Source organism: Macrotis lagotis, chromosome 8 (assembly GCF_037893015.1).
Source record: "Macrotis lagotis isolate mMagLag1 chromosome 8, bilby.v1.9.chrom.fasta, whole genome shotgun sequence".
NCBI classification, from domain to species: Eukaryota; Metazoa; Chordata; class Mammalia; order Peramelemorphia; family Peramelidae; genus Macrotis; species Macrotis lagotis.
Window position 1 is genome coordinate 55,508,426 of NC_133665.1, and position 72,089 is coordinate 55,580,514.

The following is a 72,089-nucleotide window of genomic DNA, read 5'->3' on the forward strand; positions in this document are numbered from 1 at the left end:
GCCAGGGATGTTTTGCTTTTCTCATTCATTCAGAGAATGTCAGACTGGGGAAGACCTAAGAGACCAGCAGCTGGTCCAGGGGTTTTTAACTCTTTTCTTTTCTTTTTTTTTCCTCTGTCTCCTATTTCCTTCCCTTCCCTTCCCTTCCCTTCCCTTCCCTTCCCTTCTCTCTCCCCCTCCTTCATTCTTTCTTTTCTTCTTTCTTCTTTTCTTCCTTTCTCATTCCTTCCTCCCTTCCTTCTTTCTTTCCTTCCCTCCCTCCCTCCCTTCCTTTCTTCCCTCCTTCCTTCTTCCTTTCTTTCTCCCTTTTAGCAATCTGATGAAACTATGAACTCAATAATGTTTAAAAATGCATTAAACAAAATATACAATATGACAAAGGAAACCAATTATATTGAAATACAATTATTCAAATTTTACATTTATACAGATATACATACATATCTGTATCTATCAATCATCTATCTATCTATCTATCTATCTATCTATCTATCTATCTATCTAACATCTGGGTTAAGATTCTCTGACCTAGTTCAAGTTCTTCATTTTATAGATGGGACCATATGAAGCCCAGAAAGAAGACTCACTATATGCTCAGCATCTCAACTGGTAAGTGGCAGCGCTTGGACAGAGGCTTCTTGTACCCACATCAGTGCTATTTCTTTTTTTGCAAGGCAATGGGGTTAAGTGGCTTGCCCAAGGTCACAGAACTAGGTAATTATTAAGTGTCTGAGGTCGAATTTGAACTCAGGTCCTCCTGACTCCAGGGCTGGTGCTCTATTCACTGTGCCACCTAGCTGCTATTTCTTCTCATACCACACTGAAACCTTCATGGAATCAGATTAGGAAGTTGCAAACTGGAAAGCACCTTACCAAGCAGTTCTAGAGCAGGAAAGATACTGGGAAAGGTTTGGTTGAGGATGCATTAAGCACCTGCCTGGGAAGGATCAATCAATCAGCAAGCATTCATCATGCACCAGCATGCTAGACATTGTGCTAGGCTTTGAGAGACAAAAAACCAGTTTTGACAAATTTTCCAGGAGGTTAGGGGGAAGGAGGGGATGGTGTGGAACATGCTGGAGGAAGGAACCTTCTGATGATTGACTGGCTCCTTCCAGAGCCTCTGGTTTAAGGAGGAAGCCCAGGCCAGATATTTTCATTCCTCTACAGGCTGTTCTCCTGGATTTTCTCCATAAAGCTCCCACTTCAGGTGCTTTCATTCTATCTCACCTCCCCACCCCCCTTCCCTTTCAAAACTTGAGTTTCCTTTTATGTGATGTCCATTAGAATGTAAAATCCTCGAGGGAAGGAACTGACTTTCTCCCTATATTTGTAGTGCTAGTTCTGCTGTAACATGTGCTTTGGAAACTCAAATTTGCTCCTTAATCCAAGACTTTACTTGAAAGTCTCATCATGGTGTGGATCTGACCTTAAACTCTAGAAAGGTTTTTCTGAGGTGAAAAAGTCTCCAGTATGTCTTGGTAGTGACACCTATACTTGTGACCTAGCAACAACTGCGACAAGGCTCTAAAGCTGTATAAAAAACTTGATTGTATAATGATGGTTTTTCTTGACCCTGGCAATTCTGGAAGAAAATGTCTTAAGCCATAGAGGGATTGCATATTGTAACATAGAGTTTTGAGATTCTGAAATCAGAGGAAATGGAAAGCCAATGAATCACCAAGTGTTTATCAAGTTCCTGTGCTGTATATCAGACCTTGTGTTAGGTGAAGAGAATATAGACCAGCAGCAGCAGCAGCAGCAGCAGCAACAACACCACCACCAGTCCTTTGCCCTCAAGACTCCTTTGATTTACCCAATCAGCTCACACATAACTGCAGTCTAACTCAGTAGACTCACCACTGAAATGAAGATCTTGCTTTCCCAAAATTTCAGCTCCTCTATTTGTGTGACCTTGGGCAAGTCTCTTTGTTTTTGAGCCACATTTTCCCCAAATACAAAAATGAGAACTATAAACTCAAGAATCCAGAGTGTCCTTATTGTCTTTAAAAAGAACCTTCTTATGGGGGCTGTGGATTCATTATGAACTTGGCCATGGTCTCCCACATCTCCTTCACTTTCAGATTTGGACATAGAACTCTGGTATCTTTCTTACTTGCTTATTATTAGTCATTTAAGTTAGCCAATATACATTTATCAAGTACCTACTATATACAGGCATTATGATAGCAGTTAAGGAGACAAAGAAAGGCAAAGTTAGTCTCTACACTCCAAGTCCACTGGGAAAAGAATTGGAGAAGGGGGAAGGTTTCTTTTTTTTTTTTTAATCAGAGTGCTACAGGATAGAAGTAAGAATTCACTAGCATCATCAACAAAGTGGGACAATAATGTACATAAACAGCCTATATCAGATTGCTGCTGTGGGGTGGGGGAAGGAAGGGAAGGTGGTAGAAAAATGTGGAACTCAAAAGTTTGCAGAAGGATAAATGTTGAAAATTATCTTTGCATATAATTGGAAAAAATAAAATAAAAGCTTTGTTTAAAAAAAGCAACAAAGTGGAACAATAAGCATTTACATTTTTTTGAACCATGTGGGAAGGTTATTTGTTTCTCTCTTTTGTAAGTATTTTAGGTCTTTCAAGGGAGGTATTGTGATAGGGGAGGGAATCCATTGGATTGAGGACTCAAGTGACATTGCCGTAGTCCTGGCTTTGCCATTGATCATGGTGTGACATTGGGTGACATTTCTATTGGGCTCAGTTCCCTCATACCAAAAATGATATGGCTAGACTAGATAAGAGCTGACATTTTTAAAGCTCTGAGTTTACAAAATACTTGCATTATCTTATTTATCCTCAACAGTTCTGTGCAAGATACCACAGGTAGTATTATCTCCATTTTATAGAGGAGGAAACTGAGGCTCATGGAAGTTTGATTTTAGAGGGTTTAGATGCACTCTGAGGTCATTGGACTTTCCAGGTGTAATATGCTATGGTTCTAGTGGTGATGTCCTCAAGTAATTCACTGTTTATTGAGGGAGATTATTGAGGAGGTGGAAAAGCAAAGTGCCATAGGGAGAGGGCAGAGGTTTGGTAAGGGGACAAGGATAGGATTGTTTGATGCCAACCTGATTGACATGAGTGTGAAAGAGTAGAAGGAGAGGAAGTGGTGAATACGTGTTTGTTTCAGAGTATAGAGATTATCTGGGATGAAAATGTGGAGGCTGGGGAAAGCCCACATCACTATGGCCCTTGCCCAGACTTCCCTCCCTTGGAAGAGTTATGGAGGGGTTGAAGGTATGTGCAAGGGCAGATGGCTTGGGGACTAATTATTTGTACTCCCTTCTCTCCCCCAAACACATTCTAGAACATATGGGGATGGAGTGACTCATGATCACCCTTGTGATTTCATTTTGCCTACTCTACCTTATCTGAATTGCTGGCCTGGCAAACTCAGCTTCTGGTTCCTATTCCCAAAGGAGAATGCCTGGGGTGGGGTGGGGGCACACCTGGCAATCTGCCATCAAGTCTCTCCTGGCCCTGACATCCTATGTTCTGTGTTCTAAGATTTCTTCCATCTCTGACCTTTAATATTCGCTGGGTGGGTGGTACTTTTAAAACTGGAAACAGGATGGGCAGGGAATTTCCAGTGGTGTGAGAATAAGGGCAAATATGGGAGGTGCTAGAGTTGAGCTTCTCAGTGAATCTGGCATGACCCACTAAGGATCATATACATGTTATAGGAAGGGAACAAAAATACTTACCTGGGAGTTTTTCTGAATTACTGTGATGTTGACTATTAGCATTCCCTGGATGCTCTTCTCTATTCTAATGTTGGCATTGTGTGGCATGGTGAGAAAGACTCTTAGGATCATAGATTTAGAACTGGAAAGGGATTTAGAGAGACTTCATGTAACACTAGGAGAAAGTGAGAGATGGCAGGGGGGCAGGGAACAAGAAGGAAACCTGGAGATTAAAGGCTGAATTCAATCTCTTGTTTCCATGGAAGATAGACTGTTGGTTGGTACAGTACATAGAACAATGGGCCTAGAGGTTCAAATGATATTTGACTATAAAGTACTTACCAAATCCCTAGGATCACTATATAAATGCTAGCTATGATAGTTATTATCATTAGGGCCATCCAGATGGTACAGTGGTTAGAGAACCAGGTCTGGAGTTAGGAAGACTCATGTCCCTGAGTTAAAATCTGACCTCAGATATTGACTACTTGGGTGACCCTGGTCAAGTCACTGAACTCTGTTTTCTTCAGTTTGAATTAGAGAAGGAAATGGCAAACTTCCCTGGTATTTTTGCCAATAAAACCCCAAATGGGGTCACAGAGAGTTGAACAAGACTGAAAAATGACTGAACAACAAAATTATTATTAGAAAATAGTTATAAAGTGCATAATGCAGTGTTTGGTACCATAGTAAGTACTTGATTAATGCTATTACTAGCTGACCATTGCCAGGGTCCTATGAACTCTGGCTGTGAGGGTATGTCAAAACAAAGGAGAAAATCTCAGAATATTTTCCAAAATTTGGCTATTATTGAAATCATTTTAAAATAGTTGTTATTGCCCAGATCGAATATATTTTCTGTGGCCAAGAATCTAGGCAATTCTCAGCCTAGCTGATCAATACTAGGAAAACCAAAAAGGGAGCCACACAGGAATGCCATACTCACAGTTTCATTTTTTCCCCATAAAGAGTCTCACCTGGCCCTTTTTGTAATGCCCTATCAACATATGAGGATTATGGGGATATTCAAGGAGGATTAGTACCTTTGGAGTGGGGACTTGATGAGTCCTTTTCAAGGATGTTCATTCACCTTTGGTATCTACTTAGCATTCCACTATTACCTGTGACTCCAAAAAGCTATCTTATATAGCATGTTCATTGACTACAACCATCTGGACAGGTTGAGGACCTCAAACCTGTTGGTGAATTAAGAGGGTGTCTAAGCAAAGCATGTGAAGACTTTTTCTAGTGGACTGGACAGATGAGAATAATTTGTTCCAATGACTATGAAGATGACTCAAGCATAATACTTAGAACTTGGTTAGATACTGAAGACTTGAAGGTACCGGGTACTGGGCCATGGTTACTTGCCATGTCTTTTGTCTTGCCTCTGGACTTTGATGATTCTGGAAGAGAGATTGAGGCTGACAACTTTGGGTAAATTTGCCTCACTTAAATCAGATTCATAAACAAGCCAACCCATCACCCCATGATGTCATTGGTCTGTTTAAGAAAGGACCACTAACAAAATCAATACGTAAGCTTATATTATTACTCTTTAACTGATTATCCTAACTACCAACCCAGAAGGGTGACATCTTCCTCTTTTATATGCTGCCTACAGGACCCGTCAGAATGAGAAAGAATTTAGCAATTGCTCCCTTCTTGCTTCCATAGCCCAACTGTACTGATTCCTTGATTAAGGTAAGGATGCTAGGCTTGATCACTGTTTGACTGAAAACACAACTTGGAGAAAGTGATGGGTAAACTTTATAGCATAGGACTTTCTAGTGGCTATAAGCCTAGTCTTGCTGAGGAAGAATAGGGAAGTAAGGCACCAACTTATCATTCACTCTCCCCTTCTATAGTTTAGGCAGACAAGAAATCAGTCAACTAGAATTTAGGTTATTTGGTTTTTCTAGAACTTAATTGAGCTATGAATCCAAAGGTTCAATAAGATAGTCTAGGAACAGAGTAATAATTTCTAACAAGGCAATGCCTAAAGAAAAGATTCAAGAAAAGGATAAAGAAATATCATCTGATTACTATCTGAAATGTAGACTCTTTCATGGTATCACTCCCCCAGAGGAATTAAGAGAGGGAATCATAGTTTGACTTATTCCTCCTGGAGAGAAATCCAAAAACATGTCAATCCAGTGGTGGCTTTCACTTCCTGATCTGCCTGGAAAATACCCTTGGAATTCACTTGGCAAGGGAATGTGTGCACCTCACCATTATCTTTATTTCCCCATAAGAAGAGAGCAAACACAGTTGCAGAGGACCAGATGTGCCCCTGAACGGAAAGTGGAATTCCCTGCAGTAGGTAATGTGTACACAACCCAAAAAGGGGATGTTTCTCCCCATGAGTCCCCATTCTTAACTCCAGTGAGCTTCTCAGTCATTGTTCTTGTTACCCACAGGCAAGGAAGTCTTTGTCCTAAATGTGACTTCTGCAGCTAAATATCCCCTCTGATGACTCAGACTTCTGTTGGGTAATAGGAAGGTATAGGAATGGCAATGACTAAATCGGGTGACAATACAATTTCTGCATTCCAGTTCTGACTTGGGGGGGGTGATGATATTAAGGGCAAAGATAGTTCTGTGGGAAAGAGCAGTAGCTTATTCTGGATTTCTCATCTGGCCCAAACAAACCTTAATTTACTAATTATAACTTGGGATCACAGACAAAGCACAGAATGGTTTTGTTCCTCCCAAGAGAATACAAACTCCGGGTGGCTAGCTGGCGCAGTGGATAAAGCACTGGCCCTGGAGTCAGGAGTATCTGGGTTCAAATCTGGTCTCAGACACTTAATAATTACCTAGCTATGTGGCCTTGGGCAAGCCACTTAACCCCATTTGCCTTGCAAAAAAAAAAGAGAGAGAACATGAACTCCATAATGGTGGAAACCTTTTTTTCTGAAGTTTTCTATGTGAGTTTAGGAACAAGTCACCTGATATTTCTTTTTTTCCCTCAGTTTCCTATTCTATTAAATGAGAAAAAGTTATATAAACATTGTTTCCTAAATAACCTGCTCTTTCCCTGAAAGACTGCTACTGACCAGGAATTCTTTAGCCTAATAGGTCGAATGACCAATATTTGCAAGAAGACAGTAAGATAGTTTAATTAAAAAAAAGCTGATTGGGTACTGTGCCAAGTAAGATGGGGAAACCTAATGAGCCAGCAAGAAGATCCCTGCCTTCGAGGAGATTACCTTCTAATAAAGTAAAACAAATTATAAAGATGGGATGGAAGATACCTGAAGGGGGTATAGGAAGGGCATAACTGGAAAGTGTTTAGGGTCCTGGTCTCATTAAAATGTTCATTAAACAGAGTTGGTGAATCTAGGGGAGAAGTCCAAGTTTCTGGAGGGGTGCAAATAGTAGAACAGTAGGGTTTTCCCTGGGAAGTTTCATGGAAGTTAACTTTACCCTCAGCTAATACTGATGATAATAATAATAATAATAATAATAATAATAATAATAATAATAAATAATGGCTGATAATACTAATATAAATATTAACTAATAATTAAAAAAGGAAACTTTCATACATTTTAACTGCAAGGTAGTTTTCCTCTCTGACCAATACAGAAGGGCAGAGGCAAAAGCAGGGTAGAGTGACTGGAGCTCTGCCCTGGGGTATAGATTTTGAGGCCATTGACAGGCCTACAATCCCTTATCCACATCTGCTAGAATAATCTGTGTTAAAGTAGGAGGCAATCATATGCTTAAACTGGGCTCTTCCTTTGCCTGGCTCTACTCCCCCTCCTCCTGGAAGCTTCCTCAGCAGTGGCCTTGTGCCAGTTTATTTCCATTGAATTTTGTGCTGCTAACCCTCTCAACTAATGACGCATTTCATGCTGCTTGCCCTGAATGTGGTTTGTAGGGGTTGCTCTCTGTATTGAATTATCCTTACTTATGGCTCTGTAAAAGGGCTTAGAATCTGAGAGAGAGGATGATGTTACTCTACCTTGTTTTCTCTCATCAGGTGAGTCCCTGGTCTTGCCTCTTTGGGGTTCTGCTCTCATATTGTATTCCCCTAAAGTCTTCATTATGGATGCCCATGGTGTATTAGGATCATAGTTCCATACCTGGTGAGGCTTTAGAATCCAATTCAATACTCATCTATAGATGGGGAAACCAAGATCCAAAGAGGTTAAATGACTTACTCAAAGTCATATATCTAAGAAGGGGTTAGATTGAGGATTTAAAGTCATGTCCTCTCACTTCAAATGGCCACTCTGGCTAAATAGAATTTAAGAACTTAACTTGTGTTAAGAGTTGGATATGCAAGTACATGCAAACAAGACAGTGACTGTTTTCAAGGAGCTCACACTCTAATGAGGAAAGTCAATGCATAATAAGGGGAACTGGAAATTGGGCAGGACAAGGCTGTTGTTGAGGAGGTAGACAACTCCAAAGAGTGAACTGAGAAATGGACATGGTTAGAGCCTCCATGATATGGTGGTCAAGGCTGCAGATTCCTCAATAGGCAGAGATCTTTTAGATAGGAAGGCTTCTAGTAAGGAAGTAGAGTAGCAGAGTGAGAACTACACTGCCTTCTCTGTATTTTAGACTCTGATGGACCATTTCTTTTATTCTATATTTGAACAGGAATCTTCTCTATAATAGCCTGGGCAAGTGGCATCAAGTCTTCATTGGCAGATTGAAAAGGAGCCCTCTACATCCCAAGGCTTTCTATTTCATCTTTGGACAACTCTAATTGTGGAGAAATTTCACTTTATATCGTTTAAATCTGCCTGTCTACATCTGCCATCCATTATTCTTAATTCTGGTCAAGTCAAGAAGAAAAGAAAATAGGTATTTATTTAGCGCCTTCTATTGGGTTAGGCACTGTGTGAAGTGTTTTACAAACATTTCATTTGGTCCTTACAAAAACTTTGTGTGGTATGTGCTATTATAACTCTCATTTCACAGCTGAGGAAACTGAGGTTAAGTGACTTGTCCATGGTCATGTAGCTAGTAAGTGTCTGAGGTCAGACTTGTTCTCAGGACTGCCCAACTCTAGGCCTAGCCCTCTATCCATTGTACCACCTAGCAGGGTCATGGTGATGGACTTTTAAATATTTGAAAATTATAGCTAATATACCATCTGAATCTCTGCCATGCCATTGAATTCTCCTATGATCTCTAGTCTCTTTTTTCTCTGATCACCATTCTCTAGATGGGTTCTAACTTATTGTGTTTCCTAATCCTTAGTATCCAGATGAATTCCTACTGAGACAAGAGTGTAGCAGGATTGTCAGTTCTTTAGTACAGGGAAATGTTTTTCTCAGTTCAATCTAAATTCTAATGATTCTTCTGTCTGTCATGCCACATAACTTATATGAGGCTTGCAGTCAGTCTGTTAATATTCCTGAATATTTTTCAGCAACTATTGTCTAGTCATTCTTCCCAACTTTTTATTTGTGAAATTAATTTAATTATCCCAGGTAGGGGATTTTATAATTATAATGCTTTTTTTCAAGTCTTTACTATATGCTAGCTGGGCAAGGTGCTGCAGGAGATAGAGCATTGGGTTTGAAATCAGGAAGACACAGCTTTCCGAATTCAAATCCAGTCTCAGACACTTACTAGCTATGTGGCCCTGGGCAAATTACTTAAGCTTGTTTGCCTTAGCTTCCCCATCTATAAAATTAGCTAGAGAAAGAAATGGCAAAACATTCCAATATTTTTGCTATGAAAACTCTAAATGAGCCCATGAAGAGTGGGACATGACTGAAAAATACTTGAACACGTGCCAGGCACTGGACTGAATTTTAGAGAAACAAATACAAAGTTATATTCTAATCAGTGAAAACAACATTTGAGGGGTATGAGAGCGAAGGAGGTAGGGGGAAGGGTGTTAAGGAGACTTTTGGAGCTGGGTGTCATTGAGTAGGGAAGAAGCCCAAAGAGTGAGTTGAGCTGGGAGTGAAGTGAATGTGTCAGGAGTCCCTCATGAAAGGTTGGGAGTTAGGGCTAGGGATTCCTGAATCAGGAGAGCAGACCTCAGGTTAGAGTTATTTCCAAGGTGGGAAGGTTCCTTGAAGGTGGGGAGGTGAAGTTAAATTTTTCCATTAAATATCATCTTCCTAGATTTGTTTCATCATTCTAGATGGTTGAGATATTTTTGGATCTTAATTCTATTATATATTATATAAGTTATCTTGCCAGTTTAGTAATATCTGCAGATTGGATAAGTATGCCATTTTTACCTTCATCCAAGCTATTGCTAACAATGTTTACTAGAACAGGATTTGGGGCAGATATTTGGGGTAATAGAAACTTCATTCCAAATCAACTCATTATTGATTACTTTTTAGGTCTGGTCATTCAAGCAATTGTTCTCTACCAAACATTTTTCCATTCTTCCCTTGAAGACAATGGAGACTTTGTCAAATGCTTTGCTAAAAATCTAGGGACACTGGCTATTGGGCAGAATCAAGGAAATGCTCCACAGAAAATGGTGTTTGAGTTCAAGGAAAGAGAGAGACTCTGAGGCAAAGAGAAAAAGAGGAAGTACATTTCACACATGTGGGATGGTCATTTAGAGGCATGGAAATGGGGAATGGAATATGAGTATCAGGAAGAAAGTCAGTTTGACTGAAATATACTAGTTTTCCAGGAATTGAAGTCAAAGTTGCTGTATTTAATGAATGCTTGTTCACTTGCTACCCTGCAGAATTGACTTTCATTCCTTAAAATAGGGACAACATTAATGTTTTAGTCTTTTTGTGGTATCTCTGCCATTTCCCATGGTGTTTGAAAGATCACTGACCAGGACTTTACTAGCACATCTGATGGGTTTTTTCCCAATACCCTGGGATATATTTTGATTGGATCCAGTGATTTGAGCTTTTTGAAGGCAAATAGGTGCTTTCTTAATGTCTCCTCACTTAACTGAGCTTTCACTTGCCAGCTGCTCTTTATTTTATCCTTTTCAGATCAAGGATGATTAAAAATTGAGGAGGGCAACTAGGTGACATGGTGGATAAAACACCAGCTCTGGAATCAGGAGGTCCTGAGTTCAAATTTGACTTTAGACACTTGATACTTACTAGCAGTGTGACCTTGGGCAAGTCATTTAATCCCATTGCCCTCCCCCAAGAAAGAAAAGTTGAGGAACACTGCCTTTGCCTGTTATCACTTTCCCATTGACCCTAAGCCAAATCCAATTGCTTTAATATTCCTTTTGCCACCCTTCCCCCAGCAGCTATAAATCTCCCCCCTTTTTTTCTCTCTTTGGGATTCATAGTCATCCTTGGTTCCTACTGGTCTTTAGTGCTCCAGGCACTATTCTTAGGAGATCACTCCACTCATTTGTATTTATCCTTCACTGTCTAGCCTTGTTGCTATTTTTTGTACAAGTTTATATTACTGAATAATTTCCCAGTTCATCTAATGAAGTTGAATTGTTTCTTTTTCTGTTTTCTCCAGAATTCAGTTGGTGAGAGCTTTCTGTACCTCTTGGATTGATGTAACATACAGTCAAATGCTGTGTATTGGAGTATTTGGATTTATAATGGCATTTTCATTTTTAATTAAAAATATTGCTTCTTATTTTAACATTACCTTCAATTCTGTACATATCCTTCTTTATTCCTAACCAAAAAAAGAGAAGACTACCAAAAAAAGAGAAGAAATTGTTTATTAAGTGACTTTTCTGTTCCAGATTCCATGTGAAGAGATTTATATCTCATTTGATCCTCACAACGATCAAATAATCTCCATTTTGTAATTGAGGAAACCAAGGTAGACAAAGATTAAGTAACTTGTATAGGGCCACCCATCTAATGAGTGTCTGAGGCAGGTCCATTTAGTAGTGAGTGTCTGAGGTAGAATTTGAACTCAGTTCTTACTGAGTCCAGCCCCAGCCTTCTATCCATTTTGTCACAGCAGTTTAGCAAAACAAACCACTACATCAATTAAGTCTGATAGTATGTATACAATGTTCTCTTCCCTTCATAAAAAGGAAAGAAGCACATATTCTCATCTCTTCTTTAGGGGCAAGTTTGATCATTATAATTATTCAGTGTTCTGTTTTGAGTTTATTTTTGAATCTTTTCATTTATTTTGTTATGATCATTGTATCTATTGTTTTACTGCTTTTACTTACTTCACTCTGCATCAGTTTATATGTTTTCCCAAACTTTTCTTTCTGATTAGGAAATGTGTATCTGAGAGAGGTTATATGACTTGCCTTGGATATACAACTATTATCATTGAGGGACAGGATTAAAATTCAGGTTTTTCTAACTTCAAGACCATTACTTTATCCTACAATACTCCCCACGTACCTCATAGACAGGATAAAAGATTAGCCGCTTGTAGCTGGAATATTTCTGTTTAAACACTATCAAAAAGATGAGGAGAGCAAGAGAAGGAGGATGATTATGATAATGATGATAATGATATTACCTCTCAGTTATAAAATGTTTTAAGGTTTTTAAAAACATTTTATATATAACATATATTACATAGCATTGGATGTATATTGAATATATCATATTATGTATAATATGTATATAATATAATATGACATAATATGTTATAATATAATATAATATAATAATATATAATATACTATACACACATATATATTATCTTCATGACTTTGCTTAACATCAGTGGAGATGCTGAGGAAGATTGTTACCTGATTTAGTCTTTCTTGTTTTTTAGAATTGGAGCTGACCTGACATCTTGTAATCAGAAGACACTCAATATATATTTAATTAAATACTATTACTTCAGTTCTCTTTCCTGGGTTCCTGTAGTTTACCAGGGCACTTTTAGTCTGTCATATTCAAGCAGTAACTTTGTGAGCAGTATCCTAGGATTCTGCAAGACTCATCATAGAATCTAGAGAGGCACATCTGAAGAAGGCTCTGTACCAACTGAGAGACCTCAGCTGTTGTGCAAGTCTCTCCTGTTGGTCTTTATTGCTAACCTAATTTAGATGTTTCCACCTAACTAGGCATTTTCACTATTAGGTTAAATTCCCAAAGCTTCTATTTCTACTCTCTAATCCAGGCCTTCATTACTTCTTACTGGACTATGGTAGTAATAAGTTCCCAGTTTATTGGTCTTCTGATTTCCAGTCTTTCTCCAAATTAATCCATTCCTCACTCACTAATTGCATACTGCATTGTTCAGATCATGCTACCCAACTCCTTGTTTAAACCCTTCAGAAGTTCTTCATTGCTCATAAAAATGAAAACTTTGTTTTGGCATTTAAGCTACTTCACATTCTGGTTCTGAAATATCTTTCCAGTTTACTTCACATTATTGTCCATTTCATGCTCAATACTCCAGAAAAAACAGCAAAAAAAAACAAAAACAAAACCAAGCAATTAAATCCTGAAAAAGTTAGGCCATAATTTATTAATTAAGACTTTAAAAAATTAAATAAAAGCTAGGAAGTTGCCACAAACTGTAGATTTAACTTGATTGCCTACTTAACTCTAAACAATGGAATTTTCCAACTTTTATACTTTTGCTGATGCCATTTCCTTTATCTAGAATACTCTCCTCCCAGATCCCCATTCTCTGCTTGATGACTCACCCAACCCAGGTGTCAGCTCTTCCCTGAAGCCCAACCTGATGATTCCAAGGAGCAGTTATTTCTCCCTCATATGATTTCATAATATGTTGTACTTCTCTCAAGTGCTAACTCCAGTGTTTTTTATGACTTATTATCTGTGTACATATTTCCCATCAGACTGTAAGTTTCTTGAAGGCAGGGACATTAGTTTATTTGTTTTCCCAAGCTCACATTAAGGTAGGTTAGACATTCTGTAGTAAGTTCTTAATAGTAGTAATATTGAAATAGTAACAACATCAATTCACATTTACATGTTTTACTTACTTTACAACATCTGTATTTGTGTCTTTCCTAAGACACACACACACACACACACACACACACACACACACACAGTTCCATGAGGATTGACACCATCTGTTATCTAAAATTTTGTCTTCCCCACTGCCTACAAAAGTGGTCTGTACGCAGCCAGCATTTAATAAATGTTTGTTGAATAAAAATGGACAACTCTGTGAGGCAGGTAGTCCAGTAATTATTCCCATCTTAAAATTGAGGAAACCCAGACAAAGATAGAGTTATCAGCCTGCCAATAGAGCTGGTTAGTATGCTTTGGTTTGTGTTGAATGAGAAAATGCCTTTGGGTGAAGGCATCATCTTCACAAAGCCTTTGCTAAAATGCATGTTTCATAGGAGAGTGGGGATGTCTCATAACGTATCAATGAGGATATAATTTATCAGCTTGGTTAGCAGTTGTCTAGGGAAGCAGAGCAGTCTCTTGAAGGAGAGAGAAAATAAGATGGGCAGATTTTTGTGGGGAAGGGGGAGGGCAATGTGTTGGATGAATTCCAAACCCTGGGAGGGTTGTTCTATAGGAGGCCCAGCATCACATGAGTGCACCAGGGGTCTTGGGGTTTAGGGCTCCTAAAGACTTTGCTGACTTCCTAGATTTGCTGAAGGCACACCCTGTGTCTGTCTCCCTGGTCACAGATGATCAATTTTAGCCCTTGGTATCTGGCTCTATCAATTCAAATTTACAGGAAGTTTCATTTGTTAGGGCTGGAGTTTGGTATTTTGTGAGTAATCACCATTAACCCAAATTAGACTTCTCTGTTTTTTTTTTTTTTTTGGATTGTTGTTGTTAATTGTTTTTTTCCTATTCCCTTTCTGATTGTCACCAGGTTCTCTCTTGAGGAATTTTAATTCCTTTGGTTGAGTGAAGGTGAAACATGCTCTGAGCACGAGTAGGTTCTGATTTTGGTTAAGATCCTTCTTCTTCCTCTACCTCAGTTTCCCCTGCTCTGTAAAATGAGGGGATTGGAGTAGATGGTCTGTAATGTCAATCCTAGCTATGGATGCCCCATTCCCTAGCTGTTTTCCCAGTCTTTAGAGCATTCTGTTTGCATTATCAAGGGCAAATTACCACCCCTCCTTCCTATATTTTTAGTTCTCAGTCATTATCAATCTGAAAACTTGTCCTTGGGGGGGGGGAAATCGAGTTTCTCTGACAGTTTCCTGTTTGGCAGCAGGCCGGTGTAGGATCTTCTAACAGCACGGCTCTTTTAAGCCCAGTTGTCTGTTTAACAAGAGTTTAGTTGAGATTCCGGATGTATTTTATCAGGATAGAAGCAGCCAGGTGTATTCTTTGCCCAAATTTATCCGCAGAACAGATATTTGTTAGCCGAATCCCCGGTGTTCTGTTCGTCCCTTTTCACCTCCCACCGATTAGGTTACTCCCCTCTTGAAATCCTATGAAAAAGGATACAGTGTAACTTGTCCCATCAAGGTCTGGGAGCAGCTGACATTTCAGACTTTTTTCTTTTGTGCACTCTTTCGGGGCCTCCCATCTTTAAATCCTCTTAACCTCCAAGTTTTTCATCCCTTGATCCTTGTTCTGAATGTTCTGATATTAATAAATTGTCAGACAGTCCCGCTAGGGATGGCCCCACCTGCCTTTGGGTCATCCAGAACTCCAGTCCTTGGTGCTGAAAGAATGGGGTCAGCCCCAGGGGGGCTCTACCTCCAAGGCTCCAGATGGAGTGGTGTTTAACTGTTCTGGTCAGGGGACTTCTCTGGCCCTCTGCCCTTCATCTCCCCCTTTCCTGCCTCCTTATTTTGCCTGCTGAATGGTAATTTTAGGCTGCCCTAAATGTACTTAGTAATTCTGCCATTGTCTCTTAAGAGGGCTGTGACAAAATTATCAGGCCTGTCATCACTGGAGAAGCTGGCTCTGGAGGCCCAAATCTCTCCACCACTGGGTCTCCCCCCCGCCTCCTCCCCCCGTTTTTTCTTTCTTTCTATTTTTTTCCTCCATTTCCTGGCTCGGCATCAGGGGAAGAGATTATGTGATCCGATAGGTAAAATTATCCCATCAGAGGTGAGCGCTCTCATGAAAGGCTTTTGCAGGCCTTGTTGTATGATATCCCTGAGAAGGCTACATTCAGTCAGAGGCCCTCATTGAAGGGAGCTGGGAGTCGCCATGGAAACCCTCACAGGGCCTGAAGTACAAAAGTACTTTCAGACTGGAGGGGAAAGGAGGGGGCTGGGGGGAGAGCTCAGGGAGAGAAAGAGAGAAAAGATGTTGAAGATGCAGAGCTGCCGTTTGCATGTTTGGGGACTCAAAACAATAGGAAATTGGCCTGAAAATGAAGATGACTTCTATGGTCCTGGACTTTCTTTTGAAAACCCAACATAATGGTAGTCAGTATTTATTTGTATCGTGCAAAGAGGATTTGAAAGGTCTCTTCTCCCTTCTCTTCCTCTCCGTCCCCCCAACACCCTCCCCCCAAATATCAGAGTTCATTGCATTTTGAAAATCAAATTAAACTTAGTCTTTGGAAAACATCTTTGAGGAACCACCTGCCTTCCTGTCTTTTTAATTAAAGCTATTTATTCTCTGCCCCAACCCCCCCCCGGGAAACTTTTAAAGGTAGCACTTTCTGTTCCCTTTGGAATTGTTTTGATAAGAATGTGAGGAGGATGAATAGGGCTACTTTGACAGCTTGGGACTGGGGCTCCACCCCCTAACCCAGCTATGCAAATGAGCATCATCAGACAGATGGGAAGAGATTAGGCTTGGTTGGAGAGAAATTCAGGGGGGCGGTGTGGGCTGGGAAGGAAAAAAGGATCTCAGAATTTAGAGCTGGATGGGATATTAGAAATCACCTAATTTAATTTCCTTTATTTTCCAGATGAGGAAACTGAGATCTAAATGAGATCTAAAATGGGGAAGTGACTTGATTAAGGTCACACAGATAGTCAGAAGGAGAGCCAAGTTTCTAATGATCATAAAAATGGAAACTCTGACATGCAATAATGGGATGGCAACTTTCCAGGTTTCTGTTACTCACAGTCAATGATTTGGTTGTTGGTAGGATTGGTGGTGGGAAGGAAGGTAGTAGAAAAGATCTGGGATGGGCATCAAAAGACCAGGGTTCTTGTCCAATCTGTGCCATTAACTAGTGTTTCCTCTTGATGGCCTCAGTTTTCTTTTAAAATGAGAGACAGTATGGTTGAATAAAGAGAAAGAGAGAGCTAAATTTGAAGTCAAGAAGACCTGGATTCTAATCTTACTCCCTACATTCAATATCTGTATGACCTCTGGCAAGTCAAAACTCAAAACTTTGGTTTTTCTTATCTATGAAATGGCACCAGTATTCGGATTTGTTGTGAGAAAGAATTAATATGTATATTCAGTTTAGTAAGCATTAAAATACTATATACGTGTGAATTGTTATTCAAACAAGGAATGGAATTTAATGAACTCTATGATCCCTTCTAGTTTTAAGACTCTGCATTTCTATGATTCTGGCACTGAAGATGGAGAGAATCAAACTTGGGAAACTTTTCAAGTGGCATAGTTTTGAACTCTTTTGCTAGGTGTTAGATAATCCTAACTGAAGCAATGAATGAGTTTGGTGTCTTTCTCATCCCTCATGTAAGATGATTTATAATAAACACTTATTGAGAATCTATAACAGCATCAATACTAGAAGAGGGTATATGATTTGACAGGATGGTCAAAACAGTTTTCTTATCATTAAAAATGTTTATTCTTTTGACTGAGAGAATGATCGCCAATTTACAATTTGACCCCCCCCCCATTAATTGTCCTAGAGATTATGAACTCATAGAGGGGAGAGAGAGATCACTATAAATAAAAGATGTGGAATTCCTTTAGTTGAAGATGATATTCTCTCGATGGGGAAAACTGCATTCCCAGAAAGCTGTGTACAGGATAGGCAGTATTGGGATACTGTCTTGGAATCTGATTAGATAAAGGTACTGTGCAGGAATGGGAAAGGTTTTTTTTTTTAAATGCTGCCAAAGTTTCTTGTGGGTAGGATAGAAGCACAAAACACAGAACCCTGGAGCTGTGGGAGGCAGAGATAGGATTGGAAGAAAGGTCAGTGGCAAGGAGAAAAAAAAAACAGTGTGTGACTGAGCCTGAGCATCTTCCTTGGTCCATGCTGAAAGATGCATCAAGAGATTTTAGGATCCATCTGAATTTGAACCTAAAGAGATAATGCTCCCTATTGTAGCCTGCTGAGATTGATGGTGAAGTTGACCTTGCAGAGAAGCTTTGGACTCAAAGTTTCAATCCTAGTAACAATAATTTGATTTGACTGTGTTCTCACTTTATTTTGGGAATACAGATGGATTATATCATGATTTGACTAGAGCTCACCTGGATTCATAGAAGAGAAAATCACTTATGTTTAAGTATTGCAAACATATGATGCTGATGGCACTCAAAGAAGATCGTGGCATTAGGGAGGTAATTGAAGGACAAGCAAAGTAAATTGAATGAGTGAGGGTGTGCTGTGCTAGGTCACCAGCCTTACTTTCTCTTTGGGAGTTAACTGGGTTCAGTGGCCAGATATGAATCAGGACCCTGGATGTGAGGCAATCAGAGTTAAGTGACTTGCCCAAGGACATTCATCTAGCAAATGTTTGAGGTCACATTTGAATTCAGTTCCTCCTGACTCCTGGGCTGTTGCTCTATCCACTGCACCACCTAGCTGCCCTAGTTTTCACATTTCAAACATTTACTCCATTATTCAATTTCTTTTAATTTCCTTGTTTTTAAATTTTAATTCTTTGTTTTTGAAGGTACAGTAGAACATCAATTTATGAATTTAATTAGTTCAGAAATTCTATTTGTTATGTGATTTATTCGTATTACAAAATGAATTTTCCACAGGAAATAGCTTCATCCCTTCTCTGGTCCTTCCAGTCCAAACATGATGTTTATATTCTGAATTTTTGTTTGTCTTGCAAGACAAATTTTTTTGAAAAATTTTATCTTGTCTAGTGAAGCATATATAAATCAGGTTACTTGCAAGCCGGCTTTCTACTGTATGTACTATTTGGCATGACCTGGAATATCCCCAAAGTATTCATATAAAAATAATTTTTTATAATTTTAAATAAGATTTTTTTTATCCCTAATTCACCTGAAATACAATAGCAATGATTGATCCATAATATAAACCCAAAATAAAACAAATTAACCTGCACTTTACCTTTGAGAAGAGTCATAGCTAGTGTGAGGGAGAAGAGAAGGAGGAAGAAGAAGGGTTATTGTTTAGAAGGATAATTTTCTACCATGAGAACATCAGGGATTCTTATTTCTTATGCTACTTTCACTTAAAGTAAGACTAAATTATGGCCCTCACTTTTTTTTATAATCACTTTTATGTTTTGACTTACTGATTTTTTTCTTTATGTTTGCTTCTGAGTGAATTGGAGAGGGGAGGTACTTGAAATAAATAGAATAGTTAGGAGGCTATGCAACAGTCCAGGTAAGAGGTAATGAGCAAAGGGGATGATTGTGAGTAGTGAAGTGAAAGTAAAAGAATAAAAAACCCATTGCCCTAGTTGAGCTTCATCCCTTCTACAATCCTTCAAGTCCAAACATGATGTTTATACTGAGAATTTTTGTTTGTCCTGCAAGGCAACTTTTCTGAAAAATTTTTCCACATCCAGCAAAGTATACAGAAACCAGGTTACTCATAAGGTGATGTTCTACTGTATGTACTATTTGGCATGACCTGGAATAGAACTATATCGTGAGGTATCAAGTTGTAGTTTTGAATAGATGACGATTCAAAAAAGGGGATGATTCCTTTACTTTGGCAACTAGGTAATGTAGTGAAGTCAGGAAGTTTGCTTCAGTTTCCTCATCTGTAAAATACAGCTCACTATAACACCTACCTCATAGGGTTTGGAAGCTCAAATGAAATAATTGTAAAGTGCTAACTGTATTCTATATGTTCATCACCTTGTATACATCTAATAAATATTTTCAGTTATAACCATTGTATCTGATATTCTTACAGGATATGAAGGGTCCAGCTGGTTAACCTTTGGTGTATTTCCCATCTTTTTGGCTTGTGACCAAACTTTCTCAGAAAATCTAGGACCTTCACTGTGTCACCAGCTAAAATGTTATAGCCAACTTCCCATGTGAACCACATGATTCATAAGGCTGGAAGAATTTTTAAGACTTCTTAAGAAATTTAAAATGTAAGAATTTTAAAGTTTTAATAATTAAGGTCTCTCCCTTTTAGCCCTAAGTCTACAATCCTATGATCCTGTATTTTCCTAGTCATGCTAATGCACTAGATTGGGCTCTCAGGAGTAATTGCCACTTACAGCTCCTCCTACAGTTCTCTGTAGTTTCTAGAAGGTGGTGCTAGTGGTACTTCCCAATGCCTTTTGTCAAAAATGCCCTTTTTTGTCATAGTCTTCAAGCCATTCATTTTGCAGAAGACATAGATCTCACTATATAACTCAAATGTATACCAGGGGTCTAGACATCCTGAACTCCTTCCTTTGTGTTATGATTCCTACAGACTTCAGATTTCACAGAAGTTTATGTAAGAGTTAGGACCACACTTTGCCCCTACTGCAGCTCCAACATCAACCCTGGGTTGGGATATGATATCTCTGGAGCCTAATGACTTTTTTTCCCCACAGGCATTAAGTTTTCAAGCTAAGCAAGCATTCTCTGAGAGTCTAGAAGTTTGACATGCACCTTGATTTTTCTTTAAGTGTTTCTTATGCAATGTTTTTTTTTGGGGGGGCAACTGAGCAGGGTTTGGGCAAGACGACATGAAAACCCTTATATTCCATTGACTGTGCCCACATGCATGAAGGAATGAATTATTCCCCTGCCATGCAATAATGATATTATTTGATTAATTTAATAAATATTTACTAAGTACTTTAGTTCAAATCATATTTATCCAGTAAGTATTATATGTAAGGAAGATCTTACTGAGAAACAAAATTCAGTCTCCAAAGTCTATTTCCTTTCTAAATTTATTATAGACTTCTTCTGTAGCTACTTCTCTAACTGAGCATTCATATTCATATTTGGAATTCCAGAGACACAGCTGCTACTTATTCTCACAATTCCTGGGGTAATGCTGAGAATCTAGTTCTTTAGTATTGTTGGTTCATAAGCTCCCACCAATGGGCTTCCTATTAGCAATTAGTCAGCCAGAACTATTTTATTTCTCCCCATTACATGTTACAATAATTTTTAACATATAAAAAAATTAGGTTCTAAATTTTTTCTCTACCTGTTTTCCTCCCTTTCCCTTCTCTGAGATAATAAGTGAAACATGTATGATTTTGCAAAATATTTTCAGATTAGTCATTTTATATAAGAAGTCAAATAAAAATGTCTATATCCAGTCTATATTCAGGAAATATTCATTCTTACACTGGAGGCAGTTGGTATGCTTTATCATGAATCCTTTGGGATTATCTTGGATCATTGTATTGCTGAGAGTAGCTAAGTCATTCACATTTCATCAGTAAGCAATATTGCTGTTACTGAGTACAAAGCTCTCTAGGTTTTTTTTTAGGTTTTTGCAAGGCAAATGGAGTTAAGTGGCTTGCCCAAGGCCACACAGCTAGGTAATTATTAAGTGTCTGAGACCCGATTTGAATCCAGGGACTCCTGACTCCAGGGTCGGTGCTTTATCCACTGTGCCACCTAGCTGCCCCATCTCCAGGTTTTTCTCACTTCACTTTGCATCAGTTCAGGTTTTTCTGAAATTATCCTGCTTGCCATTTCTTATAGCTCAATAATATTCTATCTTAATCATATGCCATAGTTTGTTAGAAAGGGCATGTATTAAGATGGTAGGCTAAGAAGAGTTGGTTTAAAACATTTCTTTCTTTCTTTCTTTCTTTCTTTCCTTCTTCCTTCCTTCCTTCCTTCCTTCCTTTCTTCCTTCCTTCCTTTCTTTCTTTCTTTCTTTCTTTCTTTCTTTCTTTCTTTCTTTCTTTCACAAGGCAATGGGGTTAAGTGGCTTGCCCAAGGCCACACACCTAGCTAATTAGAAAGTGTCTGAGACCGGATTTGAGTTCAGGTACTCCTGACTCCAGGGCTGGGGCTCTATCCACTGTGCCACCTAGCCGCCCCTAAAACATTTCTTAAAAACTCTAGTCACCCTTTCCCTCAAATAACCCACAGATAAGTGGGAGAGTTGGTGTAAATTTAGAGCAAAGTGGTAGTGATATTCACATATAGAGAACATGTGTAGCCAAAGGTTGAACTTGCAACTTTTGATTACTAGAAGATCTTTCTTAAATCTATTGCCTTCATAAAAAATATTTTTTTTTCTGGTGCAATACTCCTTGAACTTGCTTCTTTTCTAGAGTAGCTATCCTTTTATATTTATATGGGTATATATTTTCCAAGTTTGTCCTTGATTTGTCTCTCTTTGCTTCTGAGTGTAGCCTGTCCTTTCCTGGGCAACCATTTATTTGTCCTCAGTATGTCCCTAATCTTGTCAGTAGGCCTCAGATCCTAGAGTTAGTGCATGTTTGATTGAGCATGCTAATTCATTGACTGCTTTTTTCCATATAAAGGTTCAGATATACATATATACACGCATACATATATATGTTCGTATGAATACATACATATATATATATATATATCTTTCAGTCACAAGATATTTCCTTGAAATCATCTGCCTTTTTCCAATAATCACTGTTCTCCTTTCAAATCGAGTAAAGACTTATTCCTACCTTTTGATTGGTTTAATTCTAATTCCTTCTGTAATTACTTAGTATGGGGGCAAAACTCCACCATTACTCTATGATTCTATGAAATCATAGCTTTTGTTTTATGAAACTTACAGTTGAGGAGGGGGGAGATTCAATTGATGGAAATGCACAGTTATGCATTTTCTTTGTGTAGAGCAGTATTATTATCCTTCTTTGTGTCATAGATCACCTTAATCATCTGGTGAAGCCTATGGATCCCTTTCTAGAATCATGTTTTAAAATTCATAAAATGAGATACATGAGATTACAAAGGAGGCAAATTATATTGAAATACATTTATCAAATCATTTAAAAAGACAAGTCAAAGTCAGTGTAGATCATTGTACTAGTTGTTTGGGAGGTATAATGTTTAAATAAGATTTGGTCCTTGTTGCTGGGGTTTAGGGAATAGGCAAATTGCCTTGAGCGAGAGACTTGTTTAGGGGAAGATGCTGCCCACAAGGTAGCAGGAAAGCATAAGTGAGATAGTTTCTAAGCAGGGAGCAAGGTTGGGATATTATCAGTTCCAAAGCAATATAATATGTCATTGTTCAATTCCTGGGTCCTACCCAGGTTACAGATTGGAGAAGGGGAGAATTTTAAGGGAAAGAGGAAGAGACAAAGGAATTAACTGAACTTTGGAAGGAACTTTGGAATACAATGGATTTAGAATGAAATATTCTAAGCGGCACAACACAGATCTTGCTTGTCCAGGTGAGAAAAAGGGAGAGGACAGATTAAAGTAGTAGAAAGAGCTTTTGATTTAGAGTCAGAGTACCTGGGTTCAAAGCCAGCTCTGCCATCACTACCTCGGTCAATTTGGACTGAGTCTCAGTCCATATCAATTTAAAAAAGAAAGCACCCATAAAGTTCTTTATAGTTCTTTTTAAAAATTTTATTTTTTTAAGGCAATGAGGTTAAGTGACTTACCCAAGGTCACATAGCTAGGCAATTATGAAGTGTCTGAGGCTAGATTTGACTCCAGGGCTGGTGCTCTATCCACTATGTCACCTAACTGACCTTAAGTGCTTTATAATTCTAAATCCTTTGATTGCTGGGAGACATCTATTTTTCATGCCCACCATCATGCCCATGATGATCTGGTTCTGACAAATAAGCTCCTCATGAAACTTAACATCTATAAGATATGCATTGAAATAACTATAAGATATAATAAAGTATGAGAAAAGATTAGAGAAACCCAAGGTGCTGTGAATTCAGAGGAAAGATTTTATCTCATTGAGTAGATCAGGGGAAACTTTATGCAGCATTTGATCTGGGCCTTAGGAAATGACCAGATGGTTTTAGAGGAGAAAATGAGACTTGTGACTCTGCACAGACTTTCATCATTCAAATCCAATTTACTTGCATGTCTTGGCACCACTTCCCTGATGTCACAGATGAAGGAAGAAGAAAAAGAAAAAGAAAGTGAAGAAGAAAGTGAAGAAGAAGGTAAGGAAGAAAAAAGCGAAGAATGTAAAGAAGGTAAAGAGGAAAGTGAAAAACAACAAGAAGGAGAAGAAGATGAGAAGAAGGAATGAGGCAGAGAGGAAGGAGAAGAAGAGAGGAGAAGGAAGAGGGGGAGGAGGAAATGACTAGGCATTTAATAGTAATGGGAATAGTAACAATTGTCTCAATGGAAGGGACATTATATGAAAAGGCACAAGGCCAAGGAAAAACCCATTTTATCCTGGAAAAAGAGTGTATATAGTGGAGTGGTGGAAGATAGGGTGAGAGACTTCATCATTTTGTGGCAGCATGTCCAGGAGAGGGGTGATGACACAAGAAGGCTCTGGAGGCTATTGCAATAGCCTTTGTGGGTGGTAATGAGGACCTGGCCTAACAGGTAGCAATGGGAATGTAGAAGAGGTCGCAGATATATTGTAGAGAAATAGTCAGTACAATCTGACCACACACATGTTGTGAGGGATGAGGAGAAGTGAAATATGATTGATATTTCAAGTTTGAGAAATTGGGAGAAAAGGAAAGCTAAGGAAGTTTGAATGCTAAGAAGTACACCTAGGCCTCTTTTCCTTTCTCTTGAATGTCTGGTCAGGGTTGAATTGCAATGTCTGAAACTTAATGAGGCACACCTTGGAAAAAATCCAGGAAAAAAAATCCATCAATTCTTCCCAGGTACACCTAACCTCAACCACAGGCGTTCATGAGGTTTCTGTAAGGTCTGGGGCCAAAGTTTTGTTACTGTTTCGAGAAGGTTTGCAGAAAAGAAAAGTCAGTTTTGGTGACAATTGATCTGAGTTGGATTATTCTGTTCAGTAAATTGAATTCTGGACAATAAAAAAACTGACGCAGTTTGTATCCTCTGAAAATGCTCTGAGGATTTTCCACCTCTATGTTGACCTATTTTATCACTCTGCTTCTTATGACTAGAATGTACTGCCTCCCTGTCTTTGCTTGAATTTTTTTGCCAGTTATTTTTCAGTCCTGTCCAACTCTTTATTATTCTATATGGGGGTTTCTTGGTAGAGATATAGGAATGGTTTGATATTTTCTTCTCCCACTAATAAACTTGAGGAAACAAGGTTAAGTGACTTGTCCAGAATCACATAACTAGTAAGAGTCTAAGGCCATTCTAACCACTATTCCTCCTAACTGCTTGAATTTCCATCTATCCTTGAAAATCTAACTTTTTTTTTTAGATTTTTCAAGTCAATGGGGTTAAGTGGCTTGCCCAAGGCCACACAGCTAGGTAATTATTAAGTGTCTGAGGTCAGATTTGAACCCAGGTACTCCTGACTCCAAGGATGGTGCTCTATTCACTGCACCACCTAGCTGCCCCTTGAAAATCTAACTTTTGATACCACCTCCTTCATAAAAAATTTTCCCTGGTCTCTCTTGACTGTAAATGACTTTTTCTCCTATAAAGAGTTCATAGAGTAGTATTTTATTCTATACACTGCTAAAACATTCTTTATGTGCTAATTTGTATTGTCATCAATCATATATAGTTATCCTCTACTTGGATGGTCAATTGCCTACTGCTCCATGTATCTTGACAAATATTGCACAATTTGAGGCAACATGGTAGAGGATAGGGCACTGGATTTGAAGAGAAGATGACCCAGGTTCAAATCTTGCCTCAGAAACTCACTTGTATAAGTAACCTCTCTAGATCTCAGTTTCTTCATATATGAAATAGGACTTGATGATCTCCAGGTCTAAATATACAGTACCTAAAGTAATGTCTTAAATATTGAAATTTTAATTTTTTCCTAGTAAGCCTGGAAAGTTTGAGAGAGAAATTTTTCTATATGCTGATTTGTCCTTTGTTCCAGATTCCTTTGTCCTGGTTCCAGATTCTATTCTTTGGGAGTATGTGTGTTTGTACTCGTGTATCTATGCATGGGCATTGAGTATACCCTAGTGTATAGCTATAGTCGTAGTGGCATCAGGACAAAGGCTATCAGTTTTGGTATTGACTCCCCTAGTTTTTTGACACATCATAATTTACAAAGTCTTGACCCTACCTGCCAGGAATATGATGGGAAATGAAAAGAATCTACTCATCATATTTCAATGAGGTGCTGGCAAATGTTTAACAACTGACTTTCCACACACCCACACACCCCCACGCACACACACAAACACACACACAAGCACGTAATATGCAGGACACACCATTAAGATCAATTTGTACATGAACATTTTCTTTATGTTTTTTATGTATTTTCTTTATGATGAACATTTTATTACTTTCTTAAATCTAAACAAAGCAACAAACCAGCCACTAATTGGTAATTTTTCAAATTTCTGAGGTAATTGCTAACACTGATAATTTTTTTTCAAGAGAGTTTACAATTTCTTTATTCTTGATTAAAGAGCATACACAGAGCTATTCGCCAGTTAGAAAAATAAATGCTCGATAACAATCTCCAGAGTTGCGTTAACAGGAATCTTTTACAATCAAATTAAATAGTATTTGAAATGTATCAAGACATGAAGTTCACCCAAACGTCAAAACAATGGCAAAAAGAACCACTGAATTAAAAATCTCTAGTCTGCCCACCATGATTAACTATTTTAATTTACCACTGTTGGATTTTTAAAAACAAATATACTCCAAAGTGCCATGAATCAAAGCAGGCCTCTGAAATTATCTAATGACAGGACACTCATTTTATAGAGAAAAAAGGGCTACAGTTTAGTAAAACAAACCACTACCTGCTTCTCTACAACTCAAGCCCCTCTCAAAGCATCCTGATTGTCTGCCATACCCCTTTTTTTTGCACCTATAGAGGCAATGATCAATTTTTTTTTTAGCCTATAAATTCAAGAAAGGAACCTCTAGGTTCCAATGAAGACATCAAATATATGGTAAGTGCAATTGTAAAGGAGAGCTATGGGAAAAGCAAGGATTTTTTGAACTAGCAACAAGTATTAAGTTTAAATAGTTTGGGGGACAATTTTTTGAAAACAACATTTTAAAGCGATATTCACAGACAAGCATAACTTGTATATATTCTACTTTTCCATATGACAGTAATCTTGCATTATTGTACATTCCAACTTATGATTTCTTCATAATTTAAAAAGTTACACAGGTCTTCAAAACATAATATTTATTTATTCACTTTCTCAAAGTATTCTTTGGAAGCATTTGGAGATGGCTTGATTGTAGGCGAATTTGGTTTCCAATTTGCTGGATAGACTTCTCCATGTGCTTCCACAAACTGGAATGCCTTCGCCAAATGAAGAGTTTCATTTGCACTTTGGCCCACAGGGAGATCATTGACACTCAAGTGTTTGATAACTCCATTAGGGTAGATAATGAAGAGACCTCTTAATGCAATGCCAGTTCCTTCAAGCAGAACTCCATAGTCCCGGGAAATTTGTTTGGTTAAATCTGATAAAAGCACAATATTCATATTGCCTAAACCACCACTCTTTCTTGGTGTATTTATCCAGGCAAGATGGCTAAATTGGGATCCACTGAAACAGCAACTACTTCACAATTCACATCATGAAATTCATTAGCTTTGTCACTAAAAGCAATAATTTCTGTTGGATACACAAAAGTGAAATAAGAGGATAGAAGAAAAGCACCAGATATTTGCCTTTAAAGTCATCAAGGCTTATATCTTTGAATTCTCCTTTGACTACAGCTGTACCCTTAAAATTTGGAGCATGATGGGTGACAGCAGGCCCAAAAGTTGAAGGACTGCTGCTGAAGGACAATTTTGACTGAGTAGTACTCATGGGCATTATGTTGGCTAGGAAGGTGTTTCTAGGCACAGCAGGCCTAAAGGTGGCAGAAATGCCAGAGGGAAAAGAGTTCACATGGCGAGCAACCGAAGCCCGGAGTAACCTTCCCAAGGAAGCCGCCATCTTCCCAGAGCGGGGAGGAGAACACTGATAATTTAACAATTGACTCTTACAAGTCATTTGAGCTAGTTCCAGCATACTCCTGCCCTAATCTAGATATAAAATAGATCTGAAAGAATTCTTGAAGAGGGAGAGTAAGACTGTTTTTTTTTTTTTTAAAGACCATTACCTGAAATTCCTGTGTTGTACACTTGTCAGTGACCCTGACTAGCAAAAGACTGAAGATGTGCTGATTGATCTATAGATCTCTTGTGATCAAGACATTCTCACAAAAGACTCCCTTGGAGAAAATAGTTCCAGAAATTGAAGACAACTTCAGCAGATAGTGGTAACTTCTCAGAACACAAGAAGTCCAGTAGCAGATGACAGCAGCAGTTCAACAGAAAAGTAGTAAGTGAAAGTTTTGGGGGTAGAGAAGAATGGTCACATCAGAGGCAGAGTGGTAAGGTACAATGAGTTGCTAAGAGACTAATGTGCATTGAGCAATGAGACATATTCCAGCCAAGATGCAATCCTAGGGGAGGGAGCTGTCCAGGGAGTATTTACTTTAACACTGGCAGTGCTGAAATCTATAGCAGAGTGTGTCTTTTTGCATATTTACCTTGCTATTCTAATTAATATCTTTTTTTCTTATTAGTGTGATATTTAGTCTGATTCTGTCATAGAAAATCTTTGGAAGGGGGGATTGGAGTTATGGATTGGAATACACTGAACTGAAGAGGTATTGAGGGGTTTTAGGGTAGTTTGGGAAACATTGGGTCTCTATGTTATATCATAAAACTGTAATAATTTTTAAGATCATATAAAAGCCAACATCCTCATTTTGTAGATGAAGACACTAAAATCCAAAGAAGTTACAGTATGTGTTCAGAGTCACCTATGAAGTAGAAGAGCTCAAATTCAGTGCAAATCCTCTGACCCCAAGCCCTGGGGAGTCAAAAGTTGTGAGACAGAGGTTGGTGTTGGTGTCTGGGGGGAAGAAGTTGGGGAGTAAAATATTCTCCCTGAAAATTGATTTTTTTTTAAAATTGAAAGATAATCCCTTGACAAAGTATTTGGCCAAAATATTTGAGTATTAGGATCCTGGGGCTTGCATTTGAGAAGTAACAGACAGTGTGTCCATTTGACAGTAGGCAGATGGTTCCTGTTGGTATTAAATATGAGGAGCCCAGGAACCCTGGGGACAGCTCAGAGATGATCTGGAGAGGCCCGGAAACCCATCCTGCTTTAAAAAAAGACTCAAGACTGCTTCTCTTCATCACCTCAGTATTCTCCTGTATATCATATTCAGGAAGGAAGCTTCTGGCTGATTGTAGTATCTCTCCCTCTGTATGACAGATGACAAATCAGACATAATGGTGTGTGTTCTTCTTTGCCCCAAATTACAATTTCTTTTTAGACAGATCTTCTTTCTATGAATTTTCATCCATATCCTCCACCTCAGTCTGTAAACACATGTATGTGTTTCAGTGAAGCTACTGCTGTTTGGGTCTTTGTACTTCCTGAATAGAATTTGGCTATAAAGACAATTTTTTTGAGAACTTTAGAAAAGTATTTCTTCAACTAAGTCTGAATCCACCCAACTCAGAAAGTACCAGAAATTTTGAATGGAAATTTCCTTAGTGAACCTTAGGTCTGTTTTAGAGATTTGATCTTTAGAAGCAAACATGGGTTGTAGATGGAAGACACATACTGTCTATGATTCTATCTGGGTCAGGGGATGAGAGAAGGTGAGACAGAATCCACATGGTATAGTGGAAAAAAGATCTGAATATAGAGTCAGAGGAACTGGATTCAAATCCCAGATCTGCCAATTGCCTCCTGTGTGAATTTAGGCAAGTCACATAACTTCCTGGTGCCTCAGTTTTTTTACCTATAAATAAGTTTGAATGAAGTACAAGATCCCTACCAGTGCAACCTCTATGATACCATGGTCCTAGAACCCCTGACTCTCTCACTTCCCCAGGCAATGGATGCTCTAAGGGTAAATGTCTAAATTAGACATGAGTTGCTGGTCTTCAACAATGGAGGAAGTTCCCAAACTAGGATTTCCATATACCATATGGATGAAGTCATAGGTTCAGATTATACCTCCCCTTTCTCCCCTGGCCAAAGATGAGGTATATTCTAATTTTGGAAGGAATCTCAAAATGAGATTCCATCTTAGACACACTATAGTGAGGCTATCCCAGAAAGAGTTCCATTTCTTTTCCTTCCCTGCTTCCCCTTCACCCTCCCCTTCCCCTGTCTCCCCTAATCAGCACTCTGGGCTTCTTTATTTCTCTTAATGATCCCTACCCACTTGATTTTAGAAGCTTGAGACATTTCTAGGGCTGAATGGGGAAGGGATGTAAGATGTTGCTCCTTTCTGGGGAATATTGTTTCTTCAGAAAAAATTCTACATATATTTCTTGAAGGAAGGGATTATTTCACTTGTCTTTGTTTCTTTCCCTAGTACCCAATATATAGGAAGCACTTAGTAAATAAATGCTTGTTGGTTTGATTTGACTTGTATGGGTCTAATTTCAAGGAGAAGTGAACTTGATATATCATCAAGAGGTTTGTAAGAGTTGGAAAGTAGACAAAGTGCTAGTGTGCATGGCTTTGTGGGAAGTCAGATATAAGAACTTGAAGCAAGATGGTGCAGGAGGAGAAGCAGTGGTGGGGAGGAGTGTGTGGTTGGAATGTGTATAAAGGGATGTTTTGGGTGACATCTCCTATATTGAGTCAAAGTTGGAAGATTCTAGTGGAGGGAGAGAAAGAGAGAGAGAATGAGAATGAGAATGAGTTACAGACCTTCTGCCACTTTATTACATTCTCAGATTACTTAGTTGTTAACCTGAAGCCTGAAGGCCAAGGACTATCCATTGAAGACACCATAGAAAAAAATTCCTGTTCTAGTATGAGTTGGGCTGGATAATGTGTGGAATTCCACCCAACTGTGAGCGCCCATTTTGTTTTTGTGTTTGTATCTCAAGGGTCTACCATATTGCTTGACACACGGTAGGTTTTTAATTTATGTAGCTTCTATGTTTTCATACAGGGGTTCTGACAATTGTTCAGTTTTCTGGAATCATCTTGACCTAGGACTGGGAGCTTCATAGGGAAGTGGTTCCTGGACAGTGGCAGAGAGGAAGGATATGAAAAACCCTTTTACCAGGTTCATTTAACCAGGCAGAAGAAACAATAGATTCAGAAAACTAGTCCCATTGTGAACGATGGTATTGTTCATGTGCTATTTAATATCATCCAGGACTAGATTAATAAGTCAATCAGTCAATACTACATTCAATTCATCATTAAGCAGGACTAAAGGTGAGTGGAGATAAATTTGCTCATCTAGTTAATTTGAGAGAAAGCCTGCTACTAGCAGGAAGAACCCTATATTTGCTGCCAGAAGATGCAGAGTCCTTGCTCCAAAATTAATAGTGATTGTGGGTGAGCCTCAGTTTCCCCATCTGTAAAATTGGAATAATAATATTTGCAAACACTGTCTATCTTTAAGGATTGTGGTATAAACAATGGCATGGTGTAACCAGTGAGCACTGGATTTGAATTTGGGAGACCAAGACAAAAACTCTGCTATGACCTTGGGTATATCACTTCTTTGTAAAATGACAGGGTTGGACCAGATAGTTTCAAAAGCCTCTCCCAATTTAAATCCTATGATCTTCTAAAGGTTCTTTGTAAAATGCTGAATAAATATTATCTCTTCTTTGGACAAAATGAAGCATCCAGCACTCTCTTCCACAATGGGTTTGATGAACTCTTATCTGGGGGTCTTGGTTCTGGCACACAATCCCTGTGGCATTTGGGGGCAGTTTTTTGTGCTAAAAATAAATCTCTGCTATTTGGGGTTGTCCATAGGATTGTCACCTCATTTTATAAGATTATGACTAGATAGATAGATAGATAGATAGAGAGCGAGCACATTTAATCCAGGGATTCTCTAGTTGGGGCCACCTGGATCACCTTTAGTGGTCCATGAATATGGACTTTACAGAGCCTGTGAATATGGATGGGGAGAAAAATTATATCTTTCTTTTTACTAACCTTTACCTGAAATAGAATATTTCTTTCAATTACTTTAAAATTCAAATGTCTTTGCAGGGGTGTCTCTAGATTGTCAAAGGGGTCCATAACCTACACAAAAAAGTGAAGAATCCCTGATCTAGTCCAAGTCCCTTGTTTTATAGATGAGAAAACTGAGGTTCTGGCGGGAAGTGACTTGCTTAAGGTCACAAAGGGAATTAGTGATAGGGGCCAATTTAGAAACCCAATCCTCTTGACTCCAGATCCAATGCTTTCCCCACTTTTCTCCTTTGTCTCTTTGTCAGTCTGGTTCAGCCTAGGACTGTGGTGATGGCCAGAGTGGGGAGAGATCAAATCAGAGAGGGCATTTCCTTGAGCCCAACTCAGACCAAACTACTGCTAGTGTTGACTTTTTAAAAGTATTTTAGAGCTCCATCTGCTTGTGCTTCAGACACTTTTTATGATCCATATTGCTCAAACCTGAAAGCCTCCCCATGGGAGAGAAGAAGGAGGAGGAGGAAGGGGAAGAAGAAGAAGGAAAAAAATTTCCAACCACATCCCAGTTTAACTTGATCTCCCAGGGGAATAAAAGAATACCACATGCAGAGATCTTTGATTCAACAATGTGATGTTTCATCTTGCCCAGTCAGCAGTTTTTGAACACATTCCAGGAAAGCTTTTAAGCTGGATAAAGCCAAGGGCTTTTACATTTTCAAGTGATACTCTAGCTACAAATGACAAGCTCTACTTACATTGTCATTTGGTCTGAAGAGAAGGTAATTAAAATCTTCCTCAGAGTGTAGTTACAAGAGAGAAAACTCCCAGCAAGGGAGTCTTCCCAGAGAACCTGGGAGAGTAGGAGACAGAAGGAGGAAGATGTAAGGAAGAAGAGGAGGAGGAGGAGGAGGAGGAGGATAGAAAAGAGGAAGAGAAGAAAAAAGATGGGGGACAAAGAGCATAAAAGATGGTGGAATCAAATGCCTAGCTAATTTTGTCTGGCTAGTAATGCAGGATGGAGTTTCTCAGGGCTCCTCGAAATTGCAAAGCTCTGGAGGGAACCACTACAAACATTTCTGAGGGTTCTGGTGACATTGGACTTTCCCTGAAACAGCTGGCCCTTGATCTCACTGTCATCTCTGACTCTGGGTTTTCAGTCTTTATAAGGATTTCAGGTTATTCTGTCCTGGTCCTCATACCTTCTTTTTAATCCCTTTGCTTTGGCTCCACTGTTCTGGTTGAGAGTAGGGAAGGTGAGGTGCCCTGACAACACATGACCTAGATTTTCAGAGAAGTTCTGGTTTCCAGAAATGGACATATACTTTTTTAAAAAAATCCTTTATTTTTTCTTTCCTTTCTCTTTTTTCTATATATTTTATTTTTTCCCAATTATATATAAATACAATCTTTATCATTCATTTTTATTTTTTTAGAAAAAATTTAAATATTTTATTTATTTATCTTTCCAATTACATGCAATAGTTTTCAACAATTTTTTTTGCAAAGTTTTGAGTTTTACATTTTTCTTCCTCCCTCCCTTCCCTTCCCCCTCCCCTGACAAAAAGCAATTCAATATAGACTCTACCTGTATAACCATGCTAAACATAGATCCATATCAATCATAGAATTAATTTTTTACAAGATTTTAAGTTACAAATTTTTCTTCCTCCCTCCCCTTCTTTTTTCCCAAAGCAGTAAACAATCTAACAGTGCTTATAAATGTACAATCATGTAAAACATATTTCCATATTAGTCATAGTTATGAAAGATCAAACGGGAAAAAACCCATGAAAAACATAAAGTGAAAATAGTAGGCTTTGATCTGTATTCAGTCTGTCAGTTCTTTATCTGAATGTGGATAGCATTTTCCATCATGAGATGGATATACTCTTAGTAAAACTTTGAAAAAAGCTGGACTTTATGTTCTGATTTGTTTTTTGTTGTTTGATTCAGAAAATAGGGCTAACACAGGACTGGAGAATTGGGTTAACAGCTGGACTCAGAGTAAATTAGGTGGTCTGCAAAGTTTTTCTTCCATTTATGAAATAATTGTTTAATTTGACAAATATGTATTAATGGGCAAAGTCTAACCTTGGGTGCTTGGGGTATATGGTGATGATAGTTAAGAAAGACTAGTCTAAATAGAAATATAAGGGAACTAGATTAAAATTTTAATTTGAAAATTTATAGATATAAAAAGTGAAAAAATACATAGATATGGGGCTTCCATAGTTTGTGTGGCATCTTTAGGCAACATGAAAAGGGGTTTATATTCTCCCAGTTATTTTATGGAGCACCTGGAAAATCTTAGTAGTAAACAATTAATTGGTTGAGTATAATGTCTCAGAAAAGTAGCAAAAGGGACATTTCCTTTATTAGGAAGACCTGTACGCTACTCCCATCCCTGACACCAAATACCTATATGAGCTTGACCTGACCTCTGGATCTTAATTTCCTCCTCAGTAAATTGGAAACCATAATCTCAATCTCTGGAAACAGTATAAATTCTTTAAGGACCCCTGAAATGCTACCTCCTCAAGGAAGCCTTCCTTGAAATGAGGAAGACTCCCAAGGTTAGCTCTTTGTACCTCTCATAAGAATGTAAACTTTCTAATTCCTATTCAAGGATTTGTTTAATATTTGACAGCTTCTAGAGCATAAGGACTGTATTTTACTCATCTCTTCTCCCCCTTATTGGACCCTTCATCTTGCAAGAACTGAAGAAAGATTTGTTGAATGAATATTAGTCATGTTGGACTGGAAAAAAAGGAATGCTGAAAAATGTGTGGACTCCAAAAAGTTTTCAATTTGTTAAATGGCTTTGTTTATGTAGGACGCTAAGGGAGCTCTGAGTGGCTGTGTCCCCATTTCTGAATGGTTGGCAAAATTTACATGACAAAGGGATTGTGTTGCATTTTGGTTACTATTGCCATTGGTTACTGGGGTAAGGGCCCAGAGAACTGTTGTGCCCAACTCAGGGTTAGAACACTAACTAGGGCCTGAGTAGTCAGCTGGGGTAGAGGGTCAGTGACCTGGACAGTTTGGGATGGGGAAGGGAGGGCCTATCCCACACCTCTTGCATTCCTTTGTGATTTCCTGGAAGACATTGTATACAGACACACACCCTCTCAATCTAGCCCCTTCAGCACTTAAATAAGAATCCTTTTTAAGACCTGACAGGTACAAATTATTGTGCCTTTGTTTGAAGACTCCTAGTGAAGTGGGGGTAGGGGTAGAGGGAGGGAGGGGTCTTCCATTGCAGCCCATTCCTCTTTTGGACTTTTCTAATGGCTGGAATGTTTTTCTTTTCATCAAATCTAAATTTAAATCTTTGAGGATAGGTTTTAAGGGTACACCTTATGTTTATCTTCCAGGATGAGGCTTCAATCATTTCAGGGAGGATGATTTTTTTTTTTTTTTTATCAAGAAATTCAACTATTTGTTGAAGTGATCAGTACACTCCATCATTATCATTGAGTTTTCAGCCTATGAAAGTACCAGCTACCTCTAAGGTTGTCTGAATTTAATTTCACAGGTAAGGCAGTGTGTTATTGGGAGACTTAAGAGTCCAAAGGTCTGAATTCAAGTCCTGGCCTCACCAGGCATGTTGGAGCTTGGTGTCTTCATCTATAAGGAGAGAGGAATTGGACCAGTAAAGAGGTTCTTAGCCTTGTTTGTGTCTTGGACTCATTTGGTAGTCTTGGGAAGCCTATGAACCTCTTTTCAGAATGTTTTAAAATACTTAAAATAAAATCCATAGAATTACAAAGGAAATCAATGTTTTGTGGAAAATAAAGATATCATTTTTTCCCCCATCCAAGTTCATAGATTTTTCTATTTGGTGCATAGACCCCAGGTTAAGAATCCCTGGACTAATCTGAGGTTAAGGGCTCTTACAATTTAAAGATTATGTCATTCTGATTTAGAGGTGATAGAATATAGAGGAGAGAATTCTGCAATTCTGACTTAGAGGATAGAAATAAATTATACAAGGTTTGCATTGATGCATATCTTTCTTCCTTCCATTACTCCATGACTTAGTTATTTCACTAGTTGCTGTAGCTGAAAAAAAATTAGCTAGTGACTAATTTTCTACTGATAAGCTTCATTACATTTTGTGGGATGAGGCAAGTCATTAGTGAACAAGTACCTAAGAGATAGAGCTAGAGGGTGTCTCAGAGGCAGATGAGGAAACTGTGGCCCAGGGTTCACAAGCAATTAGTTGAGAGGTAGGATATGAGTGAACCTAGACTTTCTGATGCTCCATCCAATTGCCTTCACTTCCACTTCATTATATAGCCTTTGCATAGGTAGTAAGTTGTCTGAGAACTTTTGACTCAAAAACCTTTATTCTTTCCACTGTTCCATCTTGACTCCATCTAGGACTCCCGCAGCAAAGCCTCTAAGTCTAAGACCTAAAGATCACCTCCATATGACCATGAAAAACAGGAAGAGCACATTTTAGGGAGGAAAACTAAAATGTGCATTATTCATAACTTTTCTTTCTGTGCAAATAAAAATATTTTTAAAAACAATAACTAATCTAGTATTTTAGAGAGATCATGTATCTTTCAGCGAGATCTGATATATCCTTCCAAATTGATGTCACTGTATAATGAGTCACAAGATTCTTAAGTGGGAACTGAGGATGTTTATTCTGGATACTAGAAGAATAGAGTGGGAGGAATATGGTCACTGTTTTCAAATATTTGAAAGGCTGTCTTATGGAAGAAGATGATTTTTTTCCTGTGTGGATCTAGCATATTAATGATAGCTAGCATTATACACTAAAGTTTTCAAAGTATTTTTCATATTTTGCTTCATATAAGTCTCAAAATAATTTCTTGAGGCAGATATCATTATTTTATTTTACAGAGGAGAAAAAGGATGCAAAGACACAGGTCAAACAAGTAAATAGCTTAGAATTTGAACTCTACTTTTCCTAATTTCAAATCCTACAACTCTTAACCACAACACCATCCAGTTGCCTAGAGAACTAGATCCTTTAGGGAATTATGAGAGGACAAATCTCAGCTCAGTTCAAGGAAGAACTTCCTAATTTTCTAACAGATTTTGTCTAGCTGCCTTTTGACCATCTGTCCCAGATACCATAGGGAAGAATCACACTGGGTGGGAGTTTGGCCCCAGCTAATTTCTAAGATCTCTTCCCCCTCTATTATTTTAGAATCTTGATGGGTTGATGATTCTAAGTACACTGGCAGGACTTCTCTCCATGCTTGTTTCATTTTCTTTGCTTTTACAATATTAAGAATCTAGGTAGAACTTTGGCTCGCTTAGTCCATTGGGGGAAAGTAGGAACTGAATTAAACTACTAATCCTTACTGCCTTTAATATTAAGTAAGAGCTATTTTTTTAAAAAGTAAAAGTACAATAATGATAACCCAAAAAGCAACCCAATAAAACTATTTTATGGATTGGTCACATGTGAAATATCTCACTTGTTAATTTTTTTATATCAAGAATGAGCAGATTAGAAAATTTACATTAATGTTGAAACTTCACAAATATTGCTTGCATATAACTTGTTTATATATAATTATGTGTGGTTTATATACAGCTATGTGTATGTTGGTTCTCCCATTATATTGGGAGCTCTTTGAAGGCAGGGACTGTCTTCATTTATTTATTTATTTTTTATTGTACGATAAGCATGTTGATAAGCTTCTTTTTGAACACTTCCAGATGGGAGGCTTACTACCTACATAGGCACCTGCTCTATTTTTTTGATGACCTGATTGTAAAAATGTTATTCCTTGAACTACAACTTTTCCTCTGTGGTTTGAAGTCTGACTTCTGGGACCTAGCAAATTTCACCCCTTTTCTATTCAAGTAACACCTTCAGTTACTTGAAGGCAATTTATTTCTTTGTAGTACAGTTGATAAAATTATAAAAGGTGAGATGTAGATAATAAAAATGAGCTGTCAAGGTCTTTAGAAAAGTGTAAAGAAGCATCTATACTCTGTTATCCCTTCATAAATTGTGAAGTTCTACAGTTAAGCCTAGTGGAATTAGGGGGTAACTGGCCATCAGAAGGTCAAAGGATTGGCATATCCCTTATGACTTTATAATATGTAAGGCAAATTCTAGAGGGCTAGTTAGTAGGGGATGGTCCTGTGAAGTATAATTTCTGGCAGTAGAGAAGAGAACTGGTTATGGAGAAAGACTAGCTCCTAAGAGTGTTCTTCAGCTCAAAGGATATTTTTTTTTCCATTCTTGCCATAGTTCATGGAGTCTTGCAACAGAATTACTAGGAGAGACCACATCTAGCAGGGACCAGGTCCAGTGGATCACAATACAAAATAGGAGTAGCTCTATGATTAGAGAGGGAGTTGTCTATGGCCCTGGAGAGGAAAAAGAGAAAAGGGAATGGAAATTGGGACTGGGTATTGTTCAAAGTCACAACTGGTGTTGAAACTGGTGAGTGATGAACTGAGGTTACTATTTTGTACTTAAGTCTAATTGATATTGAATGACTTTTTTTTTGACATGCTCATAATAAGTAAGTACAGGATATTCCAAAGGTGCAGTGCAGTTTAAAATTATTATTTTTTTATTTCTAAATTTTTAAAACTAAATTTAAAAAATTTATTTAAGACTTTAGGTCAGAATCTTCTACTAAGTTGTTGATAGTCTGAGCAAGAATTGACTAGATTTTATTATACCTAGAACTCCATTACAAGTTCTCACATCTTTATTGATTAAACTGTAATATTTCCTTAATTGGACAAACTGATACAGATGATATACCTATGAGAGTGACTGATAAGTCAGTCTTTTTCTTATTGCTTAGCTGGAGAAAGAGAAATGAGTGAGCATTGGGGAAAAGACAGAACAAGGATGAGACCTCAAGTAACAACTCTGCTTAGAGGATTATTTTGGGTCTTCCTGAAGGATTCTAGAAGAATTTTCCTCTTCAGGATTCAATAAAGTTCAATTCAAGAATATATTGTGTCTACTTTTAGAGCAGGCAGTATGCCAAGTGCAAAGAATACAAAGATAAACCAAAAAAAAAAAAAAAAGGAAAAGAAAAGGAGAGAAAAGACAAAAAAAAAAGCCCCTGTCCTGAGGAAGCTTACCATCTGTAGGCATCTTCCTGATTAAGCTGCAATCTGCTACTGAACTGCTTCTGGGTCCCAGGGGTAGAAGGCTAGCCACAAAGGAATTGTGGCAACCATGCATGTTGATGGCCTGGCTTATGCCAAGAATGAGAGCAACCAATGGAGTCTTGTGACTTTCCCTGAACCAGCCAAATTCAGTAACTGCTGGGGAGAATATAAAAAAGCTTGTTCTCATGAGGGTTTCACTTGCATTTCTGGACCAAATAGTTTTGGATAACCAAATGTCCTAGAGAGGCATTTCAACTCACAAATTATTTTTTTCCCCAAGTAAAAAAAAATTTTTTTAAAGACATAAAAGCAGAATGTTAAAAGAAGGGGGAAGAAATATAATTGAGTTGAGAGTCATGGATCAAGAGCTGAAAGGGAACTTAGAAGTTAACTAGTCCAACCCCTTCATTTTACAAATGAGTAAACTGAGACCTGTGGAGGTGAAATACCTTGTCCACCATCACAGAAAAAGGAAATATGAATGCTAAGATTTGAAACAAAGTTCTTTGACTTGTATTTTTGTTCTGAAGATCTGGATTCAAATTGGAGTTTATGAATCTTACAAATTGTGTATCTTCAGAAATTATTTCCTTTCTCTGGATCTTCATTTACTGCCTTAATAAAAGGAAGTAGAATACAGCTAGGTGTAGGCAGCTAGGTGGCATAGTGGATAAAGCACCGGCCTTGGAGTCACGAATACCTGGGTTCAAATCCGGTCTCAGACACTTAATAATTATCTAGCTGTGTGGCCTCGGGCAAGCCACTTAACCCCATCTGCCTTGCAAAAAAAAAACCTAAAAAAAAAAAAAGAATACAGCTAGGTGGAACAGTGGATAGAGCGCCAGATCTGGCATTAGAAAGACTCATCTTCCTAGTTCAAATGTGGCCTTATTAGCTGTGTGACCCTGCGCAAGTGACCTAACTCTGTTTGCCTGAGTTTCTTCATCTGTAAAATTAGTGGAAGCGGAAATAGCAAGCCACTGTAGTATTTTTGTTAAGAAAAGCTAATTGGAGTCACGAAGAGTCCAGTAAAACTGAGTTAGTTGTTGTTGTTGTTATTGTTTGTCCTTCATTTTTGAAGAAGGCTATGATATCAGGGAGGTAATACTGTGACAAGCACAGGAATTGGATTTGAGTGAGGAGGTGCTGTGCTAAGACACCATCCTCACTTTTTCCTCCAGATCCATCTGGGTCTAGTGGCTAGATATAAATCAGGACAACGGGAGGTTGTCACCTGAAAGTGAGACAATCAGGGTTAAGTGACTTGCCCAAGGCCCTACAAAAAAGTAGTGGCAAGTGTCTGAGGCTGGATTTGAACTCCCATCCTCCTGACTCCGAGGCCAATGCTCTATCCACTGTGCCACCTAGGAGTTGGTCTAATTAAAGGATCTCCAAGGGTCTCTGCTGCTTTAACAATCTGTGCCTATGTGAAGTTGTCAGATAGATTGGATTGGGAGGTGGAGTCCACATATTATCAGGCTACTGAGCCTTCCTTGTTGATCTGGCTTTACTGCTCAAGGGCTGGTCCTCCTGTCTGAAGGCCTTACCTCATTTCCTCAACTTCTTAGTACTTTAATATTCTACTTCCTGCTAGAGGCCTTTTCTGATGTCCCCAGAATCCCCTCTTACCCTACGTATGCATCTATTTTAATCTGTGCTCTTTTTCTTTGTATTTTCTTTGTTTTTTAAATTTAAATTGTTTAAATTTGAATTTAAATTCAACATTTTTTAGATTTTAAATAAAATGTGAACATTTTATACTTCTCACTCTCCCCTACCATGTAGAAAATAATCTCATCAAGGGTAATTTTTATCTCTATTGCCTGAAATGGTATCTGAGACATAGTAGGTATTTAATAAATGTTTACTGAATTGGAAGGGCATAAACTAGGATCTTGGACAGCATGATAGTATGGACAGAACACTGCACTGGGAGCTAGAGGACTTGACTAGAAAGCTAATCTGATCTTTTTGACCTCTGTGACCTTGCCCAAGTCTTTCCCCTTCTCAGCATCTGGGTTTCATCCTCTATGACTTGAAATCTTGGAGTTTCCTAGTAGTTCTAAAATTCCATAATTAGTGAACATGCCCACTCACACCATGATAACAACACAAAAGGAGCCCCAGAACCAAACATTCTTTCCTTCTTCCCACCCTCCCTCCCTCCTTCCCTCCTTTCCTTCCTTCCTTCCTTCCTTCCTTCCTTCCTTCCTTCCTTCCTTCCTTCCTTCCTTCCTTCCTTCCTTCCTTCCTTCCTTCCTTCCTTCCTTCCTTCCTCCCTTCCTCCCTTCCTCCCTTCCTCCCTTCCTCCCTTCCTCCCTTCCTCCCTCTTATTTTTGCCTTTACTAGATTATCATCTTACTTTTATACATTGAGTGGGAGAAATCCCCTTCAAACTGCATCCAGTTCCCATGGATTCCATCATTATCTCTGAATAGATTATTACCAAATCTATATGTCCATGTCTCCTCTTCTGTCTGTTTCTCTTTCTCTGTGCCTCTTTCTTTCTCTCCTCATATTATTAGCTGCTTGATAGACATCTGTCCTAGGTCTTTTTTTTTTAGTTAGTACTATGGTTCATTTTCTGGTCAAGAGTGACTACTGATATATGAGTAGAAAATGAGACTAAGTAGCAGATCAAGTCAACATTATTATTATAGTCAATATTTTTATTATCTCATTCTTCTTGTTTTTGAAAGTCCTGAGGTACCTCATTATCTATCATTCTTTCATGTTTAATATGTATTTGACTTTTGCACAGGTAGAAATGTTCTTCTGAAAATTGCACTGGTAGTAATATTATTCTCTTCTATTTTATGTGTTGTTGATTTATTGCACAATTTGCAAAGAAATGTTATTTTAAATTTAATTTTCTGTTGACTTTTAAGCTAAAATGTTTGAATGACTACTACATGGGTAGAAATAATGCCTCTTTAAATTTAATGTACCAGACACTGTTCTATGTGATTGATAATTATTATCTCATTTGACCCTCACAACAACCCTAGGGAATAAGTGCTATTATTATCTCCATTTTACAGATGAAGAAATTGAGACAGGCAGGTTAAATGATTTGCCAAAAATCACACAGCACACACAGGAAAATGACACCATGAAGGGAGAAAGGAAGGAAGCGATGAAATAAGAAAGGAAAGAAGGAAAAAGACAAAAGGAGAGAGAGAGAGAGAGAAGAAGAGAAGGGAAGGAAGGAAAGAGAGAAGGAAGGAAGAAGAAAAAAAGTATTTATTAAGCATGTATTATGTTCTAGATATGGTGCTAATCATTTTACAAATATCTCATTTGATCTTCACAATCACCTTGGGGAGGTAGATGGTATTATTATTCCCATTTTATGGATGAGGAAAATTAGCCTGACAATTTAACAGATGATTATCCTATTATTTTGTCTAAATATATAAAAAAATTGACATTGCTCAGGTAGAGAAAATAACTGTTTTTTTTGTGGTTGTGTAAAAAATGCTAGATTTAAATTTTGTAATCTCCATAGCATCAATACTACCTTGACCTGTTCCCATATAATTTTGATCTGCCTGACAAAGTCTCTATAATTTGAAAACTTTTCAATGTATGTAGTTAGAAGATTATGAATATTTAGCATGTTGACACCTAAGATTATATTAGTAAGATATATTAGCAACAAAAAATACATTATTATCAATTTAAATACTACTACTATTAATCTACTTTAGCTGTAAGTATACCCCCTAATTTCCTTTTTTTTTAAAGTTTCTTAAGTAAACTTAGTAAAGTTAAATTTAAGTTTCCTAAGTGGAAGAAATTATCATTGAGACAACCAGGTGTTTTAGTAGATAGGGTACTGGACCTATAATCAGGAAGACCTGAGTTCAGATTCAGCCTAATATATATATATATATGCTGTGTGATTTTTGGCAAATCATTTAACCTGCCTGTCTCAATTTCTTCATCTGTAAAATGGAGATAATAATAGCACTTATTCCCTAGGGTTGTTGTGAGGATCAAATGAGATAATAATTATCAATCACATAGAACAGTGTCTGGTACAAGGTAAGCACTATATAAATGTTATCTATCATCATCATTATCATCATCATATTACATACAATGTATTATGATTCTTTTTACTTACAAATTGAGGTTGTTGTATTCTTTGAAGTTTATCTGCTTGTAGTCTCTTGAAATTTCTTGTCAAAAGTGGAATAATTTTTTTTTCTTCCAAAAGTCTTTGATTGATGACTCTAAGACAATAATAACCTTCTATCAAAGTTATTCTCAGGACAGTTTTCATTGTTCAAGCTAAGGAGAATGCCGTCAGGAGATAACTACCATCTTCCAATGCCATTACCATAGTGTCTGTCCTTAGGCCAATGATGGAAACAAATCAGTCAGAGGTTTTCCCACAGGCAATAGACATCTACAACTGATGCTGATAAGGGCCAAAGACCAATAATGAATATGAAAAAGACTGTCCATGAGTTTGGAATTTAAGGGGTTCAGTGGATAGATCATTGGGTCTGTAGTCAGGAAGACAAATTCAAATCCAGCCTCAGACATTGAATATCTGTGTGACCCTGGGCAAATCACTTAGCTTTTTTCTGTGTGCCTCATTTCCTTCATCTTTAAAATAAGGTTAGTAATAGTAACATATCTCCCAGAATTGTTTCTCAGACTATATGTCTATATCTATATGTGTATATGTATAAATGCTAGCTATTAGACTAATTAGGACACAGAAAAGACTGTCCATAAACTCAGTTATGTGCCAAGTGACCCATAAGTGCTCTTAAATCTTCAGAACACTTAAGACAACATCACTGATAAGGACTCGTGTTGGAAGAGAAATTTTCTGCTAAGTAATAGCAGGAACAATCAAAGTTCAAGTTACATTGCTTTGACATTGCTGTTGAAGAACAATCCTTTGCTCCTCATTTGAATAATGGCACTTGTGTTGAAATAGAGAAAGCTAACCCAGAATAGGGAAAAAAACCCCCAAAACTATTGGCCTGGAGTAGTGAACTCTTTATCTGAAAACACTTGATGAGGTTGATGGCTGCTTTCACACTCTCTGGGCTCACTATAGATCAGAGATCTGGTCAGCTGTAATTTGATTATAGTCAATGGGTAGTTAGAGGCTCTCCATCACCAGGGTTTGCATGTGGCTAGTGAATACTCACTCTATTCTTTCCTGTTGTAGAAAGGGTATTTGGGGATGGCTGTGAAACAGCAACAGGCTGGAATACAGTGTGCTAGAAATAGGGAGATGAGTCCATGCTGAGATTTGCCAGAAACTAGATGGTGAGGAAAGAAGTTCCAAGTATGGAAGCATATTAAACAAACAAGAACTTGCTTTTTAGTTTCTCTAGAAAGATTAAGAAATAACACTTTTCTCTTAAAAGGCCCTTTTAAAAAAAACTGCTTGGTTAAGACCCTTAGGAAGATATGTGATAAATGGAAGACATAAAGGTTTTTTCTTAGGGAAATGAATCAGAGATGACAATTAGACTTAGCTACTTTTTTTTACATCACCATTTCTCCACTTTAGGAATTTAACTTTCCATACCACCTTTCTTCATAAAGAAAGATTTAAGATGTTGATGAAAGAAAGTTGGGGTAGGGTCTGCTATCAGAAAGACTTATCTTACTGAGTTCAAATCTAACCTCAGACACTTACTAGCTATGTGAACCTGGGCAAATCACTTTACTCTGATTTCCTTAAAAAAATTCTTATCTTTATACTTGGAATGGGGGAAGTAGACCAAGGCAGAGTCTTGTTGGAAGACAGGGCTATACCACATTAGATCAGTCTCTCTCTCTTAGATACCTTGGGTTTAAATTATATAATTGTTTCTGACAGACAAACCTAAATCACAGAATATAGTATTATTATTATTATTATTATTATTCCTTTTGCTTGATGCACAATAGATCAAAGGCAGTCAAGAGAGCACACTAGCAATTCATTCATTAACTATGAAGATTTGGAAATTCATTTTATTGAGCAAATGCTAACTAGAGACTACTTTAGCTATGAGAGCAGGGCACTATATAGGGGAGAGCATGCCCTTAGGTACTATAGGGAAATGTCTTATAATTTCTTCCCTTGATATAACTTTGCAATAAATATTCTTATTGTAAATGCTAATTGATGTTAATTAGCTAAATGAAATTGAGGTGCTCTTCAGTGGTGATTGATATTGGTGAGAACATTTATGGGGGTTTCAGTCAGTAGTATTAGGGAAAGACACCTCCAAATTCCTTAAGGATGCCCTGATAGCCCTGAGAGGGAGATATAATCTTGCTCTGGGTGACTATCTGGAAGAATGGGAGTTGATAAGATGGACTTGGCTTCTCTCAGGGTTCAAGGACAATTATAAGACCTATGATCAAAATGTCATCTATATTCAAAGGAAAAAAAACTATGACATCTGAATGCAGAATAAAACATACTATTTCTACTTTTAAAAACTTGTTTTATGTTTTTTTCCTTCCTATGATTTTTCCCTTTATTTCTGATTCTTTTTTTCGTACCATGACTAATATGAAAATGTCTAACATGATTGTACATACATAACCTAAATAAGTTTACTTGCTGTCATGGGGAGGGGGAAGGATGGAGGGAGGCAGAAAACTGTGGAACTGCAAAGCTTTTAAAAAGATGAATAATAAAAACTATCTTTGCATGTAGTTGGAAAAATAAAATATTATTTAAAAAAGAGTAGGAATTGAGACAGATTTTTTAGAGTTTTTGTTATACACTTGCCCTGTGTGAAGACCCAACTCAAAGGCCATCTCTTCTAAGAAGATTCTTCTGACCCCCCTCTCCTGTATGAATTATTTCTCTCTTTTTGGTATGGAACATGACTTTTGAGGGAAAGGATGCCCTTCTTCAAGTTTGACTCCCATTCCCTAGTAGAATATAGAGTTAGGTGCGGTGGATACAGCTTGGGGTTTATAGTCAAGAAAAACTGAGTTCATATCTTGCCTCAGACACTAGTTGGGTGACCCTGGGCAAGTCATATAACTCTGCCTCAGTTCTTTTTCTGCAAAAATGAGCAAGAGAAGGAAACAGTAAACCACTCCAGTATCTTGTCAAGGAAAGGCCAAATAGGGTCACAAAAGTCAGAAATGTCAGAAATGATTGAATAATAGCAGAATGCAAACTCCCTGAGGGCAAGAATTTATTTTTGTCTCATTTCAGCCAAAGTTCAATACCTTGAACAGACATTTAATAAAATATTTCCTTGGTTCTTTCAATTATAGCAAGAAAATTATTTTGGCAGACTGTGAAAGTCAAAGAAGGGAATATTCTTGAACTGTTCACTTTGGTCCCCCCACCCAAGATAATAGGGAAGTTTGCAAGGAGATCGCAGAGCAGGAATGTGGCTGGTGCAAGGAAGCCTCACCTGCAAGTATCCAAGTTTGTGGTAATCAAGCAACCATAAAGCATTTGTGAAGACTAAGTCTCTTATTGGCATTGTGTATTTGCTGTAGAGGAACAATGCTTTGACCTAAGAGTAAGAGATGTGTTTCAGTCCCAATTTTGTTGTAGTCTTGCTGTGTGACCTTGAGCAAGAATCATTCCCTTTCTGGGTCTCAGGTGCCACCCTTGGTGCATATGATGGAATTGTCTAGGTAAGCTCTAAGATCATTTCTAGTTCTTACCATCTATGAACTTTCTTTCTAAGGCATCAGAAAAAAACAATCTTCCTGGCTAGGAAATATTATCCTGAGAACTCTTTTCATCTGGGGATCTCATTTGCCCATTGCTATAATCCCTGATGTGACAAGAAAGGTTTAACAATGAGGAAAACATATTAACAATCACAGTGCATGTTTAGTGGGGATGAGATGTAAGCATAGGATCAGGGATAAGAAGTTCAACCACGCAGGTGGGTGATGTTCTGATTACTTTTTGCTGACATGTACAAATGTGATACTAGCCATTAACTTTAATGACCTGCCATTATGTGAAAGAGAAAAAAAAATCTAATTTATTGTAATTATCTTAATTGTAACCCTGTGGTCTCCTTTGATGCCACTGGCTTTCCAGACAGGTGAACAAAACATGGCTGAGGATTTATTGTTTTTTTTTAATTATGTAAAATTCCCAGCATCTGATGAAACCTATTTCCAAGGATAACAGCTCCATTTACAAGTAAGATCTGTTATTCAGCAAGAATTCCAAATCCATGATCTATAGTTAAGAGGGAAAGGAAAGTGATTTATTTTAATTTCTTAGGTAGAGAGGTCAGAGTGCAGGTCTTGCAGTCAGAAGGATCTGGATTCAGGTCCTACCTATAACACATCCTAACTGTATCAAATTTGGCAAGTCATATAATCGGAGTGTTACTGTATGTCAATATTCTACATTGCAAAGATGATGATCCTTATGCATAGGAGGAATTACAATCAGCTTCCCACATTTAATAAATCATAGATCTAATCTAAATATGGGTAGATTAAGAATGCTGATATGGTATAGTATAAAGAACACTGGATTTAGAGTCAGAGTAATCTAGATTTCAGTCTTAAATCTACCTATGTGACCATAGACAATTTATTTAACCTCTCTAGGCCTCAGTTTTCTAATCTGTATAATGAGGAAAGAAGATTTAACAATCCCTTCCATTTCTCAATTTTTGATTCCTATGATACTTTGCCTTGCAGTTCTAAGATATAAAGTGTTTGTTGTTGATACAGACCAAGAACCTATATTAATAAAGGCAAGCTTCTGTCATAGAATCCTAGAATCTCAGAGATCCAAGAGACCTAATTCAACCTCTTTCTGAAACAGGCAGTGTTTTTGTTGTTGTTCAGTCATTTTAGTCACGTCCAAATCTTTGTGACCCCATTTGAAGTTTTCTTGGCAAATATTTTGGATTGGCTTGTCATATCCTCCAGTTCATTTTACAGATGAGGAAACTGATAAAGTAAATAGGGTTAAACGAGTTATCCAAGGTCATACAGCTGCTTAGAAGTTGGATGCGAATTTAGAGACAAAGGATTAAGGAGAACTGGGAAGGTTTTTTTTTTTTTATAGATGGTGGGATTTTAGCTGGAATCTGAAGGAAACCAGAGTAGCTAGAAAATGCTGATGAAGAAGGAGAGAGTTCCTCGCATAGGGGACAGTCACAAAAAGTCTATAAATTGAGGAGATTGAATGTTTTGTGCAATTAGTTCAGTCACTGGACTGCTGAATACATGGAGGGGAGTAAGTTGTAAGGAGATTGATAAGGTAGGAAGTGCAGTTATGAAGAGCTTTGAAAGCAAAATAGAAGCATTCATATTTAATCCTGGAGTTAATAGGAGCAATTGGATTTTACTGCATAAAGGGTGACACAGTCAGACCTGCACTTTAGAAAAATAAATTTGACAACAGAGTGGAGGATGGGCTGGAATGGAGAGAGACTTGAGACAAGATGAACTGGTAGGCTATTGTTCAGGTATGAGGTGATGAAGGCCTGCACCAGGGTATGGTACCAGTGGTGGGGTATCAGTAGAGAGGAAAGGATGAATATGAGATGTTACAAAGGTAGAACTGACAGAATTTATCAACTGATTGGATATGAGAGGCAAGAAGAGAATGAAGAATTGACAGTGATACTTAGTTGATGGTGCCCTATTCAATAAAAGAAACATCTTGGGGGCAAGATTTCTCTAGAACATGGAGTTTGAGAGGTTTAATGGACATCTTAAGATGAGAACCTGTAGGTAAGGAAAGAGGTTAGGACTGGATATGTAGATCTGAGAATCAGTTGCATGGAGATAATTGAATCCATTGATGTCTCTAACATCACTAAAGGAAATAGTACAGAGGGAAAGGAAAAGACACCAGGGACAGAGCCTGGAGGGACAACTATAGTTAGGTGACTGAAGATCTAGCAAAGGAAACAGAGAGGGAACCTGCTATTTCTTCCTGACCTGGCAGCTCAAAGTAGTCTGATCTCACCAGAAAGGACAGAGGGACAAAGGGGCAGGTAGGTAGGAAGAAAACAAGGAAAGAGAAAAATCCCCAAAATCTAGAGAAAGCAAAAGAAGAAAATAGGATGATAAAGTATCAAGAGCAGCAAAGATGTCAAGAAGGATAAGAACTGAGAAAAAAGGCCATTGGATTAGACAATTAAAAGATTGTTGGTAATTTTGAAGAAGATTCAGTTTTAGGCAGTAACCATAGTCAAATGTCATATTTTCAGTCCCCATGATTATTGAAAGTGTGAATATCTAAGCTCCCTGAATTTGTGACCATTACTTTTTTGGAAATGAACAAAGCTCTAGTTTATATCTTAGGAAATCTCAATTCTAGGCCTGTCTTTGCTATCAATTTATTATGTGATCGGAAGCAAGTAACTTCTACACTCAACCATAATTTCTTCATCAAGAGAAGAAGGGTTCTTCAATTTTTTTTTTGTCATGGATCCCTTTGGCAGTCTGGTGAGCCTATCAACACCTCAGACTAATGTTGTTAATGCATAAAATAAAATACAAAGATTATAAAGGAAACTCTGGTTAACAAAATATCATAAAATATTATCAAAATGTTAAACAAATTATATACCCAAGCTCTACCTAATCTTTTGCTCTAATCAAGCATAAATTTTTTTCCCTGAAATTTCCTGATTGCTTCCTTGATCCCTGGATGAATAGAGTTGGCCCTGGATAGAGATGAAAGCCAGATTCAAGGCTGTTAGTAAAGCAAGGATTGTTTAGCTAGGAAACAAAATCTAAGATATGAGGTGATAAGACAGCATCCAATCATCTTCAATGAATTCAGGTCAGTGGGACCAGCCAGACTTAGTGAAAGTATTAGCAAGTTTGTTTCCTAAACTACAGTCTTGGTAAAAAACCTGGTGAACAAAAGATAGGTAGAGCAGGATTGGAGATGGAGTAGCCTTATTCAAATTTTCAAAAATAGGAAAAAAGGAGGGTATTTCATTCTACAGACCAATTAGTTTGACATGAAAATGAATTTTAAAGAGGTGAATATACAAAAAGGGAAAAATGATCATTATTATTTATTATTTGTTCAATGGGGACAAATTTGATCTTATCTACTTTTTTTTGAGCAATTGGGGTTAACCCAGTTATTAAGTGTCTGAGGTTGAATTTGAACTCAGGTCCTCCTGACTCCAGGGTTGGTGCTATATCTACTGTACCACCTAGCTCCCTCCACCCCCAGCCTCCCCACCCCCATCTTGTTTTAAAAATAGATTTATAAGACTAAAAGATGAGAGGATGCTGTGGTGTTAACATACCTCTTTTTTGGCAAGGCTTTTGACAAATCTCTCGAGATAGCCTAATGGAAAAAGAGAGTAATGTGGTCTGAAAAATTATACAGTTTGGTAGATCTTGATGACAGATCAGTTTTTAAAGTGGGAAATTCTTTGATAAATGTCATCCTAGAGAAAGGTCCCTAGTGGAGTGGGGTAGGATTCCCTTGTCCTAGTCTGTTCTGTCTGTTTTACCCTGTAATCAATGACTTAGATAAAGGCTTGACTAGCAAGCTTATCAAATTTTCAATAGACAAGAAGCTCTAGGAGGCAGGGCTAGCTGGGTGACAGAATTGGGATTATAAGAGATCATCAGTAGGAATGCTGGAGCAGAAGCTAATAAAAATGAAATTTAAGAGGGACAAGTTTAAAGTTCTATATTTGAGCTTAAAAATAATTAATTGCATAAGACCAGGACTGGGGAGACATAGGCTTGAACTAGACAAGAGTTCATATGCAAAATACCTAGGGGTTTTAGTGGGTTTTAGTTCAATATGAGTTAACAGCCAAAAAGCTATTGCTATCTTAGGTTGCAGTAATAGAAGCAATATTGTCCAGAACTAGGAAAATGATAGTCCCATTGTGCTTTGTACTGTTCAGACTACATCTGGAGGACTGTGCCCAGCTGTGGGTGCCATATTTTAGGAAGGAAACTGACAGGCTGGAGAGAATTCAGATTAGCATAACCAGGATGGCGAGGGGACTAGAAACAATGTCATTTGAGGAATAGTTAAAGAAATTGGGCATGTTTGTGTTGGAAAAGAAAAGATTTGAGAAGGGCAGGGGAATGATTGCTGTCTTCAAATACGAGAAGGGCAAAGGGATCAGTCTTGCTTTGCTTGGCCCAGGAGATAGAATTATGCACAATGTGTGGAAGTTATAGGAAAACACATTTTCACTCAAAATGAGGAAAATCATCCTAAAAATTAGAGTTGTCCAGCCATTTAATATGTTATCTCTGAGAGTGTACTGGTAAAATGTTTAACAGCTGGTCCTCTGTATATTTACTACATATATCCATATATGTATGACATTAGATTTTAATCTGCATTATTAATATTTTCCCATCACTTTTAAACTTCTAGACAATCAGCAGAATAATTCACCAAGCCCTGATTTGTAGCTGATTTCCAAGGGGTACATGCCCACACTGAAAATTTAACAATCTGCTTTCATGAGCTAGTATAAGCTGGTTCCAACATATTCCTGACTGCCTCATTTCCATATTACTGGCAGTGTTAAGGCAGAGGCAGAAGATTCCTTATCTGCAGGCATCCTTGATTCAGGTACTGAATCTCTGAAACAGAAAGTCAGAGGTTATCTCATTCATTTGTAAGTGCCTATCCATTCCTTTTACAACAGGCCCATCAAATGTAGTCCAACCTCTGCTTGAATAGTGATGATGATAATAATAATAATAGTTAATATTTACATAGCATTTTAAGGTTTCCAAAGAACTTTACAAATATTATCTCATTTTATTCTGGGAGTAGATGTTATTATTGTCCCCCATCTTGTAATTAAGGAAATTTTACAATTAAGATGGGGAAGTGACTTGTCCATAGAATCACACAGCTAGTCATTTTCTGAGGTTGTATTTGAACTCAGGATTTCATGACTCCAGACCCTATCCATTGTGCTACTTAGTTGCCTTGAAGAGTTCACTAATCAGCCCATTCTACTTTTGAACAGTTCTTCAAGGAACTTTCCTCTTACAGATTGCCTTTCTAAATTTCACTTCCCTTCATTTCTATCCAGTTCGGTTTTATAAGCATCTACTGGCTGGTGACTTTGAACAGCATCCCCTCATTTAAATCCAACTTCCCTGTTGTCGCCTTTTTCAAGGCCAAAGGACAAACCTCAGTCATGAGTCTGGCTAATGATTGGAATATGGCTTTGCTTAGTGATGGAAAGTTGATATTCTATTATTGTTCCTGGTTCTATCCTCTGGATCAAGGACAAAAAGGACCATCACTCTTCCACATAATAACTCTAAGTTCTTCAAAAGTGGGGAGACTAGGGAATAGCCAGTTATAAAGTACCTACCATATAGGTTCTGGTGACCATGTGCTGGTCACTGAACTAAGTGCTTTGCAGCTATTAATATGTGGAGATCTTTTTGGATCTTGACTTTGATCTATAACACCTTAGTTTCATGGCATCTTAAAATGCCACTCTTTAGAGAGTGGCATTGGCAATGGATTGGTTTTCACTACTTAGGTGACCTTCTTCCTCCCAAGAAATAACAATTCTGTTGAACCAAGTGAATCTCCTGCTGGGCTAGACTATGACACTAATCCTGGGCCAAGAGTCTCCTCTTTTGCTATTTTTGTTCAATCATATTGGACTTTTTTGTGACCCCATTTGGAGTTTCCTTGGCAAAGATATAGGAATGGTTTATCATTTTTTTCTTCCATTTTACAGATGAAGAAACTGAGGTAAGTAAGGCTAAATGACTTGCCCAGGGTCACACAGCTAGTTAGTGTCAAGTCTGGATTTGAACTCAGGAAGATGAGTTTTTCTGGCTCTAGGCCCTATGCTCTATTTACTGTGCCCTCTCCTCTCCTGAAGTAGGTCAGTTTTCCTGAATTGGACCATTTTGTTGTTTATGATATTCTCTTCCCCCCCTCCTATCAGGTGCTAATAGCTATCACCTTTTAATCTTTCCATACTTTGCATTGCCTGGGAATATCATTTCAAGTTGTCTGCTCAGCCATTTCCCAACTTCTTTGGCTATTGCTATTGGCTGCAGTGTTCAGTGGGATGCTAATGCAACCTCTGGATGTGCTAAACTCACCAGGTCATTAGGGCATCCTATCTTGGGAAATTCATTCATATAATATCAGGAAAGAAATATAGTAAAGAAATAGAGGTGGACATGCACTCATAAATTCATTGTTGACGGATTAGGGGAAGGTGACCTGCTATTTCTTCCTGACCTGGCAGCTCAAAGTAGTCTGATCTCACCAGAAAGGACAGAGAGACAAAGGGGCAGGTCATCCTTTTTTTGTGCACCCACATAGTTCCAGATCAGCAACCCCTGAATCATCAGTTCTTCCAGTTCCTCAATCAGAAGAATTTTCCTCATCACACAATACAAAGTTCTGAATCACTCAGTGCTTTTTTACTGAAACCAGACAGGGAATATCTGGGATATGCTTCAGGAACTGGTTCCTTGTTAGCCAGTCCAGTCCCATTACATGACTCTTGGGAAGAGGGTGTAAATGGTTAATGAGTTGGATGCAGAATTAAACATGAGGTTTGTATTACTTCTGGGAAATCACATACTTCTTGTAATCAAGACCAGTTTTTCCTTGAGAAAAAAAGTTCTACTTTTTAATACTAATATTCTTCTAGTGATAGCCAAGTCCTAGTGCCCTATCAAAAGGAGCAAATTAAGTTAATCTGGCATAATCTATTTTTAACAAAGCCAGCAGTGTAATCAAAAGGACTTTGAACTTATAAAGGTGGGGGAGGGAGTTGTCTCCCTGCATGTGACAAATCTGGTAACAGAGAACAGTAACTATAGCTTAGAAAAATTGCAAAGATCAGTAATACATACATACATACATACATATATATATATATATATGTATATGAATTGTGATATCCAGGTACAAATATACAAAGTATATTAGATCCTTGTACAAGGAGGAAAATTTGATCTTATAAATATTGTTGAGATGGAATTCATAATGAAAAATTTCACTAGAAGGGTATCTCTTACAAAAATAGGAAAAAAGACTAGATAGAATGGAGGATGTAGAGTAAATGCAAATCTAATGCAAAACATTTAGGTTAAGAGTCAGTGGGGGTAAAAGAGAAGTAATGCTGCTATAAAGGTAAACTACAAACCACTTTGACAGAAGGAAGAATTAGATGAAGAGTTGGGGAAACCTCACAAATCTAGTGTGGAAATATAATATTGGAGTGATGAGGGATTTCAACTATCTAGACAGCTGTAGGGGCTCTCTAACAAAAACATAGGAATTGATTAATTTGTAACTTGTCTTCATAATCATTTTACTCTTCAAAAAATGTAGGAATGTAGGGACAGGGGAAATTGTTGTAATCATCCTGTAGTAACATTGCTAAAATGGAAACGTTAGAGGTAAGTCACTGTATCATTACAGACTTTGTGACAGTGAAAAAAGCATAAGGTTGAGTATAATGTGACATGTGCTCCAGAATCCGGGAGCTCAGATTTCACAACAAGTCATTCATGACCCTTTTCTGTGATCTTACTGATGGAAATGCTTTGATCTTTGAATACAGAATATGGAGTATCAGGCCTGGAAGGAGCTTCTGAAATCATCCATCCAACCCCCTATTTTTACAAAGGAAACAGAGACTCAGAGAATGGAAGTAATTTAGTCAATGTTACCTAGAATTAGAGGAAAAGCTGGGGTATGATACTTAGATTCCAGACTCCACATCTAGGAGTGGATTTTTTTTTCTGCTGTCTTATGAAAATGGCTATTGTATATTAGAAGGAAACCTTGGGTTGTCAATATTCTTCCATCCTTTCCAGGCTCAGGTCTTCTTTAATACATGGGATCTCCTGTTCTGATTTGGGGGATAACTGAGGGCTAAAAGTATCAGATCATTCTGAGTCCTAGAAATCCAATTTGTCTCCTAGCATATTGGAATTATCATATAACATTAATTTTTAAGAGCTGGAAGGGAATTTAGTATTCCTCTTGTCCCATGTTCTCATTTTTAAGGGTTAGGTGACACAATGGATAGAGCACTGGGTCTGGAATTAGGAAGGCTCACATCTAGTCTCTTACTAAATATATTACCCTGACCAAATCACTTTATCTGTTTGCCTCAGTATTCTCATCTGTAAAATGAGCTGTAGAAGGAAATGGTAAGTCACTCTAGTATTTTTCCAAGAAAACCCCCAAAGGAGTCATAAAGAGTCAGACATGATCGAAACGACTGAGCAACATTTTAAAGAAATGAATTAAGTGAATTTTAGAGTTTAGGTGATTTACCTGAGGCTACACAGTCTTTGGAACCCAGGTCTCCTGGCTAGCGGTTTAGTGCTCTTTCCACTGGGACACATTACCTCATTCATAAATCTTAAAAATACACTTCAAGAGTCACCTAAGTGCCTCATAAAAAAATGCAATTCCTCATGATCAGTGTCATACATGAAAATTACCTGATTAGTGTGTAGTTGGCCAAGAGCATGCTGCTCAGCTCCAGGGTGGTTCCCACATGACTTTGCACAGCAAAAACATCTTCTATAATTTCAGACTATAGCCCTAGTCCTACTTAGTCATTTTACAAATGTGTTTTTGTGTTTACAAGAGATTATAGATAGTTTCTATGCTCTCTTCCCTCCTAATAGATTCGGAGCTCAAAGCACAAAACCACAGTAGGATATGACAATTCCTCCCAGCTATAGGGTTCTTTAGGATTCTGTACACAATGCTGGTGATAGTAGGTTAGTCCCATCATCTTTATCAAGATAAGATTTTTTAGAGATAAGGCTTTAGGAAGTCAAAAAAGCCTGTCTCCTCCTAGGAGCAGGGGTCAGCAACCTTTGCCCCAGAAGGGTTCATTTTTAATTTGGGGGATGGATGAGTGATTGAAAGCCATGCAAGATAGCAGAAAAGGAAATTAACTGGGATACTGGAGACCTGGATTTTAGTCACAGATGCAACTGGCCATCATTGTGCCTGGGGCAAATTCATTGGGGGTGGTGAAGGTGGTGGCAGGTGTGGTAGTTAAGGCAGAAGACAGGTCAATTGTAGGTGCAATCATAATAGGAGAGGGGTGTTGGCCTTTCTCTCTCCAAGAGTCTGGTTCTTGCTCCTTTGGGTTAGAAAGGAAGTTGAGCCCTAGAAGCACAGCACCATGCTGATAAGATTGGGAGTGGCACTTCCACAGAAGATTGCAAAACAAGACATAGAATAACCATCTTCTGAACATTGTCAGAAAGAAGGTTCCCATCTCTCCCAAACTGTACTTTATATTAGTGCCTTAGGGTAAAGCCATTTTTGTTATGATAGCTATAGTGCTGACTTTTGCTTTGCAATCTCAAGAGGACCCTTTTTCCTGAGCCCTCTTTAATATGGGAGAATAATCCCTGTCTTTCTCATAGTCTTATTTTTTTGTGAGGATCAAATCAGAAGATTGAAAAGGAGAATATTCTGAAAAGTTAGTTGAACTATGCCCAAAGGACTATAAAGTTGTGCATACACTTAGATTCAGCAATACTTACTAGTTATGCAACCCAAAGAGATCATGAAAAAGAGAAAAAGACCCACTTGGACAAAACTATTTATAGCAGTTCTTTTTGTGATGGCAAAGAATTAGAAATTGAGGGGATAGCCATCAATTGGAGAGTGGTAGAACAAGTTGTGGTATATGAATGTAATAAATTACTATTGTTCTATAAGAAATAATGAGCAGGAAAATTTCAGAAAAACCTGGAAAGACTTAAATGAACTGATGCTAACTGAAGTAAGCAGAACCGGGAGAACATTGTAAACAGTAACAGCAATATTTTGTGATAATCAACTATGAAAGAGAGATGATAGAAGAACTTGGTTATTCTCAGTAATGCAATGGTCAAAGAAAATTATAAAAGACTTGTGATGGAAATTGCCATCCATATCCAGAGAAAGAACTATGGAATCTGAATACAGATCAAAGAATACTATTTTCATTTACAATATTTTTCTTGTGGTTTTTGTTCTGATTCTTCTTTTACAATATGATTAATATGGAGATATGTTTGACATGATTGTACATATATAGCCTATATCAAATAACTTGCTGTTTTAGGAAGGGAGGGAAAATTCAGAACTCAAAATCTTACAAAAGTGAATGTTGAAAACTATCTTTACCTTTGTTAAAAAATACCATTAAGAAAACAAAAGAAAAGTTAGTTGAGGCATGATGGAGGAAAAAAATTTCTGACTTATTTAGATAACAGTAGTTTTGTGTGATACTCCTTAGGAACAGAGCAATCAAGAATATGAAAATGAAACTTGATATATATATATGAAATTCTTGCTTCTTCCCATTCCTCCCAACCCTTAGAAACCTCCTGAATGACTCTAAGTTTCTAGGAGAGGAAAACTGCTACAGAAAATATGTCAATACATGGAAGGAGACCAGCTTTTCTTGGTCTATGTTGGGGATGATTTTAAGTACCTTAACCTGTTTGGTGCTTAAAGCAATGTTAGTCTGGAAGTCATTACCTAGAATGCTTTTCTGTATGTGTATATGTGTTTGCTTACTTGTATATTTGGGCACTTGCTTATAAGAAAGCCTCTTAGTATGTGGCAATTAACTTCACTGGCTTGAAGAAATCAAGGAACAACTCTTAAGACAACTTCATCCCCAACATCAGTTAGAATCTTAGGCTATCAGAGCTAGCAAGAGACCTGTGGGATTATTTCAATCAATTTTCTCATTTTTATACAGGGGAAAACTAAGACCTAGGGAGGGGAAGGAACCTGCCCCAAAGCAAATGGGAATTGGGGAATTGGGAAGTTGACCCCTTTAAACCACATTTCTATTTTATAAAGGAGTCCAAATCCTTCTTTGGTCATTATTCTGGAAATCCCATAGCATTTGAATAAAAATGTTCCTGGTTTTTTTCTTTTTGTAATATTGGCTTCTATTTCATTTTACATGTGTGAGGAATTTTACCAAAAAAAAGTGTGGAGAAAGCCAATAGTTCTCCATGCCGAGGCATGAGCCCGGATGCCAGAAATCCTCTTGCCAGACAACTGTTCGGACATGGTGCCATGCTCTAGGCCAATTAAATGATTCAGTTTCCCTTGGGGGGGGTATGTTACAACTTGATCTGGCCTCTCCCAGAACAAATGGTCCAATTTAAAATTTGCAGCTCATTTTGGGATCAGGACACCAAAAATATTGCTCTAAACCAGACAGAAGAGAGTGCCACCTTCCTTCTAATTCTCTGTAAATGAAGGTCTCATGGAGCTCCCAGCCAACACCCTGACTTCTCTCCTATCAGTGATGCTTGTATAGAAATTCATTCATTCAATCATTCATTCAATAATTCAGACTCTGTCCCTACCAAGCTCACCTTCTTAGTAAGAATAACAAGGACAATAATAATTCCTATTTTCATAGCACTTTTAAAGTTTTATAAATCAGTTCAAAACAACTTTGTGAAATATTAACCCCATTTATGAAATGAAGAATATGAAACTCAGAGCTGTGGTAGTTTGGGTCATCTAAATCCAAGATAGGGGGCTTCTCTCATGATGCTGTAATGCCTTCATGGTATGTATGTATGTATGTGTGTGTGTGTGTAAATATCTAATAAAAATCCAATAGCTATAAGCATAATACAAATTAGAATATATGTGTAAGGAGAATAAGAAGTGGTAGGAGATAAAAAAGGGAAGTATCTCTTTTAATTGAGTGAATGACTGAAGTTCATATTCTTTTCTGCTTTCCATTGGTAAGCAGAAAGTTCTTGGAGAACTTGCCAATGTCCTTCTACATTGTTCTGCCTGGTCCAGACCTCTGTTCTCAATTCCAAAGGGATCATTAGATTTAGCACAAGAAGGAGAACTTAAAGACTATCTGGTATGACCTCTTTATTTTATAGATGAGGAAACTGAGGCTAAGACAGAATGATTTACCTAGTATTATATAGGTAGTAAAATAGATGGAAGCCCATTTTCTCTGACTCCAAACCTTTTTACTATAAACTATTGTCCTGCTCAGCAAATGTGTATAGATTGAATGGATATTTACAAGTCCAATATATTATATTGACCCAGCTGTCAAATTTTCCTAAAGAGTAGTCTATATTATTCTCCTACTCAATAAACTCCAATGGCTCTCTATTATCTCTAGGATCAAATATGGCTTTTGAAACTTTCACAACCTGCCTCTAACTCACATCTCCAATATTATTATATGATTTCCTTTTCATGTGATCTAGGTTCCAGTCAAATTGAGCTTCTTGAATGTTCCTCACTCTGGATACTTCATCTCTAATCTCAGCACCTTTTTGCCCAGAAGTCTTCCCTACCTGGAATGTACTTCCCTTTCACCTCTACCTTTTAGAATACCTATCTTCTTTCAAAACTCTACTTAAGTGCCACTTTCTATGTGAAGGTCTTCCTAATTCATTTCATCACAGGTTTAGAAAGGGAAGAGGTCATCTGATCTTTTTATAGTGGAGAATTCATCTAATTCATTTTACAGTGGAGAAAACTGAGATCCAAAGAAGTAAATTGACTTGCCAAAGTCACAGATAACATGTAGCAAAGTCAGTGTTTGAACCCTGTTCCTCTAAAATTCCTCTTTGGAATCTAGGGGTATGCCTGAAGAGCAATGTGTTGTCTCTTCTCTAATTCTATCAGCTTCAACCCCATTTTCTGGTCTATCTTTTCTCCACTATTAACCATCAGATAATAATTCCCCATTTCATTAAACTAATGAACTTTAACTTTTCTAAGGACATATTTAATTTGAAGATACAGCAAGAACAGAAGAATCAGAATTCCCCACTCCCAGCTATGAAGATCGGTGAAGTATTCCTAGTCTTCCTCTAAATGCTTCCTCCAAATGAACTCCAGGTCAACCAAGCTAGCTAGAGCATTGGACCTGGAGTTTGGGAGACTCATCTCCCTGAGTTCAATTCTAGCCTCAGATGCTTCCTGGCTGTGTAACCCTAGGCAAGTCACTTAATCCAGTTTGCCTCAGTTTCCTGATTAGTAAAATGAGCTGGAGAAAGAAATGGCAAGCCTCTTCAATATCTTGGCCAAAAAACCCCCAAATGGGATTAGGAAGAATTAGATACCACTGAACAACAACAACAAATAACAACAACAGATGACCTCTGAAGATCCTTTTTTAGCTCTGAGTAGCTGTGATTTGGCAGCTGAAAAGTTTCAAGAGTTTCTTCTGGTTCTGATATTCTTTGGTTCTAACCCAGAAAAAATCAAATTTGTCTTCAAAATAGCTTTAAAGAGAGGCTGTCATAAGCAAGATAGTGATTCTGACGTGAAAGTGGGGTCCACTTAGTATCATCTCAGATGGGGATCAAGTTTTCCCCCAACTTCCTTACTTCCAGCACCAACAAAGATAACCCTGGGCAATTTGGAAAGAAACCAGTTGAACTGGCCTCATACAGAAGGAGATTAGTGGTATGACTAAAGGTATTGGGAAGCTTCTCTTGCAGGTCACTGCTGAATTTCCTTTCCAAAAATCAAAAACTTCTTTACAGAAGAGGAAATCGAGACCAAGAAAGATCAAGTGACTTAGTTAAGGTTATTAGAGAATAAATTCAAAGAGCAAAAATTCCTAAGAAGGAGTAACCCATTGAAGTGAATTAAATTAACACCGAAGTATCAAGATTGATCTTAGAATCTTTTCTGAGTGTAGGGTTTGATGGCAGAAGAGGGAGGGAGAGACAGGCCTGTGAGGCCTGAATAGATCTGTGAGTGCCCATTTTAATGTGTAGCACAAAAATGTAGCCAGGTTCAAAACATGGACTTTACCTTCAAGTCAACTTTCTAATACATAATTAGAACATAATACAAAGAGTATGTGACAAATTTAGTTGTGCAAGTGGAGTAATAGTTTCTTTGTTGTTAAAGGAATTAGTGTTTGTGTCTGCAAAATTTCCACTCTTGGGGAAAGCTCTGGTTCCTTTCTAGTGCAGAAATCCTAAAAAGATAGAAGGGGCTAATGCAGAAGTGGAGAAAAGAGAAGAATGGAAAACCTGTAATTAATGAACCCTGATAGCCTTGCAGAATTGGAAGCATACTTAGACATTATCTCATCCAAACCTCTCATTTTACAGATGGAAGAACTGAGGTCAAGAGATTTTTAAAGTAAGTTCCTTAAGGCTGTAAGGAGAGTCAGTGGGGCAACTGAACCTAGAATCCATTTCTAGAAACAGCTGGTGGTGCATTAGATAGACTGCTACTTCTGGAGTTAGGAAGACCTGAGTTCAAATGTGATCTTAGACACTAGCTGTGTGACCCTGGGCAGGTCACTTGACTTCTATGCCTCAGTTTCCTCATCTGTAAAACTGGGACAATAATAGCATCTACTTCCCAGGAATCAAATGAATTAATAATTATGAAGTGCTTAGTAGGTGCTATTTTTTTTTAGGTTTTTGCAAGGCAAATGGGGTTAAGTGGCTTGCCCAAGGCCACACAGCTAGGTAATTATTAAGTGTCTGAGACTGGATTTGAACCCAGGTACTCCTGACTCCAGGGCTGGTGCTTTATCCACTGTGCCACCTAGCTGCCCCTAGGTGCTATTTTTAATTAGCTTTTTAAATTCACTTCATTCTCAGACCAGGATTCTCTCTGTGCTGCTTTTCCCTTAACCTATTTCATTGTTGATGAGATCTACCTCTAAAGACCATTTTAATAACCTCTGGAAATCGTCCAGTTATTCTGTTGTCCAGTAAACTATTCTATAAAAGTTCAGTAAGGGTGTTGCCAAAGGGAAGATTAGAAGTACTAACCTTTGTCACTTGTGAGTTTTCTCAAGTATGTAGCAAGTCTCTTGTGATGGAAAAATACCATCCATATCCAAAGAAAGAATTGTGGAATTTAAAAGAAGACCAAAGCTTATTATCAATTTATAAAAGCTATCTTAAATATTGTATTTTATGTAATTTTGTTATCTCTATTTCTTTTCTCATAACATTTGATTTTGATATATATTTAGTATGGTCACAAATATAAAGCCTATATCATAATGCTTTCTGACATGACAGGGTGGCAGGAAGGGAGAAAAATTGCAAAACTCAAAGCCTTGCAAAAAAATTTGGTAAAAATCACTATTGTATGTAGTTGGAAAATAAGTAAAATTATTTATTAAAAAAAGAATGTAGCAAGTTTTATGGGCCTAAAGGCCTTTGGTCAAACTTTAAGATAGGTTTGCATCAATTCAAAGCTTTATAATTTCAGGCTGATTAAGAGGTTATGGCACAGGACAGTCAGTATGTGAATTCTGTCTCCCAAGGTGAGCAGGGAAAGTCCAGAGGAAGATGAAGAAATGGAATGGGGTCTGGGATCTTACCACACTAGCGGAGGCCTTTTGAAAACCCTCGAACAATCATTCCTTCTGTATAAGATAGTTTATTTTGTTTCTGACAGTCTGGATGGAGATTATTCTGCCAAAAAAAAACAACAAACCAAAAAACCAAAACCCACCAAAACATATTCCAGAATAACTCCCTCAAACAAAACACCTTTCCTAGAAAATATTTCTATCTACTTTGTTTTAAACCAAGTTGTCACAAAGTCTTCTAGCCCTGAATGCGGAAACGGTTGTCTGACCTTTTAAAATTTAACAAGTTGCTCATTCTCTGCTCACTGGTCATTAAAAACAAATTTCAGATTTGGCTCCTGACATGTACACAATAATATAAGTGTCTGAATACTGGAGGAACTAATTTCTAACCATTAATTGACATTTAGCTAATATTAGTCAATAACTCACCCATTAAATCCACCTGGCTGACATCTAGCATACTTAAGTCATTTGTTTTTAATCATCTGTTTGGAATACTTTGGGGGAGGGAGAAAGACCATACCTTTAGAGAGAATGTTTAGTCAGGAGAATAACACAGAAACCTAGGAGTAGTAGAAGTTAATGGCAGATCTGTAACTAGCTTGGGACTTTCCACCAGGACACTGGCATCTGCGGGATGTTCAAGTTTCCTCTCCATGGTGACCACTGTCCCCACTTCTTGACTCATGGGTCAGCTCAAGGGCCTCCAGGGCTCTCTTGAGCAAGGTATTTACCCAACCATCACAAAAATATTAGATGAATTCTCTTGGACCCCCTTGGACTCAACCTTCAGTAAAGCTATCCTCAAACTATCCATTGAACCCCTAATTACATTTTTCCCAAGTGCTAAAATTCCTTGTTGTAGAACTGATTATCTTAATGGAGTCTTGGAAGAATTGTCTCTGGGCTAATCAGAGATGACTCTATGCATAGGATATCGGGTATGTTTTGTCCAGCTTTATCTGGAGATGAAGGACATGGTGTTTGATGATAATGACATCTCCTGGATTCAACTCTTATTTCTTCTTTCCATTTTATCTCCAACCTTCAGGGAGGGAAAAGGGATAGTAATGACCCCAGGTGTTAGCATGTTTAAGTTGTACCTGACCTGTGATGGAGCAGTCCAAGTGGTGTTGATCTGATCAGACACACTGTAACCGACGCTAACAAAATGATGTCATTTTGGTCTTCTTCAATAATGAGAGACAAGAACCAACCAACCAGTAGAAAGTTACAAAATCAGTCAATAGGCCTTTATTAAGGTTTTGTTTATTAAGCTATGTATCGGGTATTGTGCTAACCTCTGGGGGTACAAAAAGAGGCAGAACACAGTCCCCATCCTCAAGGAGCTCCCAATTTAATGGCAGAAACAATTAGCAAATAAATATGTACAAATAAACTATAGATAAAGAGACAAGCTATAGGATAGATAGAAAATAATTCACATAGGAAAAGCACTAGAATTAAGAGGTGTTGAGAAAGGCTTCTTTTTTAATTTTTTTGTTTTTAGGATTTTTGCAAGGCAAATGGGGTTAAATGGCTTGCTCAAGGCCACACAGCTATGTAATTATTAAGTGTCTGAGGTCGGATTTGAACTCAGGTACTCCTGACTCCAGGGCTGGTGCTCCACCTAGTCACCCCTGAGAAAGGCTTCTTGAAAAAAGATGTGATTTTAGTTGGGACTTAAAGGAAGCCAGGGCATCCAGTAGGGAGAGACAAGGATGGAGAGAATTGCAGCCAGGAGGGACAAACAGAAAAAATGCCTGGAGTGAGAGAGTTGAAACTTCTTATTCATAGAATAGGCAGATAGGAGACCAGTCGACCAGTCACTGGGTCAGAGAGCATATGATAGGGAGAATTTTAAGGTTCCAAAGTCATTTTCCTGCAAAAAAATCAATGAAGCTAGTAATGTAAATAATAACTTCATTTTACAGAATTTCAGAAAAATGAAGTGACTATTCTAGGGTCACACAGCTAGTAAGTTGAGGCTTTGAGTTGAGGCTCTAATCTGGGTTTCTTTAGTCCCAAATCCAGTACTTCTACAATATATTTGGAAACCTCTTGTCTAGAGAACATTAAATTGGTGTCAGTGGACCTGGATTCCAGCCCTGGCTCTGATACTGGCCTTGGCCAAATGACCCCTTCCCTGGGTCTCAGTTTCTTTCATCATAAGGGAGGAGATTAGGCTCAGTGACTCTGAAGACCCTTGTAGCTTTGATATTTGCTGATCCCAGCCTGGTGCTAGATGAGGGACTGAAGAAGGCAGGTTCCATCCATCCTCTGGGCTTAGAAGAGGGATGTTTCACAGAAATGTAATTATTCTTTAGAAACAATTTGGCAATAGTATGAGATCTCTTACAATCCAGCTGCAAATAGAGTATAATATTCATTATTATTTAGGGACTATAGAATCCAATACAGTCTAGATAATTCAGGTCCTGGATATGCCTTGGACTATCAGGGAGGGGAGAAATCAGTGTTGGCTGGAGTTATTCAGGTAGGTGTTATCAATAAACATTTATTAATCATCTTTTGTATACAGGTCTCACAGGGGGTGGGACTTGGTCTGGGAAAGCAGGTCTAATACTATCTTTCTACTGTAGGGGCCCAGAGCGGATGCTCTTCGGAAGTGAAGGTGGGAAGGGTTTTTGGCAGTGATGAGGTGAGTGAGGTCAGTGATATGGAGGAGAGCCAGCCTTGGGCTTTCCCACTGGGCTGATTTAAAGGAAGCTCATCCTTATCTAGATTAGAGCTGGTGGAGACAGAAAGCTTCCTGCTCAGCCACTGTAGCACCTTCCCCTCCTCCACCCTCTGCCTTCTCCTTTCTCAGGGATCTGGCTGGGCAGCAGCAACTTTTACATCCTCGTTCCTGTGGGTTGGGTAGGCATAGCTGTGCTCTGTGCTAAGATGGGAGAGGGGAGCAGCAAGAGAAAACTCACAAGCCAGTGAAGGAACAGGATGTCTTCTCTTCTAGACTTCTTTTCCAAAAACCATCTTTTACCTCTCCCTCGAGTTGTTTTCCCCCTTCATTTTCCGTTCTACTTACTCGTTTTCCCCTCTCATTGTCCCCTATGTCTCCTACAATCATACCAGAAGGGAGCCCAGAAAACATCTCTGAGAGAAGGGATGACCTGAGTTCAAATTCAGTCTCAGACATTATCTGTGGGACCCTAGGCAAGTCACTAAACCTCTGTCTGACTCAGTTTCTGCATCTTTAAAATGCAGTTAATGGTAATACCTAAATTTCAGATTGTTTTGGGGATCGAAATAGTTGAAAGGACATGGTAGCAGCTATATAAATTTTAGCTATTATTTTAATTATAAACAGGGAGAAACTGAGACCCAGCGAGGGGAAAAGGACTTATTAAATTTCACTGAGTCAGGTATCTTAAACTCAACAAATCTTAAACATAACTCATTCTTTTTCCTCCCCAAACCCACTTTTCTTTGTAATGACCCCCTTTCTATTAACAGTTACCACCATGCTTCCAGTTACTCAATTTTGTGATCTTGGAGTCATTCTTGACTCCTCCCTCACCGTCATACTCCATTTCTAAATAGTCAAGAAGTCCTTTTGATCTGATCTTTGTGTCTTTTGCATCCCTTCCTCTCTCTACTTACAACTCTGCCCCACTGGCCCTCATCTCCTTTCCCCTGAACTCTAGTGAGTCTATTCATCTACCTTCTTGCCCCCTGTCTCTCCTCTCACCAATCCTTCCTCTAAGCGGCTGCCAAATTGACGAACTTCCTAATGCATAGTTCTGACCATATTATTCTTTTACTCAAAAAGTTCTAGTGGCTCACTATTGCTCCAAGCATCAAATGCAAATTCCTCTCCCATTTAGAGACTCTTGTGCAAAGAGCATTAAGTGAGTCCTCAGATCTGGGTCCAGGTCTTGGTTCTGATACAGACTTGCTGTGTGGCCTTGGGCAATTCATTCTCCCTCTGCTGCCAAGCATCACTCCCATCTGTTACTCTTCCATATTCCAGTCAAACTAGCCTTCTTGTTATTACTGATACAGGATGTCTCATCTCCCAGTACTGTACAGGCTGTACTGCCTGCCTGGAACGTGCTCCCTGCTCAACTCTTAGACTTTCAACTCATGGGCTAACTACCTCCTACAGGAGGTATTATTGATCTCCTAAACTACTGGTCCACTCCAGTTACTTTGGATTTATTCTTCATCGATTTTGTACTTAATTATATATGTACATCTTGTTTCTACCAATCTAATGTTAAGTTTCTTGAGGATAGGGCTTTGCATAGTGCTAAGCACTTAGTAACTGGTAATTAATAAATTTTTGTTGATTGATAGACTTCAGACATCAAAATTTTCAGACCAATGCTCCTTTTCTTATTCTAGAATTTCTTCCTTTCTTTTCCTCCTCCTCCTCACCTCCCTTTCTCTCTTCCCTTCCCTTTCTTTACCATTCCCTTCTCTTTTCCTTCCCTTCTTTCTTCTCTTCATTTCTCTCTTCCCTTCTCTTTCTTTTCCTTCCTCTTTTCCTTTCCTTCTTCTTTCCCCTTCCTTTTTCTCTTCCCTTTTTTCTTTCTCCCCTTCTCTCTCCTTCTCTTCCCTTTGCTCTTCCCTTCCCTTCTTTCTCTCTTCCCTTCCCTTCTTTTCCCCCTTCATTTCTCTCTTCCTTTCTCTTCCCTTTCCTTCCCTTCTCTTCACTTCCCTCTCCCCTCCTCTGTCTTCTTGTCTACCTTCTTTCTTTCCTTTTCTTTATTTATTCCTTCTGGGTCTCCTCCTGCCTCTCCTGTTGGACTTGTGGCCTGGATGCCTATGACCTCACTCAAACCTGAATACCCCTGGCTCTCTGCAGTCATTCTACTACTGTGGGCCCATGGGGGAGGAGGGCATGGTTTTTCGTTTGTTGCCATTCCTTCTTGACTTCTCTCTTTCACTGGCTGAGTTGTCTCCACAATCCCACCAGACGTGGGAGTGGAAGCTTTGCACTTTCACCACTTGGTTTTGCTCCCAACTTGAAACCTTCTCTTTATCCTCCTGGGCTGGCCTGGCTTGGCCCTGGATGGATTATGTAATATAGGTTTTGGAAATGGAGTAGATTCCACCCCATTTGGGCTCTGTGTGTGGGGAGCAGAGAGAGTCAGGAACAGAGAGGAATGAGTGATCATGGCTATCTTGGACTATTCCTTAAAATGGAGGTTCAAGTGTGAGAAGGCTTTTGGAGACTAGTGGTGAAGGAGGCTGTGGGATATGGTGGAGAAAGAAGTCTGGAGACTGCACACAAGCGGCCACACACTGAGACTGGAGCGGCCACAGGACCACAGCGGCTAAGACAGAAATCCTGCTTAAATGCGTATTTCTAGCCACCCCATCTGTGAATACTTCATACAGAGCCTCTCCTTTGCAATGATGACAATGGGCCACAGTGTGCATTTATGCTTAAGACTAGGGCTACCCTGGATCCATTTGCAAGTCACATTGAGGATGTGTTGCTGAACAGGCCTCTTCCTTCCCTTCCTCCAGCAAAATCAGAGCTTGAAGTCTCCCTCCTTGTAATCTGTGAACCTCGAGGTATAAACCAAGTGAGGTCTGAGGCAGGGAAAGAACATTATTGGCTCGACTCACTAGTGAAGCCTGGACTCACTAGTGAAGCTTCCTGGGAGATGTGGCATTTTGAGTCTTCTTTTGTGAGCTTTGAATGATGTGTAGGATTTCATTTGGTCTAAGTGAGGGTCTGGGGAGGGCATTACAGGAATAGAGAACTGTGTGAGCAGAGGCATTAAACTGAAGAGTGATAACTAGTGTGGCATAATGGAAAGAACACTGGCTCTAGGTACAAAGGATTTGGGTCCAAATCCATCTCTCTTACTTACTACCTATGACACCCTGAATAAATTACTTAACTTCTCTGCGACTTTGTTTCCTCATCTGTAAATTGAGGGATTTGGGTTAGATGACCTCTGACATCCCTTTCAACTTGAGATTTTTCAGCCTATGACATAAAAAGGATCATTTTACTTTCTGTGTGATCCTGGGAAAGTCACTTAACTTTAATTGCCTCACCAAATAAATAAAGAATGATTAGAAGTCCATTTCTTTCTAGTTTATGTATATAGCATATGATAGGGCATATTGTAAAATAAATCTGTAATAGAGGGCAGTTCTGGATTATAAAGCCTTGAATGGCAGGCTGAGAAGTTTAGTTTTTATTCAATTGGCAATTGGGAGCCTCAGAAAGCTTTGGAGCTAAGGAGTGACATGAGAAAATTTGTGCAGAAGGAAGATTATTGGAACAGGAGAAAATAGGACAGGAAGACCAGACAGAAAGCTGTTGGATGCCTTCTAATTGCTCGGGAAAGAGCCACTCCAGTCTCAATATGTCTCTCTGGAATGGGCAAATAGCTTTAATGACTTCCTCCTTTACCAAGGATTCAGGGTGCCTTGGATGAAGGACAAAAAAGGGAACTTGAATTTCTTCCTATTCTCCCTATTCCACTGCCTGAATCAAACATCCATGACAGCTTGCTTCCCTTGGCTGTCGATAAGATCGACTCCTGTTTTAAATTTCTTCTTGGTCTAATTCCTTCCTCTCCCACAGAGACAGCTCCCTTTCAGTTTCTCCATTAACCAAAGCCCTGGCTACTTAGAGGAAAACGACCTCTGGCTCTCTTTTTAGGTGTTCCTGGTGGCTTTTTCCAAGGGGTGTGGGCCACATGGAGATTACTGGGGTGGAAAAATGACTTCAGAGGGGTGGGGTGACTGGGAAGGCCAGGGGTAGGGAGCTGAATGATGCATGCCATGATGACAAGATGCATTCCCATACAACTCAAAGCTTTTTGGAGCAATGGATGCAAAGCAAAGATATACTTTGCTCTCTCTGAGGATGGAGAGGAGAAACTTCCAGAAGTCACTCCATTCCACCATGGAGAAGGGGATGCACAGATACCCCAAACTGTCTGATCTCTGAATTAACTCCTCCATTGGAGTACAACTATGCAACTTTTGCATTTAACCTGGCCCTGAACAGCTTATTTCAGACTCTTTGAGTCTGAACCCCTTGTTGAAGGAAGCATGTCTGGGAAAAGAGCCAAACCAAATGCTTGCTAAGTTTCAGTGTGGGGAGTGAAAGATGGCTCAGGAAATCTGTTCCCACATTGTAATATACCTGAACTGTCAGCCCTGGTCAGAGGCATTATAAAGGATGAGTCTGCCCCCAAGTCTAAGTCTCTAAAGGAAACTCTAAAGGGTGACCATTCAAGAGGTAGTCCCCAATTTTTTCCCATTGTGTGTTGACTATGTCTGTGGCTGCCTCCCATTTGTCACCACCCTTTCCTCTGCCTGTGAAAGGATAATCATGAATTTGGGGTTTGTGGTCAAGTAAGAATCCTTAAGAAGATTGGTGGCTTAAGAGTATTGACCACTCAGATATTTTGCTCTTATAAAATCAGAGTTCTAGTGATCACAGCATCTAGGTCAGTTCAAATCTTGCCTTAGACACTTACTATATGACCTTGGGTAGGCCACTTAACCTCTTTTTGCCTTAGATTCTCCTCCTTAAAAATAGAAATAATAATATCATTTCTCCCCCCCCCCACTCTGAGTTGCTGTGAGGGCCAAATGAGATAATAATTGTAAAGCACTTAGCTCATAATAAGTGATACATAAATATTAGTTATTATAAGGTATTATTAACCTTCTCATTTTATGCATGAGTTAACTGAATCCCAGGAAGATTAAGTTACTTGCCCAAGGTTAGTCAATTAGAAAGCATTTATTCTGCCAGACACATCATAGTTGGGATTTGAACCCAGGTTTTTTTTTAACTCTAGAGTGATTACTCTTTCCATTCTACCCTACTTCCAAATTTGTAAGGGTTGTATGGTATTTATAAATGGTTGCTTGGCATTAGGGATATATGGTCAGCTCTCAATTATCTGTCTCTGTGACTGTTGGGAGCTGTCCTCAGTCTGAGTCCCCTCTCCCCATAGGGAATACAAACAATAAAATCCACTGAAAACAGAAATCAATGAAAAAAAGGAAAGCTTTTTCTTTTTTTTTTGGTCAGATGCTTTCAGAGAATTTTTCATATCAGGTCTTGCCCTCTTCCTTGTAGATATTGAAAAGTAGCATATCTGTCTGGTTCCTTATTCAATTTGGCCATTGAAGCATCCTTAAATAGCCCTCCTCTTTGCATTAAATACCACATCTGGAATTTATATAGCACCTTGTTCTGAGAAGTTCAGGACTCTTCATAGAGAACATCTCATTTATCCTTAGGACATCCTTGAGAAACAGATCTGAGACAGCCACCATAATTTCCTTTTTAGAGATAGGGAACACAGAGGAGTCAGAGAAGTGAAGCAGTGGTTTGAGGCTATGAGCCAAATCTTAAAGAGGGCTGGTAATAGGACCCCAGAACCTTTGATGGTCTGACCAACATCTTCTGAACCTCCAACACTTTGCCATCATTCCTTTTTAGATTTGATCTAGAGAACAGCCTCATTGAGACCAATATTTCTGACACAGAAAAAGGGATGCTAGAATATAAGACAGATATTCTACATATAAGACTGAATCTCTTTCTCTCTACATATATATATATATATATATATATATATATATGTCTCTGTATGTGTATACATATATAATCTCTCTCTCTCTCTCTCTCTATATATATATATATATATATATGAATATATAAATAATTGAATATAAGACTGATCTTCCTGAGAGGGATGATGAAGTGATGAACTCAAATGTGTGTGTGTGTGTGTGTGTGTGTTAGTTTTTCAAGGCACTGATCTGAATATAGAACTATTAGAATTGTAGGGAAGCCCAGGTGGTGGTAGGTGCTTATAAGCCTTGCTACTAGGAGAGGCTGAGGTTGGTGGATCATTGGAATTTAGGAATTCTGAGCTGCATTAGGGCTTAATAGGGTGTCTGGGCTAGTTTAGTGCCAGTGTGGTAAACCCCTGGGAAAGGGGTCACCAGGTTGCCAGAACTCAGAGGGGTGAATCAGTCCAGGATAGAAAAGCAGAGCTGGTTAAAGCTTCTGGTGCTAAGCTGATCAGGACTGAAAACTAAAAAAACATGGATGGGACTTCTGAGATCATCTAGATCAACTTAATTCATTTTATAAACTGAAGCCCAGAGAACGGAAATAATCTCACTAAAACCACACAAATGATCAATAGCAGAGATTGAGACCATGCTCATTGCTTTTTGGATCTGCCCTATCCCTTCTCCTGGAAGGAACCAACCTTTACCACAAGACTAGACATTATGAAAGGGTGAGGGACAGTAACTGTGGGGTGCTGGTGACCACTGTCTTTAAGGATTTGAGGGATTTTCCTATGAAGGAGGGACTACAGGGTTGTTTGCTTGACTCCAAAGGGCAGAGTTAAGAATAATTGGTGGAAGTTGATTATATGTATACTATTGATTCCTTTGATAGAATGTAAGCTCCTTGAGGATAGGAAATGATTTTGTATTTGTCTAGAATCTCCAATGTTTAGCACAGTGCTTGCACATCATAAGTGTTTAAAAATGTTTATTGATTGATTAGTTGATCAAAGAATTGGTTTCTGGAAATATTGTATGCATATATGCCTATTGAGCAAGTAGAGACTGTTGGTTTGAGGGCTCAGGGTTTACTTAAAACAGGTTCCTTTTAAACATATTTTGAGAACTATATTTCATTATAATTGGTTTTTGGTAGTCTTATGAATTGTATTTTATGCCTTAAAAGCATTGTTCTGAATATCAGACTACCAAGGCACCAAAAAAGAATTCATTTCTTAAAGGATCATAGCAAGTCACTTGATCACAAATTATTTTGGCAACTGCATGAAGGAGAGACAAGGGAGCAAGATCAGTTAAGAAGCTATTACAGTAGATTCTCTAAGAGCTAGGGTGTGCCTCAAAGGGTGGTGGGCAAGGTGGGCAATGAGGGAAAAAGAAGAATGGAATGATTCTAATGGGTGTCTGGCTA

General features: G+C 38.3%; 1 pseudogene; it reads right to left on the reverse strand.

The window, feature by feature from the left end:
- Positions 1-26,586: 26,586 nt before the first annotated feature.
- On the reverse strand, positions 26,587-27,675 carry LOC141494808 (thioredoxin-dependent peroxide reductase, mitochondrial pseudogene; annotated as a pseudogene).
- Between the last annotated feature and the right edge of the window lie 44,414 nt (positions 27,676-72,089).